Below are 72089 nucleotides of genomic sequence, written 5' to 3' on the forward strand. Positions count from 1 at the left end.
CCCCATTATACCTTGTCATCACTGATTTACTGTATACTCCTATTAGACTAACCCACTTTCAGTACACATGTAGATTCTACAGTGTTTTTTTTCTACCTGGCTTATTTAACCTGACGTAACATTCTCTAAACCTACCCATGTTGTCACAAATGACAGAATGTCTTGTGGGGTTTTTTGATAGCTGAATAGAATTCCTCTGTGTATATGTACCACACTGTACATTTACCTCAATTCCATATCCTGACTTTGGGGAATAGTGCTCCAGTAAACAGGGAAAGGCAACTGCCGGGGGGGGAGAAGTTGGCATACTTATTTCATTACCTTTGGGAATAGCCCAGTAGTGGATTACCCAGCTTGCACAATTTTAAGGTAATGGCTGAAACAATTCATATCCTGAGCAACAGTATTAAAAAGTGTCTTTCCTATAAATTATTGCCAGAATTTATTGTTTTTGAACATTTTTAGGCTAAAATATTAATAATTGCATTGATTTGCAGACTTCATCATGACTTATATACATGCATGTGTTGTGCTTTGTATTACCCTCTTTTGTCCTCACCTTTCTTCCTCTTGAACTTAGTACTCCTTTCCTATTAGTCTAATTTCTAGTTTTAAGTCATGTTTATTTTTTTAATTTTAGTGGCCACTTATGAGAGAAAATATATAGTTCTTCTCTTTCTGATTTGACTTAACTTCCTTAACATGATGACTTTTCATTCCATTCATCTTCCTACAAGTGACAAAAATTTGTTCTTTTTACTTAATGGCCAAATGAGACTTCTTTGTGTATGTACATAGTAATGTCTTCATTTATTTACCTGTTGACACACACCTATGCTGATTCCATAATTTGGATATTGTGAGTAGTGCTGCAACAAACATGGCTAAGCAAATATCTCTTTTGTATGCTGACTTAAATTCCTGTCTGGCATTTATCTAGCAAAGAACTGCTACAATTTTGTAGTCTGTCTTTTTTGCCTGTCAACTATGTTCTTTGTCAGGCAGAAACTTCTTAGTTTGTTACAATCTCATTTGTCAGTTCTCACTTGGATTTGCTGAGCTACTAGAACTTTACTCAGAAAGTTCCTGCCTGTGCCAAGAAGTTTTCATGTTTCGCTTACTTTTTACCATAGTAGTTTCAGCGTCTTACATTGAAGTTTTTATCTATTGTGAATTGATGTTAACGCAGGGTGACAGATAGGGATCCAGTTTGTTTTCTGCATCTGGATATCCCATTTGTTTGAAAAGGTTGTCTCCCTTCTTCTACACCCTGTTTTTGGCTCCCTTGTCAAATATTAAATGGCTCTTGGTCCGTGGGTTTATTTCTGGGTCTTCTATTCTATTCCATTGATCCTTGAGCCAAATGATCATTTAAGTGTGGTTTTAGTTTGCTTATTCTTCTCTTTTAAAAGATTAAGTTTTGGTACTCTTGACAAATTCTGGCTGGTTATAATTTTCCTGGCATCCTCTTTTGAGCTAAATTTTCCTGCGAAAGCTTGAGCTCTGATATTTTCCTGTCACCCATCTACCCAGCATCCTCTCAAATATTGCATTGAGGATTTTTACATCAATGTTTATCAAGGAAATTGGTCTGTATTATTTTTTTCTACTTATCTTGTCCTTATTTAGTTTTTGTATCAGGGTGATCTTGGTACTCGTGGCTTCATGTGATGATTTTGATAGTGTTCCTTCCCTTTGTATGAGGGATATCACTACTGGTATTATCTGTCTGAAACCTGGTAAGATTCAACAATGCATCATCCATCCAGTCCTGGGATTTTCTTTGCTGTAAGGTGACTGCTTTCACCTTGTTGTTTTATTGTTGATCCCTCCACATTTTTCATGTTCCCTGTTTTCGGTTTTAGTGTGTCATGTGTCTAAAAACAAAACATTTTTTGCTTGATGGCATGACTTGGGACAGAACTTTATAGATCCAGAAAACATACTTACACAATTCTAACCATGGAATTTAACCCATCTGGTGAACTCACCATATCCTTTAAGACAGTACTTAAGTGTAGTCTGAAGACCACTTGTTGCCTAGGAACTGTGCTAAGAGTAAAATCATGGAATCTACTCAGACTTCTAGAATTAGAAGGGGTTAGGACTCTAGAATCAGATTTCTTTATTCCTTTGATTATTAAGTGTATAAAAGTATGAGAAACTCAGTCTGCTACCAGTGCCTGATGCCTGTAATCCTAGCTACTGAAGAGGCTAAGATCTAAGAATGTCTTTTTAATGCCAGCCCAGGCAAGAAAGTATATGAGACTCATCTCCAATCAAATATCCCCTAGAAAGCTAGAAGTAGCATTGTGACACAAGTGGTAGTACACTGGCCTTGAAAGAAAAAAATGCTCAGGCCAGAATCCAGGCCCTGAGTTAAGCCCTAAGCCTTGGGAAAAAAAAAAATATATATATATATGTGTGTGTGTGTGTGTGTGTGTGTGTGTGTGTGTGTGTGTGTGTGTGTGTCTAAGATTCTCATCAAAAGGAGAATTTAGGACAGATAAAGATGAGAGCCAAGTGTGTGGAGAGATTCCTTTGGTAGACAATATACTCCATCTGAACATTGACAAAACAATGTGGATATCATCTACTTTACAAAAAAAATGGCAAAAGAGTTGAAGCTTCCCTATGTAGAACACATAGGTTTAAAACAAGAGCTTATTTATGCATTTGGAAAAGAAGAAAACCAATAATCTAATTCACAGTGTGGTTGTGAGCAGTATACTAACACATATCAAGCAGCCATTTGGGAAAACATTACAGAACTAATCTGACCCTTAGTTATGAATGCTATATAGCAAAGTGAGAAAGCACCATTAGTCATGTCCTGTTTAAAGACAAAATTTGAAGGTGAATTTAACTGATGACCTCCTCCCTTTCCTTTTAGAAATCTTCCTCACTTGGTAGGAGGTTGGCCCTTCTTATTTATATAAATTTTGTTCTTCCCTGACCACAAACCTTGGAGCTCCAAATTTACTCACCAGCACTTATGTGCTCTCTAACACAGCATCTCAAGACCAAAAACAAACTTAAAACAATGGAGACATTGCTAGTATGGACACACATCTCACTGACAGGGGGTAGAGGAAGGAGCTGCTATCATTTTCTTAATGTTCTAGAAAGCATCCTATTAAAAAAAAAGTACTAGATGGTAAAAAAAGACTTTTCAGAGCAGACAAATCTCTTAGCAACCATGCATGGACTCACTGTTCCATTGCTTCAAAACCTTGAAAATAGCAATACTGGCACCAGAGCCAAATTTTCTTCAGCTACTTTATCTTTCATTAGCTCCTACTTCTGTTCAACTGGAAATTAGCCGTATTTTTCCTTTCTACTGAATATCACTTCTTTGCTCCGAGTACATGAGACTGAGCCAATAGTAAAATGTCTGTCACCTTTCTGGTGTGCCATCTGATGCTGGCTGTGCAACTCCTAGGAGCATTTTCCTATGAGTCTTCCTCCCTCCTTGTAAAAGTCAATGCCTCTACTTGCACTCTGGGTGGGTTCCTGTTTGTTGTTGTTGTTGTTGTTGTTTTTTCTGTAGGTCATGGGGCTTGAACTCTGGGCCTGGGCACTGACCCTGAGCTCTTCAGCTCAAGGCTAGTGCTCTACCATTTTGAACCACAGCACCACTTCCTAGATTCCTTACTATTTCACCTACGGTGAAAATTTTATTTCTCCTTTCCTTCTACATTGACTAACAATGCCTACTGTCACTATGCCTTGGTATTGATGATAGTTTAGATTGTTAGTTTATGCAACATTTGAATCCATGTTGCACTCTTTACAATAACTCTGTTGTCCAAGACAAAGCACTTGTCCTCTCAGTGTCTTCAGCTATAATGCAGCAATGATTATAATATTTTTATTATACTATATCATAATGTTATCAAGAGACATAAAACTATAATATATGTAAAGCAATGTGATGATATATCTTGGCTAAGCCACAGGACCCAACTAGTTGGTCAAATATTATTCTAAATGTTATCTGAAGCTAAGACTAACATTTTTATCAGTAGACTTTTAGTAAAAAGCAGACTACCCCTGATGATGTGGAGAAAAGTGATTTTTAAAAATGCCTCTGCCAAGGAAAACTGCCATAAACTTGAGCTGAAACATCAGCCCTTTCCTGGATCTCTAGACTGTCACTTGACCCATGGATTTTAGAATTGTCAGCCTCCATGGTCCTATCTGAGACAGATACTCAATTTACACACACACACACACACACACACACACACACACACACACACACACACACACACACACGGTTCTTTTTTTCTATTTCTCTGGGGAAAAAAAAACAAATGCAAACAGCACACTATCTGGCAGAACTCTCTGAAGAATATGAGGTCTTAAGCACTGCAGAACTCTGGCACATCTGGCTAGGCTTCTGACTTCACTACTGTTACCTCTGCTCAAGAAACTCATCAGTCAAGAAACTTTCAACTATGGCTTTTAATGATACAGAAGGGCATTCATGGAATCAGAGTGAGTGGCCAAAATAGGATTATCTTAGTAACAGCAATGTGAAATCCCTGTAGATGTGTGCTGACTTGATCAGAGGCAAAAAGAAAGAGAATCTGCATCTATTATGGTCCCACCCTTGCCTTTCCTTTTATAATCCAGCTCAACACAAGTCCCTTCCTCTCTTGTTCTTTTTTCTTCCCCTTTCTCTCCCCACCGCCATCTTTCATGGTCAGCAGTTTTCTCTCCCCCCAATAAATTCTTTTCTGCCTGAAAAAAAAGAAAGAGAATCTGAAAGCGAAAGGGATGTTTTTGATGCCTAAAATCAGAACCATTGCAGGAGAAACACCTGTTGGGGAAGGTTCTAAGACATGGGATCATTTCCAGGTAAAAATCTACTAACAACTCTCACTGGCAATGTCCAAACATCATTAATCAGATTATTTCAATCTGTAGTGAGGTGAAGTAGGTGTGAAGCTGAGGTTGCCATTGTAAATGCCTGTCAACTATTCTAATATGTCGATTGCCAGTTGTTTACAAAATAATCTGGCACATGGAAAACAACTGTGATTTTTTTTAGTAGTACTTACGAGGGTACATAAATTATTCACTTAAGATATTTAGCACACAATCATCAATTGATTTCATATACCATGAGTTGTCTCTTTATTTCCAGAGCCAAGTATAATATCTGACATGATGAATGTTTATCTGAATCAATGGGTGCATGGATGGAGGTAAAACTATAATAAGCAATACAAAGAGTCACATTTTTAAAGCATATGGTATTTTCATGTTAAGCAGATAGAATTTGGAGTTAAAAACCAAGAGTATTGGTTGGAATAAGACAATGTGAGTATGGGAGAAGGGATGAGATTGGGAAGAGGACACATCAATTGTGTTTAGGGGAAAAAAAGAAATACAGAATATTTTAAGAGCAATCAGTTCAGATGTGGAAGGAAGGAAGTGGATAAAAACATCACTAACAGATCAACAGCCATAAGTTAATACTTAAGAGTCCCAACGTCAAGTCACAGGAGAGTCAAGACAGCAGTTAGAAGGCAGAGCTTTGTTGCTATAGCTCTGTACCCAGAAAATACAAACTTCTGACATAAAGTCCATCTCTAATCCCACCCTTTTTATTTCCTTCATTCCTATGCTTCTTGAAAGAAAAGTCTACCCTATGTCCCTCCTGTCAAAGAAAATTTATATGGGCAAAGATGACTATTCAAGACTATTGCCATAGAGGTGAAGAATATTGCGAAAGGGGAAAGGACTGAGCTCAACAAAAATATGTAGTGGGAGATGTCTTAAGCAGTGAAGTGAAGAGGTTTGGAAAGGTACTGGAAAACTCTGGAGAGGAGGAAGTTAATTCCTGTGATTACTGCCCCACCCCCAGTGTCCACTAAATTGGCGCTGGTGAAGGGTAGGCTAACACCCTCCCACACATACTGAAAGACAGCGGCCTGTCTTCCTTGATTACATTTCAAAGGAATGATTCTTGGATCTCTGCAAAAGACATTTCTAAGATATAAAACTGGCAAGAGACTGAGATAAGATTTCCACCTCAAAGGGGCAAAAAAGGGTTTTCAACTGCATTTGTACATGTTCTCAGAAAGGAGAGGTCAAAGGGACAAATCTATGTAAAACTTAACCAGGCTGGGGGAACTGTTCAGATTATCTTGGTCATTTCTTCATTACTTACATTTTTTTATCTCCAAACCATTTCACATATTTCCCTGTGTTGTCGAATTTGCCTTCCTAAAATCTCACAGGCTAAATTTTATGGGGCTATTATTACCTTTATTATTATTTTGTTTGTCTATATTACTAGATTTATATTTCCTAGATATGTTCTACCCCATCCTCTTAGATTCCATTACAATATCCATATCGTCTGATTTTGTTTGGAGCAGTTGAAAGTCTCAAGTACCTGGCTGGCTGGCTTGTTGTTTGTTTGCTTGATAGTATTTAACTCATAAATTGTTTATCCTAGCTGCTTCTCTCTCTCTCTCTCTCTCTCTCTCTCTCTCTCTCTCTCTCTCTCTCTCTCTCTCTCTCTCTCCCTCTGTCTCTCTCTGTCTCTCTCTGTCTCTCTCTCTCTCTCTCTCTCTCTGTCTCTCTCTCTCTCTCTCTCTCTCTCTCTCTCTCTCTCTGTCTCTCTCTCTCTCTCTCTCTCTCTCAGAATCAGTAGTTCCATTCATCCTGTGACACCAATGTGTATTGCTACTTGTTGCAGTAAAATCTAATAGAGAGGAAAAATAATACCCTTCTGATAAAACTCTCACAGCTTAGGTTTCTGCCAACACAACCACAGTCACCATTCTGGTTTGGCTGCGCTTCTGCTGCCCTAATGATGGGAGCAGCAGCTAGGACCCAGAAACATCTGAACATCTTAAACATTTCAAACACAACAGGCTTCTAACTCAGTTTATAATCTCACCCCACATGTGTTGATCCTACTATGATCTCTCATCTTAGAAATGATCCTTCCATCCACACAGTCCTCACAGACTCTTGTGCCTGTCCTGTCACTTTTCTTTCCCTAACAGCCAGGCATTCTTTCACATCTTTATCCTTGCTGTCAAAGCTTTACTTCCATCCTTATTTCTTTTCTGAATTATTTCAGTAGCCCAACCAGTATTCCTACAACCCATAATCTGGACAAAAATATATCCTTCGTGCTTCTACCGAATTTATTCTAAGCCGTCCATTTCATCCCTGTTGGCTTCAAATCCTTTGGTGTCTGTTGAGTGCCTTCGTGATAAAAATCCAATTCTTTGTGATGGTGATGAAGGCCCTTTCACAGCCCCTGACTGTCTCACTAAGAAGCAGCATCTCTCACCACTCTTACACATAACTACCATGTCCCAGCCAACCTCACATAACCATCTGTGCAGAAATAGAACATTGCTCCTTAGTATGCACTTTCCTTTCATGGCACTTTCCTGACTGGAAAATTGGAAATCCATTACTACCATTTTATTTGCCTAAATAACCCTTTGTCCTAGATTCATTACATCATGAAATTCTTTCCTGGGCAGTCCTAGATTGACCAGACAACCTCCCTCTATGAGCTCACAGTGTGCCTATGCTTCCCTTTCTCATGGACCCCAGCTCACTGAGTGGCAAGTATTTCTTTTCTCTATACATGAGGAAGAGTTCTCTGTAGGCAAACACAGACGTCATCTCTCTCCCCATTACAAGGTGAGTTTCTATGACTAAATCTATGTTCCATAAAGAATCCAGGTGAAATTTTAAAGCTATGAGAATTAAATTTGATTATATATATGTATATGTCTAAGTTGTGTTGCATGATGACATGGAGAAATCGTTATATATTTTAGTGTGAGTCCCCAATGGATAACCGGATGAAATACAACCTTTTGGGAAGTGTAGATTTTGTCTCACGTGAAGGGAGTTCTCAGGTGGTCTGATTCATTATAGCAATGGTTCTAAAACTAAAACCGTATAATTTTCCTGAGCCCTATCTTTGGCAATCATATATTTTCAATAAATGCTCAGCATCATTACAGAGAACTGATGCCTGAATAGATTCACAGGAATCTTTTCAGACTCACTGGCTTCATTAGAAGATGCCCTTGGGAACTTGAGAAATGTCCAGTCTTTGTTTAAAATACACACAATTAAACCTACCCTACAGCTAAGGAATCAGAATTTGTAGAGGTAAGGCCTGAGAATTTGTGTTTTTACCAAGTCATTTTGTGATTCTTTTTGTTAAGCCATATTTGAGAAGCATTGATTCAAAAGGTACCCAAAAAACTGGTGCTGCTTTTTAGCTATAACACAATGCTTTTGTGAGGATGGTGTGATGAAGAGAGGAAAAAATATCATAAGCCCAATTTAACCATCAGTCCTCACAGGAGATGAGACCATTCATGATTTAGGTTACAAAAAAAAAAAGAAAAAAAACTGGATCCAACAGGGTACCTTCTATAGAACGAAGTATATGACCTCTGTTCTCTGAAAACTAATCCTCTCTTTTTGTCATGAATGTATTTTATGAGGAAATGTCATCCAAAACTTTCCCTTTCTATTAATACAGGAGAGAGAATTTTCTCAGCCAATGCTTTGGAGCCTATGCCCAGATTCGTGAACATTTACATAATAGGTAATAAAGGCTGTGAAACAAAAAAGGCAAAGAACCCATGACATACTCAACCCTTTACCAGTTTCCCAGGTAACCTTATTATACATGAGTGGAAGAATTCAGCCCTGAAGCACACTCATGGTAATATTTCTGACTCAAGTATTTCAGACTCAACTCAGTGCTGATGAGTATCTAGACAGCTCTCCTGTGTCAGGCTTCCTGCCATCTGATTAAAGTAGCATAAGTGCATCATATTTCATAAGCAATGGGAAGGCCAAGTGTTGTGTAGCCATGGAAAATAAACTAATCATTCAGAGGCCAGCTGTTTCATAAATCCAAAAGGAATGATGGGGGGACAGTATTTATTGAAAGCAACCACTTTCGTTCTTTTGTATGCTGTTGTCAATGGTAGATGCCCACAATTTTAGCTTGTATCTATTATCTAATTTTTATCGCTGGACATGTAAATATTCACCATATTAACCAGCACTGAGACTTCAAATCTAGCCACTTGACATTATCCTAGGACTGATTGTGTTTTATTTTGTTGTAAAAATAAACACTGTTGGGCCTCAGCTCAGCTCTGAGACACTAAAATCTCTAGGAGTGATTAAACAAAAAAAAGACTGAATTAAAGCTGGACTTCCCATCTTTAGGAAGGTTTTTAAACAGTCTCATTGTATTGTCATAAAATGGTCTACATAACTTCCAATCACAGTTTCTAGTTCAAAGATCTGTTTTATTTGCCCTCAACTAGACAGCACCGTTCCAATGCTGAGCAGTTCACTTGCCTTGACTCTCCACAAATGCTTTATGGTGAAGATTAGCACAACCCAGAAGAAATGGAACATTATAGTACAGAATGGAGCTGGGAAAAAGCTCTCTCTCATAAGCCATATCATCTGTTACTGTTAGAATTACTCAATATTCTGATCTTGCCTGAGCTAGATAGAATGCCTCTTAGTGATCATTTTGCATTTCCATGGTCAGATTTATCTCCTATTCTCCACATACTTTGTCCACAGTCTTTAATATTCTATTTAAGTCCAGCCCCTACCCCTTTGTTCTTAGATGAGAATGTCATCATCATAATCCTTAGAAAAGAGTTGGGTTTCTTGTGTCCCAACCCACCAAATTCATTTCTGAGCACAAAACTTAATACCAAACTAACAAATCAGAACCACAAGTATCAGAGGCCTTACCCCCATTTTCACTAGGAATGCAAGGCACAGAAGCAATCAAAAGTTTACAAACAAGGAAGAAGTTTGAAAGGCCCTGAGTGATTGATTCCAGAGAATTTAAAATAGTTGACACCTACAAGAAAGAAGTTACCTAATAGTTAATATATTATCTATAATATTATATGCCTTAGAACATATTACCCAGAGTTTACCACATCAGAATATTTTAATAAGAATTTCATTCACTTCATTTCAAACTAGTAATTTTGCGACCTGTAGGTCTGGAGGAAAAAAATGACACCAGTGATTTTAAGCTGTTGCATTTTATTGGTAGTTTTCGAATCCAGTTTTGATGTCCCTTTTTCATTTTCACAAAACTTCTTCAAGAAGCGCATTCTTGACAAAGGATGTTCTCCAGAAGTGCCCAGCCTCTGCTGTAGTTTGGAAAGCACCTCAGCACAGCTCAAGAGAAGATACTCTGAGTTGTGTTGCAGTGAAGCCCTCGGCTTCAGCAGTGAATTCTGCTGGTCTTCAGCCTCAGAAACACCTTCCCAAACTGGAACCAACTTTGACCTTCCTGCTGCCTCTGCGGATGGATCTTTAGGAGTCAGCATGTCCCGGATCCCACTCTGCAGGGGTTTCTTCAGGCTGAGGCTCCTCCTCCAATGTTGGAGGGTTTTCTTCCAGGTCTCCAGCCTCCTCGGGTGGTGGAGACTGGACTGCAAATGGAGCCTCCTCTCCCACAGCCTCCTCAGGTGGTGGAGACTGAGCTTCAAATGGAGCCTCCTCCCCCACGGCCTCCTCTGGTGGTGGAGACTGGGCTTCAAATGGAGCCTCCTCTCCCACGGCCTCCTCAGGTGGTGGAGACTGGGCTTCAAATGGAGCCTCCTCTCCCACAGCCTCCTCTGGTGGTGGAGACTGGGCTTCAAATGGAGCCTCCTCTCCCACGGCCTCCTCTGGTGGTGGAGACTGGGCTTCAAATGGAGCCTCCTCTCCCACGGCCTCCTCTGGTGGTGGAGACTGGACTTCAAATGGAGCCTCCTCTCCCACGGCCTCCTCGGGTGGTGGAGACTGAGCTTCAAATGGAGCCTCCTCTCCCACAGCCTCCTCTGGTGGTGGAGACTGGACTTCAAATGGAGCCTCCTCTCCCACGGCCTCCTCTGGTGGTGGAGACTGGACTTCAAATGGAGCCTCCTCTCCCACGGCCTCCTCGGGTGGTGGAGACTGGGCTTCAAATGGAGCCTCCTCTCCCACGGCCTCCTCGGGTGGTGGAGACTGGGCTTCAAATGGAGCCTCCTCTCCCACGGCCTCCTCGGGTGGTGGAGACTGAGCTTCAAATGGAGCCTCCTCTCCCACAGCCTCCTCTGGTGGTGGAGACTGGACTTCAAATGGAGCCTCCTCTCCCACGGCCTCCTCTGGTGGTGGAGACTGGACTTCAAATGGAGCCTCCTCTCCCACGGCCTCCTCTGGTGGTGGAGACTGGACTTCAAATGGAGCCTCCTCTCCCACGGCCTCCTCGGGTGGTGGAGACTGGGCTTCAAATGGAGCCTCCTCTCCCACGGCCTCCTCGGGTGGTGGAGACTGGACTTCAAATGGAGCCTCCTCTCCCACGGCCTCCTCGGGTGGTGGAGACTGGGCTTCAAATGGAGCCTCCTCTCCCACAGCCTCCTCGGGTGATGGAGACTGGGCTTCAAATGGAGCCTCCTCTCCCACGGCCTCCTCGGGTGGTGGAGACTGGGCTTCAAATGGAGCCTCCTCTCCCACGGCCTCCTCTGGTGGTGGAGACTGGACTTCAAATGGAGCCTCCTCTCCCACGGCCTCCTCGGGTGGTGGAGACTGGGCTTCAAATGGAGCCTCCTCTCCCACAGCCTCCTCGGGTGGTGGAGACTGGACTTCAAATGGAGCCTCCTCTCCCACGGCCTCCTCGGGTGGTGGAGACTGGGCTTCAAATGGAGCCTCCTCTCCCACGGCCTCCTCGGGTGGTGGAGACTGGGCTTCAAATGGAGCCTCCTCTCCCACGGCCTCCTCGGGTGGTGGAGACTGGGCTTCAAATGGAGCCTCCTCTCCCACAGCCTCCTCTGGTGATGGAGACTGGGCTTCAAATGGAGCCTCCTCTCCCACGGCCTCCTCGGGTGGTGGAGACTGGGCTTCAAATGGAGCCTCCTCTCCCACAGCCTCCTCGGGTGGTGGAGACTGGACTTCAAATGGAGCCTCCTCTCCCACAGCCTCCTCTGGTTTTGGAGACTGGGCTTCAAATGGAGCCTCCTCTCCCACGGCCTCCTCTGGTGGTGGAGACTGGACTTCAAATGGAGCCTCCTCTCCCACGGCCTCCTCGGGTGGTGGAGACTGGGCTTCAAATGGAGCCTCCTCTCCCACAGCCTCCTCGGGTGGTGGAGACTGGACTTCAAATGGAGCCTCCTCTCCCACGGCCTCCTCGGGTGGTGGAGACTGGGCTTCAAATGGAGCCTCCTCTCCCACAGCCTCCTCTGGTGGTGGAGACTGGGCTTCAAATGGAGCCTCCTCTCCCACGGCCTCCTCGGGTGGTGGAGACTGGGCTTCAAATGGAGCCTCCTCTCCCACGGCCTCCTCGGGTGGTGGAGACTGAGCTTCAAATGGAGCCTCCTCTCCCACAGCCTCCTCTGGTGGTGGAGACTGGACTTCAAATGGAGCCTCCTCTCCCACGGCCTCCTCTGGTGGTGGAGACTGGACTTCAAATGGAGCCTCCTCTCCCACGGCCTCCTCTGGTGGTGGAGACTGGACTTCAAATGGAGCCTCCTCTCCCACGGCCTCCTCGGGTGGTGGAGACTGGGCTTCAAATGGAGCCTCCTCTCCCACGGCCTCCTCTGGTGGTGGAGACTGGACTTCAAATGGAGCCTCCTCTCCCACGGCCTCCTCGGGTGGTGGAGACTGGGCTTCAAATGGAGCCTCCTCTCCCACGGCCTCCTCGGGTGGTGGAGACTGGGCTTCAAATGGAGCCTCCTCTCCCACGGCCTCCTCGGGTGGTGGAGACTGGGCTTCAAATGGAGCCTCCTCTCCCACAGCCTCCTCTGGTGATGGAGACTGGGCTTCAAATGGAGCCTCCTCTCCCACGGCCTCCTCGGGTGGTGGAGACTGGGCTTCAAATGGAGCCTCCTCTCCCACGGCCTCCTCTGGTGGTGGAGACTGGACTTCAAATGGAGCCTCCTCTCCCACGGCCTCCTCGGGTGGTGGAGACTGGGCTTCAAATGGAGCCTCCTCTCCCACAGCCTCCTCGGGTGGTGGAGACTGGACTTCAAATGGAGCCTCCTCTCCCACGGCCTCCTCGGGTGGTGGAGACTGGGCTTCAAATGGAGCCTCCTCTCCCACGGCCTCCTCGGGTGGTGGAGACTGGGCTTCAAATGGAGCCTCCTCTCCCACGGCCTCCTCGGGTGGTGGAGACTGGGCTTCAAATGGAGCCTCCTCTCCCACAGCCTCCTCTGGTGATGGAGACTGGGCTTCAAATGGAGCCTCCTCTCCCACGGCCTCCTCGGGTGGTGGAGACTGGGCTTCAAATGGAGCCTCCTCTCCCACGGCCTCCTCTGGTGGTGGAGACTGGACTTCAAATGGAGCCTCCTCTCCCACGGCCTCCTCGGGTGGTGGAGACTGGGCTTCAAATGGAGCCTCCTCTCCCACAGCCTCCTCGGGTGGTGGAGACTGGACTTCAAATGGAGCCTCCTCTCCCACGGCCTCCTCGGGTGGTGGAGACTGGGCTTCAAATGGAGCCTCCTCTCCCACGGCCTCCTCGGGTGGTGGAGACTGAGCTTCAGCTGCAGCCTCCTTTGGTGGTGGCGACTGGACTCCTTCAGGAGCCTCCGTTAAATGAGCCTCTTCAGATGGTGGAGGTTGCGCCTCCTCGGGTGGTGGAGACTGGACTTCGGCAGGGGCCTCCTTTACTTCAGCCTCCTCAGATGGCTGAGCCTCCTCTGGTGGTGGAGTCTGGACGTTGCCAAGAGACTCTTCTAGGGCAGCTTCCTCTAGTGGTGGAGACGGCCCTTGAGCAGGGGCCTCCTTTGTCTCAGCCTCCTCAGATGCCTGAGCCTCCTCAGGTGGTGGAGACTGCCCTTGAGCAGGGGCTTCTTTAATGAGAGGCTCTTCTGATGGTGGAGCCTGGGCCACCTTTATTGCTGCCTCTTCAGATGGTGGAGGTTTGTGTTTCTGAACGCCTTCCTTTGACTTTGTGAGAGAACTACTTCGTCTGGGGAAATACGTGAATTCTAACTCACTGAAGCAGGTCTGCTGTTCCTTGTCCACTGTTTCTTTGGTGGAAATATTCATCCTGCCCCAGTCTCCAGTGCAAATGGTTTGCTGAGATCTGTCTATCAAGGTTTTTTTGGCCGATATTTCTACCTCCTCCACTCTATCTTGCAAGTCAAGGGATACTTCTCCACCATCTGCCGGCTTTTCTTTAGGTTCCAGTGTGGCACCCACCACCTTGATTTCTTTTTTCTTGCATACAACAATGTCTGTCTGCAAAGATTTATCAGTCATTTCCATACCATATTTTCTCTTCACCCAGGTTTGCTGAATCTGACTAGATACTCGTTTTACACAGAAGTTCTCTTTGCTTCCAGGAATATTCCCAAACCTGTGGGTAGTTTTGGGGCCAGGTAACTGTGAGCCAGCCACATGTTTCTTTTTCTCTGTCGCTTCTGTCTGCAGGCATTTATCAACCATTGGTTGGCTGGGTCGTCTTCTCTTCCGAATTTCTTTCCTCCCTGATGAGATAGGGTGATCAGATCCACTGCTTTCTTCCATTTTTCAGACTGATGAATTTCTAATGGATTACTCTTCAAGTAATTAATCATAAAGAATCATAACTGCATCAGGTACTTTGCTTTCTTTCCTTCGGTTTGAGTTGTTCTTGTGAGCTTCTTCAGTGAACTGATTCTCCAGTTATTTCATTCTGTGTTACATTCTTGTTGGATCCCACCTCACTCACCAACATCTTCATGGTTCGGTCTTTGCTTTAAACTACCTCTCAGTTTTAGAAGTTTCAGGGATCTATGACATCACAGCCATCTTTTCCGCAAAGTTCTGTAAGCTATGCTCTCAGTACTGTTTAATCTTTGTATATAACAGTGGGCAATGCTGACAAACAAGACATATTTTCTCAAAGAAATAAAGTTATTTTAAAAAGTGTTTCTTTGCCAAAAGAAACACCAACAATGCCATTTTCCTCTGCCTTTATTTGTTTCTTTCTTTCTTCCTCTATTTTGTTTTCTTTTTTAGGATCATGGGGCTTGAACTCAGGACCTGAACACTGTTACTGAGCATTTGCTCAAGTATATTGCTCAACCACTTACATCCACAGCTCCACTTGTAGTTTCTAGGTAGTTAACTGGGAGACAAGAATCTCACAGAATACTTTCTGGGATGACTTCAAATCCCGATCCTCAGATCTCAGGCTCCTGACTAGCTAGTGTTACAGGTATGAGTCACCAGCACCTAACAATGCCACTATCTGATTGAAAAATTCATTAGTTTGAACTTGTGGTTCAACTCTTTTCATCCTCTCTAAATGAGGGTGGTAATGTAGAACCCACTACACTACATTTTTTTAATTGTTAGAGAATAAAGCTAGTACTGTGTAGGAAGATTCTATGAACATGCATTTATGTAACTTGAAACCAAATTCATGCATGATGTAAAATTAGGACTCTGAAGTCCATTTCCATGTGAGCTCTTTTCTTGCGTCTTCAGCTTTCACTGCTTACAACAGCCTATTGTCGAAATATATCATATTCTCCTGTTCATTTTTTTCCCTTTGACAAGGTAATTCCACTCAACATTTACAAAACAAGAAGAAGAAGAAGAAGAAGAAGAAGAAGAAGAAGAAGAAGAAGAAGAAGAAGGAGAAGAAGAGGCAGCAGCAGCAGCAAGGAGAAGAAACAAGGAGAAGGAGGAAGAGGAGGAGGAGGAGGAGGAGGAGGAGGAGGAGGAGGAGGAGGAGGAGGAGGAGGAGGAGGAGGTGGAGGAGGAAGAAAGAAGAAGAAGCCGCCGGGTGCGTTGGCTCATGCCTGTAATCCTAGCTATAGGCTGAGATCTGAGGATCAAGGTTCAAAGCCAGCCCGGGCACAAATGGACCTGAGACTTTCATCTCCAACTAACCTCTAAAAAAACAGGAAGTGAGGCTAGGCTCAAGGGTAGGGTAGTAGTCTTTAGCTGAAGGGCTCAGGGATATCGCCCAGGCCCACGGGTAGAGTGATTAGCCATGAGGGGAAGAGCTCAGGGACATTGCCCAGGCTGAGTGCAAGCTCCATGACCCACCAAAAATAAAACCCCAAAACTTTAAAACAGAACTGGCACAGCAAACAATAACAACAAAAATAAGCCAAGGCCCAACACCATGAAAGGAAAAAGCAGGAGAGCAAGAAAGTTACAGGAAAAGAGTTATAAAAGAAATAAATATGATCAAAATGCATTGTATGTAAATATGAAAATGTCATGATGGAGCCCATTACTGTATGCAGTGAAAACAGGTCAATAAAAACGAAAACAGAATATAGCTTTTAATCAGAACTGCAGTCATTGAAAACTGGCTTATCAACATCTTCGAGCCTGCTGGGCTTCTCCATTAGGCCTGTCAAATACTGAATATGTGTTTGGTATCAGATTGCTGACATTTGATGTAATATCTTCAAAGCATATTCGGTAATGAGAAATAAATCTCAACATTGCATGAATTGAATTACATGTATCAGGTTAATTTTGCTTCCTCTTAACCAAATAAAATTTTACTCAATTTCCTGCAACACATACTGTCTGTTTCAGTTAAATTAAATTCTCATTTTGTGATTCTCAAATAATTCTATTTTTTTTCTTCTAGGCTATTATGAAGAACTTTAGTGGTTGTCAGAGCCTGGAAAAAGCATAAGAGAGGGAGGATCTAACATGAGAAAGTAATGTACCTTCTATCTAGTAAATATAATGTATGAAATATAAAATATAAAAATATATGAAAAAATAAATAAAACCACAGAACCATGTGAAAAAAAAGAGAGGGAGGATCTAGAGATTATAGTTAATGAGAACAATGCCATTGGATAGGGGCAAAGTTTCTAATGTTCAACATTTGGTAGCAGCATTAGTAGGATAACTATAGTTGACAACAATTCATTGACTACTTCAAAACTACCAGTGGAGAGGATCTTTAAATATTCTCAGCAAGAAAGAAATGATACGCATCTGTGGTGACAGATCAATTACCAGGACCTAATCACGATAAACGGCACCCACGTGTTGAAATACAATTTTTAACCCATTGTATGCATAATTCATAAATTAAATTTGTGTTTTGTTACTCATGACTAAACTAACATGGCACATTACTTTGGGATATTAGTATTAGAGCAGTTTCTCATCCTACTCCTTCAGACCTATAGATGTCATCTTTTCCAGGATGGTCTGCTTGACCTCATGATCACTGTCCAATCTTCTTTTCAAGTTAGGGCTTTAGATTTGCACTTTTTTTCTGATAATGCAGCTAGTTTTCCTTTGACTGACACCTGTTAGGAGACAAATGGTATCCCTGTGCATGATATGTTCAGACCTAGGACTTTATTTACAATTATGGTCTTTGTAAAGACAAGTAGAGATGGTGATCTTGAGAACTGGCAGAAAGATAATGGAGGAAAACTTTCTCCAGTCAGAGGAATAAATAAAAGTACTGAGAACCATGAAAGAAATACAGGAGAAATAAAAAGAACTTGAAGCCAGGTGCTGGTGGCTCACACCTATAATCCTAGTTACTCAGGGGCTGAGATCTGAGGACTGTGGTCAAAGCAACGCGGGCAGGAAAGTATGTGAGGCTCTTATCTCCAGATAACCACCAGAAAAATCAAAAGTGGTACTGCAGTGGTGGAACACTAACCTCGAATGAAAAAGCTAGAGAGAGTGCCCAGGACCAGAGTTCAAGCTCTAGAAAAATAACTAAAAAGCACTTGAAATGTGAAGATAGAATAAACCAAGAAATTATTTTCCAGCACTTGCTCCACCCCAGGGGAAAAAGTAGTGTAAGTATGCAGATATACTAGCCGCCCAATCTGTCATGGAAGCATGCAAGTCTTATACACCAGCATGGTGGCTGATAGGATAGTGATTCCCTATCATGACAGGATAGCCTCCACCGAACAAGATTACATTTTCCTTCACCTTTCTTTGCTTAGGCCGTCCATCATCATTTGAGAGAGCTTCAGGACCCCATCCTGGAAGAGACATTTTTTTTTCAAGACTGAGATATAGTCTGAAGACAAGAAACAATAGTAGCTCAACAGCTCAGCATGTACTGACACACCAGGCACAGAAGCTAAGAAGAAGACAGCCACAAATGATTTGTGGAGAGAAAGAGACTGTCACAGTGAACTTAAAAGTTAGTTGGGAACATAGGAATTAGCCTGCTCTGCTCAGTAAAGACACATTTGAAACCTGCAGGCCATTTCACAACGAAGCTTCCTAGCATCAAGCCTGGGTTGGTAGGGCCAGGTAAGAAGAGCTGATGCAGTGGAGAGCCTAGAAGGCAACGATCCTCCCCTTCCTAGCTAGGGCAAGTCTCTATGCTCAGAGTTCAGTGTCCAAACCAATATGAAGCTGGTAATGTTCTGCATCCAGGAATTAACTGCTGAATGTATGGGCTGATAACTCTGAGCACAGAATGTGGGCTGATTATGTATATGATATATACATATATATATATACATTCATGGATATAAAGAATAATGGAAGGACTGAAACATTCATAGGTTGTGACTATTACCATGGCAAGATACTTGTGGTTTGGGGAACAAGGATTCTCCATGAAGAAGGGAGGGGAAGAAAACAGCATCTTTAGTTAAAAGACCTAAGTGTAGCAGACCAATATATTGACAAAATTGAAAGGTTATTGAGGATAGGTAAAGATGCACAAAAAGTACAAGGCCTGAATTGGATGGTATGAATTAAAAGTTAGACATTAGATGTATATGTGAGTAGATCAAAACAGTCAAAACAGTCTTAATGATTCTCTGTTTATCGAACGTTTGATAGGCTTCTTCAAGAAGAAGCCCTTGACTTGTATTCCCTCATAACATTTATTTTAGATGACCTTCATTGTAACATTTATTCTCTGACTTTCTGAGACATAAATCTCTCTAAAAATCTTTTGCCAGTTTCATAACCCAGGGTTGCAAGATCTAGAAATCATCCTTTTGAAACAAAATCATCCAGAAAGAAAGCACACGCACACACACACACACACACACACACACACACACACACACACACACACACACACTTCCCAGACTGTGTGAGACAGTAGGAGCCTGGATTCCATGAGTGCTTTGTGCCAAGTTGTAAAACAATCTCCTGACACAAAGATACTAGAATTTTCACTGTTCCTTTAGGTAAAGCCAATTAGAAGACTTAGATGGTATAAGATTCTGTCTATATCCCTTCTCCAAACCTAATCTACCCCTGTTTCAGTAAGTTCCAAAGGTATGTTGGTCTCTCCCTCTTTTGCAGTAGCATTAAACAAAGCCATCCAGATACATTTAACTTGTTTGGTGCAATTTTTTCTTCAGCAGAGTAAGATAATAGAATTTCAGGGAAAGTTCATTGTGTACAGTGGCCAAAAGTAGTAACAAGGCTGTGAAGCATTTAGAGGTCTCAATGTTTCCAAAATATCTCAGATAACAATATGTTCCACTATAGGTTCTGATAGCAAAGCTTTATTCTGAAAAATCATTTTAATCAGGATTTAGGGAACTATTGTTTTGACAGCCCTAGGGCTTGAACTCAGGGCATGAGCACTGTCTTTGGGCATTCTCAGGCTAGAGCTCCACCACTTGAGCCACAGCAGCACTTCTGTTTTTTTTCTATATATGTAGTATGAGAAATCGAACCCAGGTCTTCATGCATGCTAAGCAAACATTCTACCATTAGGCCAAACTCCTGGACCTTAAGGAACTATTTTTTATCTCACTCTTCTGGCTACTGAAAATTTGTGGTATGTATACTATACAAAGAGCATAACTAAGGTTTTCTTAGACATCATTATTATTTTTCTAGAGAAAACACCTGCAAAACGGGAAGAAGAATAGAAGGATTTATTCTTGTCAGATGGTTTTGTGTTACTTTCATAAGAAGGTTTTTTAAAAAAATATATAGGGTATTTTTTCATGAAAAAAAATCTTTCCAAATGCATCATTGAGTTAACAGTTATTAAAAAGTAACTTATTTGAGGCTGCAAGTTTGGCCTAGTGGTAGAGTGTACGAAGCATGCACGAAGACCCAGGACCTATTCCTCAGTACCACATACATAGAAAAAAGCGAGAAGTGGTGCTGTGGCTCAAGTGGTAGAGTGCTAGTCTTGAGGAGAAAGTCCAAGGACAGTGCTCAGGCCCTGAGTTCAAGCCCCAGGACTGGGAAAAAAAACAACAACCTTACTTTGATGAATATTATGCAACACTCCTGTTACAAAGATTTCGGAATTTTTTAGGATGTTCATTAAACATTAAGCTACATATTACTCTGACGGATTCTATTTTACCTTTGTAGATCTCTTCACTCTTTCCACTTCTATTTTACCTCTAGGACGTGTGGCCCAAAAGGTCTGTAATGATAAGTAATCATATACATATATATATATATATATATATATTTTACTTTGGTTGGATTCAGTGAATAAAGGGCCCTGGCAAGGATGTAAGGGAGACTGAAATATTTAGTTTTCCCTCCCTCCTGACTTCAGAGTGTCTTTCACTTGGCCAGGACTCTCAGCCAAATATCCCAGCCACTACTGGATTCCCTTGTACATAACTCTGCACAGAGTCTCTTCCCTCCCCCCTCCCTCTCTCTCTCTCTGTCATGTTTCTCTTTATCTCTTTTCTTATGTTTCTTCTCTTTCTGTCTCTCTGTTTCTACCTCTATCTATGTCTCTCTTCGTCTCCTTCCCTCTTTCTTTCTGCCTGCTTCTGTCTCTTTCTTTCTCTTTTTATCTAGTTTTCTCCCTCTCCCTATATTTCTCTCCTAAATGTAAGGATTTTGTTTTTCATCTGGATATAGTAATATTAGTAACCTCAGGGTACTACCATGTTATCCCTTTGGATTTCTTACCACTCTGCCCGGACTTTTATCATCTCTCCCCTTATTTCCCAAGTTGAGTATTTCCCTTCAAAGCCAGTAAATGACAAGCAGTGTGTATCAATTTAGAGACTTGAGAGATTTTGAAATTGTCACATGGCATATGTTTTAGCATAACATGTAACTGATAAGGATGTGTGGTTATTAAAACACTTGCTTCTCTAACATAAATAAATGGTACCATTTTTCAAAAGTATACATGAAATTGGTCAAGACAAAGGAGTTATAAAAGGAGTTAAGTGTGAATTTTTAAGTATCTACCTAGGAAAATTAAATTAAATATTCATAATCTTATGTCAGACTCTTAATAGGCCAGGCTGTGGAAGTCTGCCCCACAGAGTTTGGTGGACCTTTGTGCTGTCCTCATTCTTTCACAGACATAAGAATCCTCCTTCAAGATGGATGGAGCTTAGCAAGGGAAACAAAGTAATGTTACTTGTTAAGCCATAGTACGGTGGCTCCTGGACTCCCACTTATTTTCTTTTACAAAGAATATGAGCTATGTGAAAAAACCTGGAGGCACAGACTGATAGCCCTGAGTCAGTTCCAGAACTTGTCTTCTTACAGAACAACTTCTTTAAAAAAAATTGGGTTCTGCTTTCATTTCCAGAACCCCAAAATCTATCTCTTCAGAATATTAGCTACTCAAATGCACTATCTTATTTAGGAGAAAAATAGCTAATTTAAAGAACAGCCTGGCACTAGTAGCTCAAGCTTGTAATCCTAACTACTCAGGAGGCTGAGATCTGAAGATCACAGTTCAGAGCCAGTCCAGGCAGGAAATTCTATGAGACTCCTATCTCCAATAATCACCAGAAAGCTGGAAATGGTGCTATATCTTGAAGTGGTAGAGTGCTAGCCTTGAACAGAAGAGCTCAGGGACAGTGCCAAGGCCCAGAGTTTAAGCCCCATGAACAATAACAACAAAAAAAAGGTAACACATTGCACTGACTATTAACCAGTCTAAAAATCTAAATTCCTTTTTCTACCTAAGGACTTACAATCTCTTGATACACTTAACATATTTCTTTTCCACTTCCCTCGGGAAAATTAGCTCCAAAAAATTTAACAAAATCAGAAGTAGACTTAAAACTGAATGCCAAATAGAAATACAATAAAAGTTAAATGACTCAGATTATCATCTGTAATATAAAAATAACCTTTCTCCCACTCTGGAGCCTATAGGAGTTAAATGCTGTTAATTAAAATGGTTACAACTGGCTGGTAACGTGCTAGGCTCCTGTTAACTAATTTCAGTTTTTCTTGACACAAGTGATATATGAGCCTTTTAAATCAATCAGGTCATTTCTAGCAAGTGAAATAAAGTCTCTCAATGAAAATTTTATTCCATCACTATTTTTAAAATCTTGGTACTTGGCATGGTATAGTTAAAATAGAGCATGACAAAAATATGAAAAACATGTAAGCTCTCCTTTATTTTTCTAATTATGTGGAGGCAGAAATGCTCATGCAGAAAAGAAACTATCGAAAATGCAAATTCAGCTATTTGAAAGGCTATTAAAAATTCTCTATTATAAAAGAGGAGACCAAAGTTTTTAAGCTTCAAAAAAAAAAAACCCTCCAAGGACAAATCATGTATTTGCTGAGAAAGCACTTTAAAAGAAGGTAAGCATCCCTCCTGTTCATTCCGACTGGAGATCATAGATGACTTGCAGATCATTTCCATTACATACACACATCAAGAACTTTCTGTGAGGAAGATAGACTTCAATTCTACTTGCAAAAGTCTGTTTCCCTTGTCCTGGATAAACCTACTGTTCCCAAGAGAGGCTAGCCTAACAGATTCTGATAAAAAGCATCATCTCAGCTACTCAGAAAAACAATATATGTATAAAAAAGATGAAGACATTTGAAATACTCCTTTAATGGATTTAATGTATAAAGAAATTAAATTTCTAACTCAGCTAAACAGCATAAGTCCTTTCACTAGACATGCTCTGCTCTTGCTTGGAAGGTCAAAGCTTTCTGTGGACAATAGAGACTGCTGCCTGCACAAATAGAGCATAGCACATGACTCTAGAGACTGGCTTTAAAAAGTATGACTTGTCAACTCTAGTATTAACAATGCACTAAAGCCAAACACTGTTCTCTGAAGATAACATTGTGCCCAATTTCTTGGCACTGGGAGTCCACTGAAAACCATCAACAGCAATAAAGAACAGATGGAGAAAATAGAGTCCTCCTTCTCTTGAATTTTGACATGAATTATATTATATGTTTCCAGTGCATGACTAGATCTTTGCAACTAAGTGTGAAACTATGGAGCTTGAAAGAAAAATTTGATGATACACTCCCCAAATGAAGTTTTCTGTTTCAATCATGCAAAGAAGCAGCCATGTCACCACCTTCTGTTATTTTTGTTTTAAAAGAGCTATGCCGAGTAATTCTCTGCATTGACATCTTCAGAGTAAATACTAAATCAATTAACCAAGAGCAAATCAAAACAGGCTCAACCTGTCATTAACAGAAATTGAGCACATTCATACAAACTGAACACCGATGTTGCATCAAATGAAATAAGCAGGAATTTCCAAATTTCTACTAATGCAATTGGATCCAGACTGTCAGAATACATAGATCTCCATGAGACTAGATCCATTAATAAATATAAAACTATCCCCTGATTCTGATGCCAAAACCATTCCATAAGAGATTCAGTCTAACCAACAAATATCATCAGAGAAGATAGACACTGATTTAATTTTCTAGTAAGTCAATAAATAGCTTTTTTGTGATTTTTTTCCTTTTTTTCAGAAGAGATTTGATGAGGACAAGAACAAAGAAAATATGTAGGCCCTTACTAGTTGATTATTTGTAAAAGTGGTGATCATGTTAAAAGAAAAAGCTCTTCATTGTTGCTGAACTGCTTTTTTTTTTTTATTTTGTTCTTTCTTTCTTCTCCAGCCTTTGTGGCTCAGTTTCCTTAAAGTATACTTACTGGCTGCTGGTCTTTGAGACAGGAGTCCACCATGCAGACACGGACATTTTAATAATAAAGACTCCAAAATTCGACCTTTTAAAATATGGCTTCTCTGTTTTCTCACCATATAGCCTAAGAGTAAAAACAAATATAGATAATAGAAAGGGAAATATCTCAGACCAGATTATGCATTTCTTGAGAGGGAGCAATTTCATGATTCAGCAGATAAACTAGCCCCAAGGATATAGTGACCTGTAGAATTAACTCAGTTGTTCATTTTCATGTGTGATCATGAATGGTCATGAAATGAGTGCTTGACATTCATATCCTACCAGATAAACATCAATGATGTTAGACACCTTCTAGAACTTTGAAGAATACCAACATACTTAATGATTGACAAAAGGAAGGCATATAAAAGAGGAGCCTTCCACAAGCTACAGTTTGCTTGGCGAAGCAAAGAAAGCAAGCTGCGTCACAGTGAGAATCTGCTTTTCTCATCTAGATCTTACTTGCCATTTGCCTAAGTTCCCTGGATTAGATTCTATCAGCTCTGTAAAGACACATTTTAATTACTTTTAACAATGCTAAAATAACATCCTTATTAATGGCATATTATGTATCAGACACAGTGGCAAGTGCTTCATATGAATTATTGGCTCAATGAATATTTACTGGTTGTACCCGGCAGAATAAGATGTTTATGTCCTTAAACTCAGAACTTATTAACATGTTTGAAAACTTGGCAAAGGAGAATTAAATTTACCTAAATATTTCTGATTGCTAACAAGCTGGTCTTGAAATGAAAAGGTTAAACTACACTATCCAGGTGAACCAACTGTAATCACAATGGGTTTGAATGTGAGAAGGGAAGCATAAGATTGAGAGATTTGAAGATGCTATGCCTGCCAGCTATGCCTGCCGCTACCACGGAAGGTGGAGAAAGACACTCTGAGCCTCTAGGAACTAGAAAAGACAAACAAGGAAATGGATTCTCTCCAACAAAACCTGGAAAGGCCACACAGCCAAGCTAACCTTGAGCAGTAAGACTCATTTTAGTTCTGAGCTCTGAAACTATCAGGAAGTACACTGTATTGCTTTAACACACTAAATTTGTGATATATTATTAGGGCTGCAATAGAAAGCCAGTATAATGAGTGTTCCATTATTTCACTTAATCCATACAAAACCCTAGTAATTGTTATCATTGCTGTTTTGTTGATTTAAAAAAAAAACTAAGCAGTAGCAGATTAGCCAGTGACTTTGACTCACACTTGTAGTTCTTCTAGTTACGCAAGAACTCGAGCTCTTGAGGACTATAGCTCAAAGCCAGCTCAAGCGGAAAAGTCCCTGTAAGACTCTTACCTTCAATTAACCACTCAAAAACAGGAAGTGGTGTTGTGATTCAAAGTGGAATAGCACAAGCCTTGAGCACAAAGAGGCTTGAGGACAGTGCCCAGATATTGAGTTTAAGCCTCACAACTGACAAAAAAGAAAAAAATGAATGAATAAAACAAATCTAAGTACTAGAGACTCTGGGTAAATGTGCCCAAACTTACCTGGTGTGTGTGCATGTATGTGTGTGCATATATACAGATATACACATGTGAAAGAATGGAATTATGGAATTTTATATCATTTGCATGGAAATAGATGGATCTGGAAAAATTCATGCTGAATAAAGTGTGCCAGCCACCAAAAAGATGAAGAGCACACGTTCTTCTCTCACACATGGATTCAACCCCAGATAGAATCTTTCTTACAGACACACACAGGCTGATATGAAAACATGCATGATTGGGGCCGGGAGTGTGGCCTAGTGGTAGAGTGCTTGCCTAGCATGCACGAAGACCTGGGTTCGATTCCTCGGTACCATATACATAGCAAAAAGAAAAAGAAAATATGCATGATCAAGCAGGGTATATGCAGGAGAGAAACTCTATTTCCCCTTGAGCAATGAGCAATGTGGCAAATATGGCTCTGAATGGAGTGACAGTAAAGGAAGGGTAAGCAAAATGGAAAGGGGAACCGTGGACAAATACCGTCACATGCTCAGTATAGGTATGTGGGAAATGATGTCACATCAGGATGGGAGAGAGAGGAGAATGGTGCAGTGTGACTCTGATCAAGATGTCCTGGAAGTAGAAAGTAGCATGATGAATTTTAACCCCTTTGTACAACCACTTGAAGATTTTCATAGATATTCACACATTCAATTAAAACCCTTTTGTACAGTCACAAAAAGTAATCAAAAATTAAAAACATTCTAAGATTAAAGATAAGTTAAAAATAAATTTATAAAAGGTTACCTCATAGGATGAGCTGGTATAAAGGATAGCCCTGTACACAAGGAATAAATGAGTACAAGGTATGAAACAGTCGGACAAGGATGGAAAGCAGAAACAAGACCAGGAGTTTATCCATGCAGTGAGCAATGAAGCAAGAATGCATTCTGACAACTACTGATGGCAAACAGCTTGGCTGCTGCAGTGCATCAGACTCCATCAGAGACAACACTCTTTCAATAATGGCTTCTACCAGGACTGCTGACACCATCTGTCAGTGTTGACAGACTTAAAACAAACACTCTCATCTTAGTGACTTTCTGACATGTAGACTGACACCTCCCAGGCAGACATTCCTCCACGACAGAACATTAATGCATATTGCACCTTACTACTAATCATTTAAAGTGTGATTTCTTTCCTTCTGACTTTCAAGGGGTTTACCTGAAAACCAGCACTGAAAGATACCTCACGATGCATTGAGTCCTCCAGATGGTTCTTACTGTAAGTCCTGAGGCTTTTCTCCTCCCAAGCAATCTTCTTCCACCTAAGAGACTCAGTGACATTGCCAGTTGTGTTATATTTCTGTAACCTGCACAATTAAATGTTGTGCCTGATTGTCGGCGAGGTATAAGGAAGAAGGGTTCTTTGAAGAAGCTCTGTGGCTTGCTGGGGATAACTTTGGCTGTGAGCCTTCAGACCTGAGTTTGCATCTCTTTGTGCGTGCTCCTATTTGGTTAAAAGGAGCCACACTATATCGTAGTGCTTGTGATCATGGTCAAGGTTCTACCATGGTGTTTGATTATTAGGCCCAGCAAGGCAACAAATCCTCATGCATATTATAGATTGTTAACATGACTTACTCATTTGCACAGAATTTAGGGCTGCATTCAAGCTCCAAGTTCACAATTAGGCCAATCTTTGAGGGATCCATATACTATCACTTTTTATTTATTTATTTATCTTTGCTCATAATAATTTGAACACTGGACTGGTGTCAGACCAAGATTTCTCTCCCCAGTGAAAGCTGAAATTATACGTTTACCACCATACCAGTTAAAGCTATCATCTTTAAAGGCTGAGGCTATGCCTGATCTCTATATTTCCTATTAGTTGGGAAACAGAAGATAAAAGCTAGAGCAAAGTTTTGAATTACAAGAGTCTAAGATAAAAACTGTTAGCCATGTATTACAGCACCAAGAAGCAGATAAAATGAATTACAGAGATGTCCTCACAAACAGTCACAGCTACCACTCATAGCAGCGGAGGTGACAAAAGTAGGAAAGGGTATTGGTTAAAATGTAGATGGGGTTGTAAGGAAATGGACTTAGAAAAATCATATTCAGTGAAGTAAGCCAGACTCAAAGGAGCATAGGCTCAATGTTTTCCCTCATTTGTCCTAATCAGTAGAAACCTTGGGCTCTCCTAGCAGAGATTTACAATAGAACAAAATGTAGATTCATAAGGCCATATAAAATAATGCTAAAAGAAAGGAGCTCCAGGATATAGAAACAAAGGCCATATAATGAATGATGGTTGTCCTTAATGTACTATGTTATCTCTCATCTCTTTTGCTGTCCCATGGTTATCTCATATTGTTACAGTATTCCACCTGGTTATCTGATATATTGTATATACACATATTTGGTTATTTGACGTTGGATATGGAAGGGAGGAAAACAAGATGAGGGGCTGGGGTGGGGGGAGACATGAGAAAGGGTATCAGTGTTTGTGAAGTTATGCGCTTTCTATCTGGTGAATATAATATAACCCTTCTATTAATTACAATAGAAATATATGAAAAAAATGTAGATGGGGAGGGGCCCAGGGATATGGAAAGGTCCATGGGCCACAGGGCCTCTGCTCAGCGGCACTGCTGTCTCTGAGTGGTCGTGATATGACTGGTTCTGCAGTTGTTAAGAAAACTCCAGTGTCGATCAAAATACAGGAAAGAACTTCCAGGAAGAAATTACTGCTGCTAGGAAGAATTATTTGCTAGGGAAATACCCAATAAAGCAGGCAAAAGAAGTCTGGCCTCTGCTCCGACGCTTCTAGCCTTACAGACATGCAGTGCTTGCTGTTGTCTGACACCCACAGGAAGCCAGCCTGCCTGGCTTGCCAGGTCCCAGGGTTCTCTAAGAGGCAAATGCTGAAAACCCAGCACATGGTATAATGATTTTTCATTCATTTATCCATTTACTTGTTTGCCAGGTATATTTTAAGTGTGTATTTGTATTCTGGGAACTTGTAGGCACTCAACAAAAGAACAATGTCTCCACTTTCATACAGCTGACATTCTGGTAGGGTGAGAGATAATTTTAAAAAAAAAACATTGTTAATTTAAAGGTGCTTTGAAGAACAATAAGTCAGGATATAGGAATGGAGAGAAGTAGACTCAGAAGCAATACAAATTGACCAGGACCTGGACAGAGAGGCTGCAGCCCCAGGCCATAAATGTCCTAGTCCTGATTCTTCCTCCTCCTCCTCCTCCTCCTCCTCTTCCTCCTCCTCCTCCTCCTCCTCTTCTTCTCCTTCTTCTTCTTCTCCTTCCTCTTCTTCTTCTTCTTCTTCTTCTTCTTCTTCTTCTTCTTCTTCTTCTTCTTCTTCTTCTTCTTCTTCTTCTTCCTTTTTCTTTTAAATACCGGTTGTTATTCTAGAGGTGAGGTATACAGTTACATGAGTCAGATAATGAGTACATGCTTTTCTGAACACTGTCACCCCTTCCCTCTCTCTCTCTCAGTTTTTCCCTCTCTACCCTTACCCTCAAGTTGTATAGTTCATATTCCACCTAGTGTCTAGTGAATATCACTGCTGATTTTTTTTACCCTCTTGTCTCACCTTTTCTGTGCCCTTTTTGTTGCTCTCCCAAAGACAAATAAACAAATAAGACAAAGGGGGGGAAAAACAGCAGCAACGAGAAAAATCTCTTGTTTCCATTTCTTGGAGTTCATTTTGTAGAATATTATTGTCTATGTTCATATGCACATAGCTAGTGAGCCTTTGTGATACGCTCCTATGAATTCCCTCCTTTGGTCTCACGGTGTGACTGTCTTGAGTCCTGTATAATTTATCATATCCCACAAAAAAAACAGGCCTGCTTTTTACTAACTCAGTGATCTTAAACAAGTTCCTTAGCTCACTCTACCTTAGTTGTTTTATGTCAGTGATAATGATGACAATAAAAACAACAATCCCTGGAATTTTTTTTCTTGGCATAGCCATACTCACTGGGTTAGATAGAATCTCAGTGCAGTTTTGATTTCCACTTCCTTGATCACTAAGGACTTTAAACATGTTTTCTTATATTGGACATTTGCACTTATTCATTTGAACAGTGTCTCTTTAGTTCATTTACTCATGCATTAATTGTATTACTTGTTCTTACGATGTTTAATGTTTACCTCTTTATATATTCTGCATATTTATCCACTCTGGTTGAAAAAAATTCTTCCTCTCTGTACTCTCATTTCTTTACTCTGCTGTCTATTTCATTTATAAGTTCTTCTCATTGTTTCCTGAACTTCTGGAGTACAATTCAGGAGTCATTTCCTGTTGCCTGTGCCTCATTTGCTGAATTATGATATGATATCTTCAGAGTTTTATCATGGAGAAATGTTGAATTTTGCCAGAGCCTTTTTCTGTATCTATAGAAATGACCATGTGATTTTTGCCATTGATTCTGTTTGTTGATTGAACCATTTGCAAATCCTATAAAGTAAACAACTTGATCATGGTACATGATCTTTTTCATGTATCTTTGACTTTGGTTTGTAAAAGTTTTAATAAAAAATTTTAATGTCTATTTTCATGAAAAAAACAACAACCCTATGAAATTGCTATGATAATTAAGTTGGTATCTATAAAGTGCTTAGAACAATACATGGCAAATGGTAAGTAGCATATTTTTAAAATATGATATAGTCTAATTGCAAGGCTATAAAGAAACCAGGCAAAGTGGTTATGTAAAAGAAGATGTAAATATATAAAAATAGTAATAAGAAACAAAAAAAGAAACTTACTCTTTCTACAGAACAATGGTAAAAAGTTTTAGAAGAAAACTAAAATGCTACACTTGCGTGGTCGTCCAGGAAAGCCTAACCATCAAGGGAAAGCAGACTTCACGGGGTCTAAAATAGGAGAAAGGCCGGGGATGCCAGGCTATAGCTGTGATGGCAATCAACTTAGAGACACAGTCAAAGGTGTGGAAAAATCCTTTTCTCCTTACAGCTTCCCTCTTAAGTGAACACCAGGTTAGAATGCCAATGATGTCCTGATGGTGTTCCATTTTCAAAGCCATGAGTCACGATGTGCAATAATTAATATTTCTTTACAAAACGTCTTCACACCCACTATTAGTTGCTCACAATAACACCTTGAGGCTGGCAGACAATAAGCATGCACAATGAAGAGCAAGGACTCAGAAACACCAAGCATTAGTCTAGATACTTTCAAATATCTCCCAGTCACAAGGAGAGTGGCTACTCAAAAGAAAACTGAAAGAGCCCAATGCCTGTGGCTCGTGCTTGTCATTCCAGCTACTTTAGAGGCTGGTAATGGGAGGCTGGTGGTTTGAAAATACCCATGTGAGAAGAGCCCTTCTCATTATCTCTATTTGTGCCTATCTCAAGCCACATTGTAGGCTGAGATTGGGAAGATGGTGGTACCAGGTTAGGCTAGGCTAACAAAAGGGTACTGAGAGACGGTTTTGGTAAGATACACTTGTGATCCAAGAAGCAGCAGGAAATCTAACATCAGTAGATCATAATTCAGGAATGCACGCAGGTATATATATCACTACAAAAATAAATAAATCAATTGAAAACCTAACTGGAGGCATGGCTTCAGTGTCTGAGTAAGAGGTCTTCAGTATAAATAAGATATATAGGAAAATATTGTGTCCACTAATATTTTTCAGCATCATATATAAAATTGAAAGTGGGTTCAGAAAGCATGAGGTATCTAAGTTATAAGGCTCTTTGGTGGAGAAATAACCTAATTAAACCACAACCTACCCAGAAAAGTTTTGTAGATCACTGATTCTTAATCTCAAAGACACTTCTCAGAGGGTATGTCCTAGCAGAAAGCAACTTGTAAAAATGGAACCCTTCCATGTACCCTCAACACAGCAAAACCACAGCTGAGTCAGGCCTGCCACAAGGGCCTGCCTACTGCCTTTCAATACCTTGAGGCTCATAGCATAATGCCAAATAATTCCCGGGGAATGCCAACAGCTACTTCATATAGATGATTTGGAACCTCCAACTGTCACACCGTATTTGAAAATAGCTTTATAGAAAAGCAGAATCCAGATTAGAGTCCTGCAGTACAAAGGATCTTACCACTCATCCACCCAGTCCCTCCCTATACTGATTTAGACCCAGAAATCATGTGACGTGACTCACTCAAGGGCACCAAGATCCAAAAACCCAGTAGATGAATCAGGACCAAATTCTGATTTCCTGAATACTCTTTCTAATATTTTCTTCTAAGTATGTATTTTGCCTGGGAAGAATTAAGAGAATCAATCACACAGGAAAGAGAAAGGATTTTAATACATGTATGAGATACATCATCCCTTCAATGAACTGTATCACTTGTAAAATACAAATAGATTTGTATATATCTCAAATGATGTGACTTAAAAGAATTTGATCTCCACAGATTTTCTTATTGCTAAGTGTCTACCTTTGGCTAATTTACAAAATTGCTTGAAGAGAGCGATTTTATGGCCCAAGTCTTGGTACTTCCTCAAATCCATAATTAAGCACACCAACAGTTTCTCAATACCTGCTTCCTGTGTAACTTGTAATACTTGCCAATATTCATTGTCGAAGTTGCAGATTATTTTTAATTTTTTCCTTAGTGTAGCAAGCAACACGCCGTTTCTCTAAAGCAACCTGCTAAGGTTTACATTTTCATACTCTATTACAACTCTAAAGATTAGGCTAATTATTTAGAAAACATTTGTTTTATTCCACCAGTCTTTTAGCAAAAATATAAAATAAAATTAGGGTTTTGATAAATATAAATCACATTTGAAACTATAATGCTTTTAGTGAAAGACTTAAATCAAACAAAGCTTATTCCACATAAAATGCCACCTAGAAATTTAGCAGACTTGAAAGGCAAGAAAAGGGAGGGATTTTGTGCAAAGAACTACTTCCAGTTTCTATGGTAACCACCATAAATGAATACTTTTTGTGAAAATGAACTAGCAAAGTCAGTGAGATGTAAATCTATGGACACAAAGACCCAAAGAGCCAATTTAATTCTAAGGTATATTGCCCTAAGTGGAATTGAATACTTTTTAAAATCCATATGACTAACAGAACTAATTAAAATATATTTTAAATCCATTATTCTGTCTTCTAGATATTTTTCTACTATACAAACTCTAAGTAGACATACTTTGTTATAGCTTCCTAAATTGTCATTCTAATGAAGAAACCAATGAGACCAAAACCATGATTGTCTCACAATCCCTTCTTCTCAACAGGATGAGGTAAACATACTCCAGAGGATAGGAACCCTTTAAAATAATTAAAATATATCGTCTTAATTAAAATTAATAAAATGAATAAAATTGATTTAAGAAATTCCACAAAATTAATAATTTTAGTTATTTTAAGCAAGATGACTTTGCAAAATAATGAATTCAACAAACAGCAAAGATGTATATATCTTTTGCCTATCATTTCTCTTATCCAGAGAGGAAAGATTATATTAAAATATGTTTATTGTTTTGTAGGTGTTAAAAAATAGTAGACACTATAGTAAGTTATTTTCAGGGACAGACAGAGTAAACCCATGTATTTATATGCCCTCTTGCTTTTATAAGTAGGATATGCTTAACTTACTCAATATATTTTTAAAGGGTTACCAATTAGACAATGTATGCATATATGATTTTATTGTAATGGCTAAAACAAGACATTAGTCTAAAGAAGTAGATTCTATCCACATGAAATACAACGATGATTAGGAATAATGATTCAACATTTCACATAAAGTTGTGCAGACTAAGAAAAACTATTACAGTGTACATTGGGAGATGCTTTCATTTGATACTTGTATCATGAATATAAAGTTGCCTAGAAGACAGTATCTTCCTGACGCATACTTAATTTGAATTTCAATATGTCATTTCTCTTACTCTATGGACCTATTCCATTGTTTAACAGGAAGGAATTGTATCTAAATGTGGTGAAAACAATGCTTTACTTCCACGATCATTGACAATTAGATTTTGGAAAGTATAGTTGGAAGGCACCCAAAACCTTCTCCATACTGAGCCCCTAAAATTAAGCATTCTCCCTCTCCACAACACTGACCCTAAGATCTGTCCTCCAAGCAAACTAATACACCCAATTGTATCCCAGCCACCTATAGCAAAACCATCTTGTCTAAGACTGAATGACATAAAACATTTAAAGTGCTTTTCTAATATTCATTATACTTAAGCAGCATAATCAAAATATGCAACAAGCAAATTTTTACCAAGTCATTCTTTTTGTAATAATACAAAACACAGAGCTGAAATTTCAACTTTTCTACAACCTTGCTCAATTCTAAGGCCCTATTATCATTCCTGTCCTCAGGTGAACACTTGTCTTATTACAACACTTTGTGACATTGAAACTGGTTTGAAAATCATAGCCACATTGTCACTATACCATGTTTGTTTTCCTTCTTTGCGATCAGAATATTCCCATGGACTGCATTTAGTAACAACTCGGCTGTACTCCTCTGTTTGTATTATCATATATGCTTATTATTCTCCTTAGATCTTCATTTCCCTTTATAGCACTGTATTTCTGCCTGAGTGCTTCCTTCAGCATTCCTTCTAGTATTCATGTGATTTGATGCATTTTTTTTAGCTTTTGAGAAAACCTAGAAATGCTCTCAATACTGCATATAACAGTTGTTTATGGAGTTCATGCTTATTCCCCTTTTCTCAGATATCTTTGCTTTGTGTTGCCTGTTGCTCATGCCTAAAATGATTGTTAGGTACTTTATGCTTGTGTTGTGGTTGGTTTAAAAAAAAAACGGTGGGGGGGTTCAGATGGGCACATTGGCTCCCGCTTGTAATCCCAGCTACTCAGGAGGCTGAGATCTGAGGATCAAGGTTCAAATCCAGCCCTGGCACAAAAGAACCTGAGACTCTTCTCTCCAATTAACCTCTAGAAAATGGGAAGTGGGGCTTGGCTCAAGGGTAGGGCAGTAGTCTTGAGCTGAAGAGCTCAGGAACAGCGCCCAAGCCAAGTTCAAGCCCCATGAACCACAAAAAATGGGGCGGGAGGGGGGGGGGAGTACATAGTTACTACTGCTACGTCTTATCCAGAAACAGAAGCCTTATTCCTTTGTAGAACTTAAGTTCCACTCTCCTAGAAAACTGAAAGTAAAAAAAATGCAGTGCTGTATTTTAATGATAATATTATTAGTTTTCTTATTGGGCTTTAGCTTGTATTTCTAAAACTTATGTATCGTAGAACAATATATAGCAAAGGATAAGGTGCCATAGTGTTTAAGCATAGCATAGTCTAATGACAAGGCTACAAAGAGCCGAGGCTGAGTGACTACGGAAAGCAAGATATAAAAGGAACAGAAACATTAATGAGGAGAATAGAAGACAAACCTTCTATCTGCCAGTGTTACAAGGATTTGAAGCCACACTTGAGAGGTGGTCAAGGAGAGCCTACTAATCAAGGGAAAGCAAGGTTCATTGGGTTTAGAATATGAAAGCTCCTTTACAAAAGGTGTCTGAAGATGATGGGTTATGTAGTGATTGAGGTCAAAGTAGGGAACACTGGCATAGAAGTGAGAAAGACATGGGCCACTTACTACTTCATTTTCACCCAAATAACCTGGTAATAATGGCATTAGTTTCCTGCTGGCAAGAATACCAACCCCTATATGATTATAACTAGTATTTCTTTAATGTGCTACAGGTTACAAAATGTGTTTAATTTGATGTAGCTAACGTTTCATAAAACTGGTGTCATAAAATGTTAATTATATATTATCTTGATGCCGAGTGCCTTAATGCTTTATAAGGATGTTAGGGAAATAACATCCTCAACTTATGGTTGAGGCAGGAAGAGACTATTTAAAATATATGCCAGACACACACATCATTTACAAAGAATTTCATTTCCTGTACCCCTCACTCTTTTTTTGGTGACAGTACTGAAGCTTGAACTCAGAGCCTGGTGCTCTGTCTTGGCTCACTTGCTCACTAGCTAGAGCTGTTCCACTTCAGTCACATGTCCACTTCCCGTTTTTTGCAGGCTCATCAGGAATACTTCTCTAGTGGATTTGCCTAGTCCAGTCCTCACACCATGATTCCCAATCTCAGACTTGAATAGTTAGGATTATAGGCTTGAGCTAACTGCCCCTGGATTTTACTGCTCACTTATATATACTAAGGAATCTGAAGACTGAAGTTGAAATATTTTTGTGGAAAGCACTTTTCTTTTTCTGTTTTTAAATTTTATTTTGTTGTCAAAGTGATGTCTAGAGGGGTTACAGTTACATTCATAAGGTGGTATGTACATTTCTTCTTGAATATTGTTATCACTTCCCATGTTATTATCCCACTTTCCTTCCTTCACTCCTCCCAAGTTGTAAAGTTCATTTCCAACATATTGTCTTCTGAATATCACTATTACACTGGTTCACCCTTTGTCCTTTGTTTCATTATCTTGTTTTTCTCATTCACTTTCCTGAATCAAATAAACAAATAAATGTATACACAATAAACCAGGTACCAAAGTCAGATATAGCAACAACAGGGGATAAACAGGGAAATAACTTCATATAGGACATTAAAAACAACAACCATAAGGATAAATATCTTGTTTCCCTATCCGTGAGTTCATTTTGCTTAGCTTCATCCTATATGGCCATATGCACATAGCTTTTGAGCTATTGTAATCCTCTGCTAGAAAAATTCTAGATGCATTATTACAAATGAGGAAAATCATGGAGCCTAAATTCCTTTGGATATGGTTTACTTCACTTAAGATGATTTTTTGCAAGTCTTGGAAAGAACTTTTCTAAAAAGAATTGAAACTGTATTGTAAATTCTATCTACTGTAAGGGAAAAGGATTCCCTTACTATATTTTTTGCAATTGGAGGGCCCAGTGGCCTGGTGTTCACTCTTAATTGTATGATTCAGGATGTTCTTTGTGTCTAGTTAGCTATTTCAGTGGCAGAGTAGAGAAGGAATTCCTGAACTGCACATATAATGATTTACTATTGAAGAACAAGAAGAAGAGCTGGTCTTCCATAACTGTAGGCCTTTTCCAAAACACCACCAAAGAGGCAAAATAGATCTCAGAAAACCTGGGAAAGAAGTAGATGGGCATAAAAAAAGTAGACGGGTATTTATAAACCAAATATGTCCATCCTTAGGTGAGAGAAGAACTAACTCCATAGTTCAGACTTACATGGCAGTGAAGATGAGGGTAACATTCCATTACAATAAGAAATATACCATAAGAGGTAGAGAAAAAATAAAATGTACTTACAAACTTGTAGTAGCATATAGAATAACTATTGTTTTCCTCAAGAGAGTAATTGCAATGAAGGCAAGAGAAAGCCTATTAAGAGCTCTTCACAATGACCTTTTAAGTTGTTATTGAATTTTTGCCACTCAGTGAAAACATTTAAATTCTAGCAATTAAACTTGATTTTCAAAATATTTATGTTCATTACACATAAGAAAAATGTACTACAAAGATCTAAGGAATTGCCAAATTACGTATTACAACAATTTATTTGTGGAAATGGCGCATGAAATAAACTATCTAGTTCATTAGCCCAAGTAGGAGAGTATTGTTCAAGCATGTTGTCCATTTATCATTGGTAACCAATATTTAGAACACATACATGCATGACTGCCAGTGTGACTTAGTAATGTAGAAATCTCTCTGTAAAAATCACAGTACATGCAGCTTTTCTATGGGGTTTATCAATATACCTTCAGCAGAGCTTACACAAAGAGCTTGAAAGAAAAGTTAAAAAGTAAAATTTTGCATAGTGCCAGGAAACAGATTTTGAAAATGCCAAAAATCTCAAATACCTCAAATAGCTCTTTTTCTCTTCAAATTTCATTTGAAATTTGCAATGCCTCTGTTAAATCTCTGGCACCTCTTTAAAACCATGGTCCACTCCTCCTAATATGATACTATTGATTTTCTATGGAGAATCATGTACTTTGGGCTAATGAACAAAAGTCTTCTCAGAGCAAGAAGAAAAATGGCCAACAGACACATGACAAAATACTCAACACCTCTAACCATCAGGGAAAGACAAAGAAAACCAATACTGAGATTCTGCCTCATTCCAGTTAGAGTGGTCATTATCAAGGAAATGAACAATAACAGATGAGGATATAGCCAAAAGAACCCTGATACATTGGTGGAAGGAATGTAATCTTGTTCAGTCACTCTGGAAAGAAATGTGGAGGTTGCTCAAAAGACCAAAACATAGAACTACCCCATTGTCCAGCAATTTACCTCCAGAGCATTCATCTAAAAGATTACGAGGATATAGTGAAGCCACCAGCACAACTATATTCATTACAGCACAAGCCATAGCCATGATATGGAATAGGCCTGATTTCCCTTATATGTGGACATATAAGTTTATAAGCTAAACTTAGCTTATATATATATATGTAACTAAAGTGGGTGGTATACAAGTGCATACAAACATATTAATTGAAATACAATAGAGTCAGTAGAGATCTCAAGTGGTGTAATTCCTTAGAAGTAAAATCAAAGTTCAGCAAGATAAAATACCAGTAGATACTCAAACAGGGTGATATAGGGTCAGGGGAAATGAGTAGCTAGATGAAGAGAAGCAGGGAAAAATGCACGTGAAATCCAATGTATATCCTATGAAAACAAGAAGATTGAAGAAAGGGGGGGTAGGGGAGACACGGATGAGAATGTTGAAAGGGGTACATTGATCAAAATGTATTCACAAACTGCTGTGTTAGATGGAAACTCCTTTGTATATCTACTTAACAATAATTATTTTTAAGTAAAAAGAATCGTGTCCTACTAAAGACAGTGAAATATTTCCTCAGTAATGTAGAACATGAAAAAAATCTCATCTGGGATTTACTCAAACCATCATTTCCCTTGGGATTAACCTACTAAAGGTAGAGCACACATACTTTGAATGTATAACAATGGATCTTCAACTAAGAAAACTTGCAAAAAAATCATATTAAGTGAAGGAAGCCAGACCCAAAGGAACATAGGCTCCATGGTTTCCCTCATTTGTCATAATTAGTATAAACCTTGGACTCTCCTAGCAGAGGATTACAATAGCTCAAAATCTAGATACATAAAGTCATATAGGATGAGACTAAATGAAAGGATCTCTAGGATATGGAAACAAAAGCTTTATCTTGTGTGATTATTGTTAATAATGTACTGTGTTATTTCTCTTCTCTTTTTCTGCCCTTTGGTTAATCTCATATTGTTACTGTATCTGACTTTGTTACCTGGTATACTGTATATATGTTTGTTTGTTTATTTGAAATATGAAAGGGAGAGAGAAAACAAGATGATTGGGCAGGGGTGGAGGGAGGGAAATGGGGACAAAAACATGAGAACGGGAATCAAGGTGTGAGAAGTAATGCACCTACTACCTGGCAAATAAAACTGTAATCCCTCTATACATTATCCTGACAAGAAAAAAAAAGAAAACGTGCACTATTAATTCTGCCACTTCCTAAAGATACTAAGTAGTTCCTAAATACACTATTTTCAATATCTAAGCTTTAAAATATGCTATAAAATATATTCCAAATATGGCAATATTTGAAATAATGATAACATGAAAATATCAAAGTTCTATGACAACTGAATAATAAATGGATATAAACAAGTTAAGGATTCACAAAAAAATGAAGATGAACTTTGTGCAACTCAATAATCCATACAAATCTTATCAACACATTAGACATAAGAAGCAAAACCCTAAAGATTTTATTTCATGTTCTACACTTATATGAATCTCTGTTTTATGGAAACCAAACCAAACTAAACCAAACTGTGTGATTACAAGTAAGGAAAACAAGATGAGGGGCAAGAATGGGGGAAAGGAAAAGGGACCAAGACATGAGAAAGGGCATCAATGTATGTGAAGTAATGCACCTTCTATCTGATGAATATAATGTAACCCTTCTATAATTACAATAAAAATATATGAAGAAAAGAAGTAAGGAAGGAACATCAATAGAGGTTGAATAGTGACTTCAAAAGAACTTGGGAGAGCTTCAAAAGTGCTATAACTTGTGTCATGAACTAGATGCTGGTTGCACTGATAGGTGGACTTTGTAGGAATCCAATAGGTCTTTATGATATGTTCTCTTTTCTATATGTATATTGTAACCTCAATAAAACATTTTAATAAATCAATTCTGTGGATGCAGAATGAAATACATAGATCCCTCTGTAAAAAAGTCAAAGAATCTGATTGATGAAGGGACAAGGTGTCCTACAAAACAGCACAATGATGAAAACAGACACATGAGCTAAGGGCAGCAAGCAACACAAAATGAAGGCAGAACTGGTATCAGAGAAATATCAAGTCACCTGAAAGTGAAGCAATGGGTTATTGTTGTTAAATAAGATACTGCTTTCTATTACTTATTCATTTATTCTGTCTGAGAATTAAGATTAAAACTGAAGAGAGTGTCAGCTTTTTTGAAAGCCTATTTCAGGACTTTTACTCATATATTTTTATTGTAATTAATAGAAGGGTTACATTATATTCACCAGATAGAAGGTGCATTACTTCACATACATTGATACCCTTTCTCATGTCTTGGTCCCCATTTCAGTCCCCCCACGCCCACCCCTCATCTTGTTTCCCCCCCTTCCCTATCCAATTTCAAATAACAAAATATGCATATATGCAATATATCAGTTAACAAAGTGCAATACTGTAACAATATGAGATAACCAAGGGATGGCAAAAGAGAGGAGAGATAACATAGTACATTAAGGACAACAATCACTCATTACATGGCTTTTGTTTTTATATCCTAGAGGTCCTTTAATTTAACATCATACTGTATGGCCTTATGTATCTAGGTTTTGCTCTATTGCAAATCTCTGCTAGGAGAGCCCAAGGTTTCTACTGATTATGACAAATGAGGGAGACTATTGGGCCTATGTTCCTTTGAGTCTGGCTTACTTCACTTACTATAGTTTTTTCTAAGTCTTTCCATTCCCTTACAAATGGGGCGATGTCATTCTTTCTGACAGCAGCATAGAATTCCATTGTGTATAAATATCACATCTTGTTGATCCACTCATCAACTGAGGGACATCTGGGTTGGTTCCATATCTTTGCTGTGGTAAATGGTGCTGCAATGAACATCGTTGTGCTAGTAGATTTAGTATGCTCTTGTTTCTGGACGGTTGGGTAAATGCCAAGTAGTGGAATTGCTGGCTCATAGGAGAGCTCTATGTTTAGTCTTTTGAGGAACTGCCATACTGCTTTACATAGTGGTTGAATGAGTTTGCACTCCCACCAAGAGTGTAGTAGTGATCCCTCCTAGCCACATCCCCTCCAGCATATGTTGTTTTTAGTTTTCTTGATTCTGGCCATTCTAATTGGAGTGAGGTGGAATCTTAGAGTTCTTTTGATTTGCATTTCTTTTATGACCAGAGATGTTGAGTATGTCTTCATGTGTCTATAGGCCATTTTTGTTTCTTCTTCAGAGAAGACTCTCTTTAAGTCTTTGGACCATCTTTTAATGGGATGATTGTCTCAATAGATGAAGAAAAGGCATTTGACAAGATCCAACACCCCTTTATGCTAAAAGCTCTGGAGAAAGTAGGAATCCATGGAACATTCCTCAGTATAATAAAGGCTGTGTATGACAAACCCACAGCTAGCCTTATACTTAACGGCAAAAAGCTAAAGTCATTCCCTCTAAAATCAGGAACAAGACAAGGGTGCCCACTCTCTCCACTCCTAGCCAGCTCAATAAGGCAAGAACAAGCATAAAGGGGATCCAAACAGGAAAAGAGGAAGTAAAACTTTCTCTCTTTGCAGATGCCATGATTCTGTACTTAAAGAATCCTATAGACTCCACTCCCAAGCTCCTTGAGTTGATTCAAAACTTTGGCAAGGTAGTAGGGTTTAAAATTAACCCTTAAAAATCAACTGCCTTCCTCTATGCCAACAGTGAGAGGAATGAGGCAACAATCAGGAAAGTAACTCCTTTTGCAATACCCTCAAAGAAAATGAAGTACCTAGGAATTAACTTAATTAAGAATGCAAAGGAGCTTTTTGAGGAAAACTTTAAAACCCTGAAAAAGGAAATTAAAGCAGAACTGAAGAAATGGAAAAACCTCCCATGCTCCTGGATTAGAAGAATCAACATCATGAAAATGGCAATCTTGCCAAAGGCTATCTACAAATTCATTGTAAAAGCCATCAATATCTCAATGTCATTCTTTTTTTTCCATATATTTTTATTGTAATTAATAAAAGGGTTATATTACATTAGCCAGATGGAAGGTGAATTACTTCACATACATTGATACCCTTTCTAATGTCTTGGTCCCCATTTCCCTCCCCCCCACCCCCACCCTCATTTTGTTTCCCCCTCTCCATTCCTATCCAATTTCAAATAACCAAATACAAATATATCCAATATATCAGATAACAAGTAAAATACTGTAACAATATGAGATAACCAAGGGACAGCAAAACACATGAGAGATAACATAGTACATTTCTATATCCTAGAGGTCCTTTCATTTAGCGTCATATCGTATGGCCTTATGTATCTAGGTTTTGCTCTATTGCAAATCTCTGGCCTGAAGACCAATGGAATGGAACTGAGGACCCAGATATTAAACCACAGACCTATGGCCACCTAATCTTTGACAAGGGAGCCAAAAAAATAGAATGGAAGAAAGACAGCCTCTTCAACAAGTGGGGCTGGCAGAACTGGTTAAGCAACTGCAGAAAGCTAAAGTTGGATCCTTCTTTGTCACCCTGCACTAGAATTAACTCCAAATGGATCAAAGACCTGGAGGTAAAAGCCGACACACTGAAAACTTTACAAGAAGGAAGAGGAGACACACTAGGCCTCGTTGGCTCAGGTCAAAACTTTCTCAATAAGGACCAATAAACACAACACATCAGAGAAAGGCTGGATAAGTGGGACTGCATTAAACTGCAGAGGTTCTGTATGGCAAAGGACATAGCTAGTAAATTAATTATGAAACCTACAGAATGGGAGAAGATCTTCACTAACCATACAATGGACCAAGGCCTCATATCTAAAATATATCAACAGCTCAAAAAATTGAATCACTCCAAAACTAATCTCCAAAGAAACAACCATCCCATCCAAAGATGGGCCAAAGACTTAAAGAGAGTCTTCTCTGATAAAAGAAACCAACCCAGATGTCCCTCAGTTGATGAGTGGATCAACAAGATGTGGTATTTGTACACAATGGAATTCTATGCTGCTGTCAGAAAAAAACGACATCGCCCCATTTGTTAGGAAATGGAAAATCTTAGAAAAAATCATATTAAGTGAAGTAAGCCAGACTCAAAGGAACTTAGGCTCAATGGTTTCCCTCATTTGTCATAATCAGTAGAAACCTTGGGCTCTACTAGCAGAGATCTGCAATAGAGCAAAACCTTGATACATAAGGCCATATAGTATGAAGCTAATTGAAAAAACCTCCAGGATATTGAAATAAAAGCCATATAATGAGTGATTGTTGTCCTTAATGTACTAGGTTATCTCTCATCTCTTTTGCTGTCCCTTGGTTATCTCATATTGTTACAGTATGTCACTTTGTTATCTGATATATTGGATTTATTTGTATTTGGTTATTTGAAATTGGATAGGGAAGGGGGGAAAACCAAGACCGGGGGTGGAGGGGAGGGTAATGGGGACCAAGACATGTGAAAGGGTATCAATATATGTGAATTAATGCACTCTCTATCTGGCAAATATCATGTAACCCTTTTATTAATTACAATAAAAAATATAAAAAAAGAAAAAATAATATTAAGTGAAGTAAGCCAGACTCAAAGGAACATAAGCTCAATGGTTTCCCTCATTTGCCATAATCAGTAGAAACCCAATGTCATTATTTAAAGAAATAGAAGAAGCAATCTAAAACTTCATATGGAACAATAAAAGACCCCGTAAAGCAAAAACACTTTTTAGCAGAAAGAACAACACAGGAGGAATTTCAATACCAAACTTTAGACTATATTACAGAGCTATAGTAACCAAAATAGCTTGGTACCAGCACAAAAACAGGCCTGAAGACCAATGGAATAGAACTGAGGACTCAGATATTAAACCACAGAACTATGGCCACCTAATCTTTGACAAGGGAGCCAAAAAAATAGAATGGAAGAAAGACAGTCTCTTCAATAAGCTGTGCTGGCAGAACTGGTTACGCACCTGAAGAAAACTAAAGTTGGATCCTTCTTTGTCACCCTGCACTAGAATTAACTCCAAATGGATCAAAGACCTCGAGGTAAAAGCTGACACACTGAAAACTTTACAAGAAGGAATAGGAGACACACTAGCCCTCCTTGGCACAGGTCAAAACTTTTTCAATAAGGACCAATAAACACAACAAATCTGAGAAAGGCTGGATAAGTGGGACTGCATTAAACTGCAGAGGTTCCGTATGGCAAAGGACATAGCTTGTGAATTAATTATGAAGCCTACAGAATGGGAGAAGATCTTCACTAACCATACAATGGACCAAGGCCTCATATCTAAAATATATCAACAGCTCAAAAAGTTAAATCACTCCAAAGTAGAAACCATCCCATTAAATGATGGGCCCAAGACTTATTCAGGATTTTTTTTAAAAGCTATAGCCATAAGAAGTGAAGTGAGCCAGACTCAAAGGAAATTAGGCTCAATGGTTCCCCTCATTTGTCATAATCAGTAGAAACCTTGGGCTCTATTAGCAGAGATCTGCAATAGAGCAAAACCTTGATACATAAGGCCATATAGTATGAAGCTAATTGAAAAGACCTCCAGGATATTGAAACAAAAGCCATACAATGAATGATTGTTGTCCTTAATGTACTATGTTATCTCTCATCTCTTTTGCTGTCCCTTGGTTATCTCCTATTGTTACAGTATCTCACTTTGTTATCTGATATATTGGATTTATTTGTATTTGGTTATTTGAAATTGGATAGGGAAGGGGGAAAACCAAGAAGGGGGGTGGAGGGGAGGTTAATGGGGACCAAGAAATGTGAAAGGGTATCAATATATGTGAATTAATGCACCTTCTATCTGGCAAATATCATATAACCCTTTTATTAATTACAATAAAAAAGAGAATACCAAAAAAAAAAAGAAATGTAACATCCAAAGAAGGTAAACCATCACATCCTTCAGTGACCAGGAAGGCTTCAGGTGTGAGATTTATGAAAGCAGAGAGAAAGCAGATGTCTCTTTTCTGAAGCATCACTGGATACTGAGTTATTTGGGGGGAGGGGGTCACCATAAAAGTGTTTGAGGATTCATAGAAGCAGTAAAGCCAAGTGAAGAAAAGAAACAGTCCTCAGCCTAGACATGAGTAAGGATACATCTGGCAATAGATGCAATGAGTGCTTTAAATTTGTTGAGTATTTATGTTGGGGCTTGGCTCAAATTCACCTTAGGAAAAGTGCTATTCTGTTTTGACACCAGATACATTCCACTACCCTTGCTGTTACACTGTTTCCTCAACTGAGCTAAGAGATCTTGAGACTGACCTGCTAAAGTCAGGTCACAAAAATAGTTGGAATTTTCTTCCAATTTGAATCATTGACACATGAACTTCCCACCAGAGAATGGATAGATTCTGACACACATGGCTTTCAAGACACATCTTCATCTTTGAGGTAAGTATTTTTCTTAGAAAACAATTTTTGTGCCCAAAGCAGTGATCTTCACATAATACAAATACCTCCCTCCCTCCCTCCCTCCCTCCCTCCCTCCCTCCCTCCCTCCCCCCTCTCTCTCTCTCTCCTCTCTCTCTCTCTCTCTCTCTCTCTCCTCTCTCTCTCTCTCTCTCTCTCTCTCTCTCTCTCTCTCTCTCTCTCTCTCTCTCTCCCTCCCTCCACATAATAATAAGCTAGACACACAGTCAAAGTCACAAAGAGTAAGCTGTTCTTTTTTGCTCTTTCTTTTATGACATATTGCACCCATGAAAGAATATAAGGCTTAAGACAATAGTATTCCTAGTCTTTAAATCAAGTATTCATTAATGTAGTGTATATCATCTACTATGGAGACATGCCTCATCTTCCCTATCTATCTGGCTTCCTTTGGGTTTCAGGTAACCTGGACTATTATTTCTGCTGTGGTCAACTTCCAGGTAGCTTTGTCACATCGGTCATTTCATAACCCATTTAAAAATACACCCAGCCTGCACTCACTGTGCCATGTGAATGTGTAAAAAATCACACCCCCAGGCTCTAGTACTGATGCAGTTTAGATGTTTGCCTCAAATTTGCCACCTCACTTTCTCTTACCTCGTAATCCTGTAACCATAAGTCCATCCTATATACAAGCTCCCATTAAAATATCAATGAAAAAAATTAAAAAATAAAATATCAATGAGAAGTTGACAGGATTCATTCTAAGAATAACAACACTAATTAGCATTTAATTTGCTTTTATTAGAGGTTCAAGGCTATTATACAAATTATCTAACTCAAATACTTTTTACCCTGACAAAACCCTAGTGAGGCTTCCCTGTGTTCTCTGCATTTGATGCAGACATGACAATACCTGATCAAATATATACCTGATCAATAACTAATCAAATTGGTCATTCTCCACCCTTGATATCTAAATTATTTCCCTGTCCTTACCAAGAGTTCTGTTAGACTAGTTTAAATAAGAATCCTCGGAATTCAAATAAAAAATTCAAGCACTCACAGTGAGAGCCAGTATGAGAAGCTGGGACATGGTGACTTCAGAAGCTGAGTTCTTAGCCATTGCTCTCTCCAGGAAAATGCTCTTCAGCTTCATAGAAAGAGTTCAATCCAGGTGATGTTAGACAAGGCTTGTATGGCTTATCAAGATGTATGTGAGAAGCAGGAAAGCAGAGTAAGTTAATCTTTCTCAGCCAACCTCTTTTAAAGGGAACAACACTACATGAACGTCAATGGAAATAGATTTTAGTGCCACAAAAACTTAGCAAGCCAGAATTAAATAGAGGAAATACATATTTTAACAATGCCCAGGGATAGTAAAAAAAAAAAAGAACCTTTGAGTTCACTGGTTTGATTTTTGTTGACAAACTGTAAACTGTTGCTGAAAATTTTAATGGAAGAAAATATATTAGCTGTAATGCACAGGTCAGAGAAAAACACATTAGGGACCACTTTGTTAAATGTCCAGATACACTTTTATGGAACAGAAGGTAGTTTTTTGCTCTCCATGCTAGGCAATTTGGCAGGTTAAAAACAATTTCATGCTTTTGAAGGACATGCTGATGGTTGGAGCAATAGGTTTAAGAGTTCAGCTACTCACAAGAACAATGGGGAAAAAAATCTCATTCCTACTTAAGCAGCCAGTTTTCATCACACAACAGGAGAATGCAGGTGCAGTAGTTATGTCAGTTCTGAAGAAAATGGACAGTTTGATAGGAATGAAGCTGAAAGAGGAAAAGCGGGGAGTGGTAAAAATCAGTATTTGTGGCTCATCACTCCTTTTCCTGCACATAAGCCAATTCTTGTATGTGAGGATTCCCTATCTTTTCCCCTTCCCCACCCCAGCACTTTTGTAGGTTCCGAGCATATGTCAAGTTCTGAGAAATGTTTTAAAGTTGAAAGGGGGTCAACTTGGAGGGTCACCTCCACATTCTAGGAGTCTAGAAAACGTGCAAATGCATACCTTCATGTATGGACAAAACACGGACCGTTCTTTGTCCCATCCCATCCCTATCTGTTAGGCAGATAGGGATGAAGCACAATGGACATAACACACAGAAAATATCATGTGGCTCATCTGGTGCTTCCTGTACCTGTAAGCACCTCAGACGCCTCAGAGTGACACCTGTTCCCACAATGCCCTCGATCTCCATTCAAGATTCTGTGTCCATAGTGAGACAGGGCTGCTACATGAGCGGCATGACCAATCAGACCAACTTCCCACTCATACCCATCAGGTGTGACCAATCAGATTTATGTCTGCACTCTTTCACTGACATGGGGAAACCCAAAAAAGTGGGGGGAGGGGGTTGTAAGGTCTAGGCAACCCATACCCAAGCCATCAGGAAATCAGAGCAAAGCTCAAGAAATTAGTTGATACCTGAGGCTCCCTTCTACTATAATAACTGCCTTCCCAAGAGATCCAATAGACTCCTGACTCCAGGCCTCCTCTCTACTGAGAGTCCATCCTCTACTGCTGCTTTCAATAAAGTTGGTGCTTTCACTCTCTTCTGTTTCATGCATGTGGAAGGGGAGGGACTCAGGACCTGAACACTGTCCCTGAGCTTTTGTGATCAAGGTCAGTGTTCTACTACTTAACTCTTACCTCTACTTTTGGCTTTGGGGTGCTTAATCGAAGATAAGAGTCTCAGAGAGTTTCCTGCCCAGGCTGTCTTCAAACCAAGATATCACCCTCCTAGGATTACAGGCATGAACCAATGGCAACCAGCTGCCTCTTAATTCTTGATCTATCAGTGAAATTGATGTGTACTCTTGGATGGCATCAGTTATATTTAGTACTTGCGTTTTCACTGGGAACATATTCTCCTAGCTACAAGCCATACTTTCCAGGCTCCCTTGAACTTTAATGTTCTTTTAGAGAGATGAAAGTAGAAGAGACAGTTACAACCTATGGACTTACTCTTAAAAGAGGTGGCTATATTCATTTGGCCTTTTCTCCCTTCCTTCTAAGGTTGGAACATGAGCAGAGGACAAGCAAGCCAGCTTCATCCTAGAGGATAAGATCCCACTACAGATCAGTGACTTTCCAAGTATGTTTTCTAGATCAGAAACACCAGTATTGACAGGAAAGTTCTCAGGACCCATGCTGCACTAGACTAGACCAAACCAGACTATACTGTCTTCTAGGTAGTTCTAATTTGCCACCTAGTGAGGAGGTGAAGAAAAAGGAAAGGTCTATGAATGACCACATTTTGGATTTTGGATTTTTTCTTCCAGCAAATAAGTGCAGACAGAAATTAACACTGATTCTAAATCAATGGTTTTGACCCAGCACCAAAGCGGTTCCCCAACTCAAGTCAACAAACCAAAGAAACTGGATGTTTTGACACCTCACCTTCTTTCAAATCTCAATCAGGGCTTTGTGTCAACTCTAGACATATAATAATTCTTCAAACATAGGCTCAATGGTTTCATTCATTTGCCATAATTAGTATAAACCTTGGACTCTCCTAGTAGAGGTTTACAATAGAGCAAAACCTAGATACATAAGGCCATATAGGATGAGGCTAAATGAAAGGACCTCCAAGATATAGAAACCAGAGCCATATAAGGTGTGACTGTTCTTCTTAATGTACTATATTATTTCTCATCTTACCTTGTTATCTGATATATTGTATATATGTTTATTTGTTTATTTGAACTAGGATAGGGAAGGGGGAAAACAAGATGAGGGGAGGTGGAAGGGGAGCGAAATGGGGACCAAAACATGAGAAGGAGTAGCAATGATTGTTAAGAAATGTACCTTCTATCTGGCAAATATAATGCAACCCTTCTATTAATTACAATAAAATGCATACATATACTATATAAATACAAAAAGTAAATAAATAATTCTTTATTATCTTTAAACAATTCTGAACATTTCTTCCAACACAACAATGACTGTGATGGAAATCTCCTGGTTAACTTCAAGAGAGTCACAGTCCCTATAACCACAACAAATCTTCTCAGAAAAAGAAAACCACGTTTCCTCACTCTTTTCTTAATGCTAACTAAACATTTAGCCTCTACCAAAATAGACGCAGCTTTAGCCCTGCTATACCACCCTTGTCTCCGAGACCACACTTGAAGGGCACCTTTGATTTAGCAGTGGTTTGACCATTCCAGATCTCTTTGGTAAAGTGAACACTGCTTAAAGACCAGTCTCATTAATAACTGTGAACCATGGGGACAGTTTACCAGGATCAGTATTCATTATTCCTTCATCCATTAGGTATCTATAGGTATATACTGTATCCTTGTGCTTGATCAGTGAAATCCATTTATTAAAGGGGATCAAGAAACCACATCATGTCAGCCCTAGGTGAAGTTCTGCCTACCTCTCAATGCTGTGAATAACATTCCTTAGGGGAAAGATGAGAAAGAGGAAAGGTCTCCTGCCATGACAGGAGATAGAGAGTACTAGAGATCATGATGCCCTGGTTCATGCCTATAATCCTAGCTTCTCCAGCGGCTAAGATCTGAGAATAGTGTTTTGGCACCAGCTGAGACAGATGAACTCCTGAGAGGCTTAGTTCCAACTAGTCAATTACAGTTGCAGATGTAGATCACCAGTGGATGGAGAAGGCTGAGTGAGAATGGTTGGTCCCGAGTTTAAGACCCAGCAACAGGGGCAGAAAGTGAGGGAGGGCTCAGACTTACTCTAGGTCATTATAAAAAATGCCAACTCGTGCACTCCTGTAAGACCTAACCTACTATGTCAGATCAGCATTAGTCCTATAGGAGTGAGCCAGACCTAATCCCCTCTTACTAAGCTTCCCCTTTTAAAGGTCTCATCACCCTTCTTTAAAAATTATAAAGGGGATGTACAGAGGATTACAGTTATATAACTCAGGTCAAGTTCACATTTATTGTTGGACAATGTTATCCCTTCCGTCATCATACATTTTATTTTATTTTATTTTTGCCAGTCCTGGCCCTTGAACTCAGAGCCTGAGCACTGTCCTTGGAATTTCTCAAGGCTAGAGCTCAACGACTTGAGCCACAGCACCACTTCCAGCTAATTTCTATATATATATGGTACTGAGGATCGCTTCTCCGCCATTTGGCTAAGATCAAGTGTAGTATCTGTTCTTACCAGTTTAATATATTGTACCAAGGAATTGAACCCAGGTCTTCGTGTATGCTAGGCAAGCATTCTACCACTAGGCCAAACTCCTGGCCCCATACATTGTATTTTTAATGCAAGTGAAGAGACTGGCTTTGCTGAACATAAGCAGTTAACTAATTGAGTAATTACAGAGGAAGTTTTCAAAAAATCCAATTAAAATTTTTTCTAAGCTATCTACTTTTCCCACCAACTTTTTTTTTTTTTCCAGTCCTGGGCTTGAGCTCAGGGCCTGAGCACTGTCCTTGGACTTTCTCAAGGCTAGAGCTCTACCACTTGAGCCTCAGCACCACTTCTGGCTTTTTTCTATATATGTGGTACCAAGGAATCCAACCCAGGTCTTTGTGCATGCTAGGCAAGCACTTTAACCACTAGGCCAAACTCCCGGCCCCCCACCAACTTTTAATAATTTAAACTTCTACCTTTGAGCATCTAGCTTGGGGGACAAGCTAAATTCAAATTATAGCAGTCAGCTATTATGCCAAGTGGGAGAGCCATATTTTTCTATATTTAGGGGATTTGGATTTGAATTCACAGCCTGATACTAAGTGCTAAGTAGATAATCTATCACTTGAGCCACTCCAGCAAATGAAAGGTAGACCATCATCCTCTCAAAAAGTTTGCAAGTAAGGCAATCAAATTAACAAATAAAAAATACTTTCAGTATAGTAAAATAATACCTGGCATGTTTCTTTAGGAACAAAGTGGGGGGTTGGAAGGGAAGAGAATCAGATCCAAAAACTCTGGTTTTCCCAAAACCTTAAAAGAAAGAATACCTTTTGAAGAAAAATCCTGAGTTAGGAGGAGGGAATTAAGTCATTTTAAAATCAGAAAGCAGGGTAATCAGTTCATAAAACTGTAAATGGTAGTCATTTAGATGGTTGTTCAAAAGGCGACAGCATAAGACAGGGGAAGAGATGAGACAGTCATTGTGGACTATGCCATAACTTTTCTTTTCCTTTTTCTTTCTTTTTTTTTTTTTTTTTTTTGTCTGTTGTGGTGCTTGAATTCTGGGCCTGGACTCTGTCCTTGAGCTTTTCAACTCATGGCTAGTGCTCTACCACTTGAGCCACAGCATCACTGCCGGCTTTCTGGTGGTTAATTGGGGATAAGAACCTCATGGACTTTGGTGCCCAGACTGGCTTTGAACCTGGATCCTCAGATCACAACCTCCTGAGTAGCTAGGATTCTAGGCATGAGCCCCAGGTGCCTGGCTACGACGTAGCATTTTAACTTCATCATGGATAGCATGAGGAACACCCAGGGTTTTACACAGGAAATTGGCATGACCATCTTAAGGTAAAATTAAAGACAAACGGGGGCCGGGAGTTTGGCCTAGTGGTTAAAGTGCTTGCCTGGCATGCGCAAAGACCCGGGTTCGATTCCTTGGAACCACATACATAGAAAAAAGCCAGAAGTGGTGCTGAGGCACAAGTGGTAGAGCTCTAGCCTTGAGAAAGTCCAAGGACAGTGCTCAGGCCCTGAGCTCAAGCCCAGGACTGGAAAAAAAAAAAATTAAAGACAAAATGGCAGCAAAAGCAGATGCAAAGAGCTGCTGCACTGACTTAAAGGAGTAACAAAGCTTACCTGAAACACACTAGACAACGGAAACGGCAGCGAGAGATCAGATTTAAGGAACAGTAATGTGGCAGACTAAAATTTACTAAGATAGAGAGGCAGGCTTAAGGGACTGAGTGCAAATCTTGGCTACTTGCCACACCAAAGCTGATGCAGCTGGCAAAATGAAGCTATATTTTTCTTCTTTACAAAAAGTGTCACTGCCCCCAAATTCAGACAGGGCATATTGTGTGTCCCTTCCATAAGACAGAAGACCTCAGGGTCTCCACATATGTGTGTGCATATATGTGTGTCAGAAACACCAGTGTCATTGTAATAATATAAAATTTTAGTGCCAATTCTTAGTGTCAATATAATAATATAAAACTCTGCTTCTGCATCTGGGAATACTTCCTTAAATAAAGATCCAACACCCAGGGGCCGGGAGTTTGGCCTAGTGGTTAAAGTGCTTGCCTAGCATGCATGAAGACCCGGGTTCGATTCCTCGGTACCACATACATAGAAAAAAGCCAGAAGTGGTGCTGAGGCTCAAGTGGTAGAGCTCTAGCCTTGAGAAAGTCCAAGGACAGTGCTCAGGCCCTAAGCTCAAGCCCAGAACTGGCAAAAAAAACAAAAAAACAAAAACAGATCCAACACCCAGATTTCAGAGATATCAAGAAAACATGGAAATAGTCATGTTATGAGCCATCCAGTGAAAAAAGAATAGTAGAACACTGTGGTAAGAGGAGAAAACAGCCACTTGCCATTTTCTCCCATACTAGAAAAGGATGTTGCCGTCCCTATTTACTCTTGTCAATAAACATCTGTGTCTTTCTTGCTTTCTACAAGAAAATGTGTCATGAGTGCAGTCACTGCCAATTAAACACTGCAAGGTCTCCTTGCAGTGAACTGCATTCTGGTTAATAACTGACTTGATGGAAACACTTCCTGAACCATGATATTTTCCACCAATCAGAAACAAAACAATTTATTTTTCTGTTAACATCACCTATTATTCTTAGTCTCACTTAGAAGTAGAAAATACCCTTCCCATGTTTAAAGGAATTCAAAGGGGGCACTATTAAGTACAGTGCAGCAGTATCAGATAAGACAGACACCTTTGGGAATGTTGTCTGCAGCTTTTATAAACACATACATAAGCATACAGAAATGCAAGAATACAAAATACAAGCACAGTTCCCGGATCTATAGGCATAGAAATTTAAACCACATTTTTCCTGGATGTCTGTTTTTTCCAGAGTCCTAAAATTATCCCCAAAAGTACTGATGTATATTAATTAAGAATGCTAAGCCTGGAACTAGATAACCTAAACTCAAATTCCAATTTGAGTGCCTGTGCAAATTCCTTAAATTCTTATGCCTTAAATCTCCTAATCTTTAAAAATGTGCTAGGCTAGATAGACTTAAGGGCGAAGAGGTTAAATGAGTTGGACTTTGTAAAACACAACTAAACCAGGTACAATGAAAGCTATTTAAATATTAATGGTAGTACATGTCTGAAGAAGGAGTTGCCCAAGGAAAGCCTGGTTTTAAATAAATAAATAAATAAATAAATAAATAAATAAGCAGCAACACTGCCCTCTGCAGACTATCCTAAATATTTGCCTTGTCAAACATGGTATAGCTTTAAGGTGAGGGGCTCTTTTTCTCAAGAGGCTAGCCAGTCACTTTTGCAACTTCTGATAAACTGGGTCGTTGAACTTCCTCTTCTGTCAGGAAGCCATGTGTCTTTGGGCCTGTTTAAAAAAAATTCTGAATCCTAAAACCCCAAACTTTCCGTACCTCAAACATAAACTTCCACATAAAATGTGTCTGGCATGTTAGTAAAACAAGTCAGAAATGAAAATCTGGAAGGCTGCTCCAATACCTGCTGAATTTGGAGCTGTAACTTAGCCTCTCTCCAAGTAAGTATGTCTAAGATTGGGGACACCATTCCTTCTTCATGATCCCTGGCATGACCACAGAACTGACCTCCCATCCTGGACCTCTTGGATAACTTTCCTGTCCGTGTGTTCACTCTGAATATCTACTGTTTCCACAAGCTACATGCTCACTCTCTTTGGAGAGTTTCTTCTTATCTTTTCTCTCCATAAAAATAAATGCATTTGTTATTATATTTTTCTACTTCTCAAATACGCTCAGTGCTCCATGAAACACTGGGTTTTCTCCCACATGCAAGCCCTCTCCAGAGACCACCACTTTCCACCCAAACTTAAGTTTTCTAATCAGTGTGTTTTGGGGATCCCATCTTCTTTCTCTTTCTCTTTGGGGAAACTTTAAGAAGCACTTCAGCTGGATGAAAGACCAAGGATTCTGATCCAAAACCAAAAATCTTTGAGGAGCTCTCACTGCAAAGAAGAGGCTATCTGATAATTCCACAAGTGTCTCCTTCCATTGCATTATAGTCCTACAAAAGAATGTATAAATCAGTAAAATGCCCATATAATTTAGAGACCTAAAAGTTATGCCCAAAATCTTTTCTTTCTTCCAATGATTTTTTTCCTTGCAAAACTTGACAATCACATTATACTATGCTTGCTTTCCAGACAAGTGACTGATAGAATGTGAGAATCCTTAAACCCTACAAACCTTTCGTCATAAGAGACAACTCCAGTACATGATTTGCAGGATAGTAACTGAGCCCTAAACCACATTTTTGAGTTAGTGAAGGCATTTTCTCCAACCCCATTCTGACACTACAACCTGAAGATTGTCCATGATATGGAGCATCGAATTGGTCAGAGTCCCCAGATGCCAGATGTCATCAAACCAAGCACACGGACTGCCAGTCTTCAAAATCACATTGGTTCCCATCTACAACTTTGGCTACATACACACACACACACACACACACACACACACACACACACACACGGAAAGAGGGAAGAAGGATGGGAAGGAAAGAGGAAGAAAGAAAGGGAAAATTTAATACTTCTCAGATTAATAGTTCTCAGCCCTATTCATTCGAGAAGGGATAGTTTGCCTTTTTTCCTTGTTGAGCCATCACTAAAAGATGTGGCCCTACTATATAATTCTCTCACCATAAATGTTGTCTTCATTACCAACCCTAGATTTTCTTCTCCTCCCACTTCATGAACTTTAAACCTTCTTTACTGTCTAAGCAAATCAGAAGGAACTAATTAGAATACACGCAAAATATTCCAGTAATACAATGATCATAGAAAGGCAAATTTTTCACTGATACAAAGGGACAGTATAAGTCAAGAACTGGACTACATTCACGGATCCATTTCTAGCCTGGCACTTCTGAGCAATGTGACCTCTGGGGAAATTATGGGCTTCCCCAAGGTGACTTCTGCATCCCTCACATTGGGAATATCAATAGAATTTACATCGTAGGTTTACTATGAAGTAGTATGATGGGTGGGTGCATACCTGAAGTACTCTCATAAATGTCTTCCATAAAGAGAGCATGTTAGCAGCCTTGGCTGTCTCTGCTGCTGATAGTTACAGTGTCCTGCTGCCTCCTACGATAAGACAACAGGCTCTAGAAAACAGATCGGGTCATTTCAACCTTGACCCTGCCTGTCACTAGCTATGTAACCTATGTCAAGTTACATGATGATAATCATGACTCTCTCCCTAAGATATTTTTACAAAAATTAACTGAAGAAACAATAACTGCACAGTCCTTAAAAACTGCTAGATCATATACTTGTCGGAAACTCTCCCAAGGTAAAAAGGGAAAGTGGGCTAAAACAAAGCAAGTATGTATAAATGTAAACCTGGATGCAATTTCTAACATTCAATCACTTGAACTAAGCAGTTACATTCCAAAAAAGGAAGCGAGGGTTAAAGGAAAATAGATAGCAATCAACAAGGTATATTCCTATTGCTTACAAAAGCTCAGCTTCTTTTCCCACTTACTTGTAAGTATATCAAATTTTTCCTTTATTTTTCAAAATTACCTGCTTACTGCTGTGCTTAAAGAAAAGTTGTGAATCACTACAAGGCCTTAATTCTCAAAAATGATTTTTATGTAATCCTTTAACATTTTTATTTGGTACCAAAGTATGGAAATAATATTAAGTTATCTAAATCACCTCTTGAAGTTTATAATATGATTGAGAACAAGAGAGGTTAGTAATTGGCCCAATATCATGTGACTAATAAATATTAAAATGAAAGCTAAACTCCCCAGAGTTCTGCTTTCTAATCCTCTGTTCTGTCAACTAGATATGTCCCCTGCTTCTTTTTTCTGTGTCTCTTGTTTAATCTTGTACCAGAGAGATGTTTCTCTTCTCTTATTGATTCATTTCTTTGGAATGCACGCATCTCTTTATCTCTGAGAAGGTGAAAGCAGCACACACCAAAAGTGGATTAAATGCAGGAGCGCAAGAAGTGGCCATGCTTCATTAGGAGCAAATGGAGCAAGCCTATGTGCAGCAGAGCAACGATTTTACCAGGGCTATCTGATTTTCCATCTTACACAATCTGTATGTTCCTTGCTCATGTCTCATTAAAAAGTTGCTGTTGGTTCACTGGGGTGATTTTAAAAGTTTGGAAGACCTAGGCTAAAGTTATTGCCCTACACATGAGAACTTAATTGCACTTGAGGTTCATTGGCCTATTTAGTTCCTTCAATACGTTTTGTGCCTGTGTTAATGAGAACTTAGAACAGATCATCGTCAGTGGGAAGGACACATCATCTAGTTGTCAATTAAATTATCCAGCTCAACAACTTCTTATTTATACCCATGATTCCTACCAGATGGAGAGGAAGACCTATCATATGTATTGTTGACATTTTATTTTCCACATTCTCGGCCCTTACAATATTTTTCCTCATTCCAATCTGCTAGAGGAGAATGTTCATTTTCCTACTGGAGAAACCTAACTTCCTGGTGAGGCTAAAATTTTAAAACTTACTAAATGATATGTCTTTCCAAAAAGTTATTTTTTTGAAACAACAACAACCAAAAAAGCCCTAAACCTTTCATTATGGTTGTTTTACAGAACAGCCAGAATGCCTAATTATACAAACAAAAATGTATCCATGTTATCATCAAGAGGGAGAAAAGGAAATATAATGCTTTAATTTCAGTAGATACACATCAGAGTCACGTAGTACTTCTCCCAAAAGAGACAATGCTTAAGTTCCTTTGAGTCTGGCTTACTTCACTTAATATGATTTTTGTCATAATCAGTAGAAACCTTGGGCTCTACTAGCAGAGATCTGCAATAGAGCAAAGCCTTGATACATAAGGCCATATAGTATGAAGCTAATTGAAAGGACTTCCAGGATATTGAAACAAAAGCCATATAATGAATGATTGTTGTTCTTAAGGTACTATGTTATCTCTCATCTCTTTTGCTGTCCCTTGGTTATCTCATATTGTTACAGTATCTCACTTTGTTATCTGATATATTGGATATATTTGTATTTGGTTATTTGAAATTGGATAGGGAAGGGGGGAAAACCAAGATGGGGGGCTGGGGGGAAGGTAATGGGGACCAAGACATGTGAAAGGGTATCAACGTATGTGAATTAATGCACCTTCTATCTGGCAAATATCATGTAACCCTTTTATTAGTTACAATAAAAAATATTTAAAAAAAGAAGAGACAATGCTTTTGTTTTGTCATTAAATAAATATGGGAAAACAATAAAAGCTAAATTCTCCTGTAGTCTTATCTTTACCATGCTAAAAGTGTGGCACCTGAGTTGTCATGGAGTTGCCTAGGTCCTGAACTAACCTTCACATCATGACTTAGAAAAGAAGATATACATTAGTCAAAGGACCCATTTTAACTACATATTCATTTTGATTATGGCTTTACATGTGTATCAAAAAATTTGGAGGGGGTCAGGTTTTGGCCTAATGGTAGAGTGCTTTCCTAGAATGCACAAAAACCGGGGTTCGATTCCTGTGTACCACATACATTAAAAAGCTGGAAGTGGTGCTGTGGCTCAAGTGGTAGAGTTCTAGCCTTGAGAAAAGCCCAAGGACAGTGGTCAGGCCCTGAGTTCAAGCTCTAGGACTGGCAAAAAAAATTAGAGCTGTAGTATATATTTATCACTTTTTCCTGATCTCCATCAAATCCTCCTCTGCTTTTCTTTTTTTTTCTTTTTGTGCAATTGATTTCATTTCTCCTTTGGTGTAATGTGTCCTGTGTTTCATGAAGTAAAAATAAAGGGGTTTTGCAGCTAATACTCTGTCCTTTAAGAAAAAAATCAAAGAAAAGCTGGATAAGTTGTTCATGCTGAACCCCAGCTACTTAGAAGGTAGAAATGTGAAGAATCACAGTTTGATGTCAGTCTGGAAAAACAGTGACTGAAGTTTCATTCTAATAAAAAAAAAATGGAGAGATGGGAAAAGGAGCAATAGTGCTTATTTGCATAAGAGCAGTTGAGATTTTTCTCCATTCTCAAGCTATTTGTCAGCTTCATGCTCACATAGGTTTAATTTAGTCCCTGACTGTCAGGGCACCACAACCAGTTTCATTTAGGACACATAGCAACAAGTCGTGAGCACAAAACACCATCGGCAAAAAATCAATCCCATGAACATGTAGCTTTAATTTTTGGAAAGTAAAAATTTTGCCTTAAGAAGGCAACGGGGTAGAGGAGCAAGGAAGATGTGTCTGCTTGGCCTGCCTAAAAGGAGATAGTCACTCTTAAGGACATTATTTGGTTTTTAAGTAAATTTCAGCTCTATCCTGATCAAGTATCTTACTTACTTATTTTTTCCTTGGAATCAGATTATATTACATATAACCAAAAAAACAAACAAACAAACATACACACTTCAATGTTTCTAGTCAAGCACTGGCAGCCCATGCCTGTAATTCTAACTACTTGGAAGGATAAGATTATTTGGAATCATGGTTCCAGGCCAGCTCAATCATTCTTTCAAAAGAATTCCTTGAAACCTTGATACAAAAGGCCATATAGTATGATGCTAAATGAAAGGGTTTCTAGGATATTGAAAGATAAGCCATATAATGAATGATGGTTGTCCTTAATGTACTATGTTATCTCTCATCTCTTTTGCTGTCCCTTGGTTATCTCATATTGTTACAGTATCTCACTTTGTTATCTGATATATTGGATTTATTTGTATTTGGTTATTTGAAATCAGATAGGGAAGGGGGGAAAACCAAGATGGGGAGGTGGAGGGGAGGGTAATGGGGACCAAGACATGTGAAAGGGTATCAATATATGGGAATTAATGCACCATCTATCTGGCAAATATCATGTAATCCTTCTATTAGTTACAATAAAAAAATATATGAAAAAAAAGAATTCCTTGAACAAAGATCTGGCTGGAATGATATGTATCTGTTTTCCTAGGTACCAGCAAGGCTTACATAGGTGGGCTGTACCCATGATAGCAGGGTAAGAAACAAGATGCTATTTGAGAAATAAGAGCAAAAGTCAGTGCTCAAAAAAAAAAAATAGCCCGGTGGCAAGAAAGCCCATTTAGCGTACAATGGGGTTCTAAGTTTAAATTCCAGTTCTGTCACACACACACACACACACACACACACACACACACACACACACACACACAACTTCTAGCTACCTTCAAATCAGACATTACAGGGCAATCAAAAAACAATGTCTTTGAAGAAAATTAACTTTTATCAGTGACTCAACTACAAAATGAATACACAGGATATATAAAAGCATACAGATCCTTTATTTATATTCTCAAGCAAAATAAAAAGATAAGTCATATGAATATCAGGCAATTGTGTTTTTTTTTCATGTCTTTAATTCAACCAAAAAGGTCAACTTCAAAATGTATCTGAATATGTTCAAAAAACATTAAAATGTTAGGATGTAAAACCAAAGAATAACATCTTACAATAATGAGACTAGTCTGAATTTCCACCAGAAGCAATGCATGAGAAGACTTTACATTAAACAATAGCAGTTTCATTCAAAACACGTAAAGCCTGCACAGCTACTGTTTTGTTCCATAGTATAGCAACTCCTACCTTGTTGTCACTCTACAGGGAATGAAAATCCTTTCTATTCAGAAAAGGAAAATATTTGCATCTACTCTAATAATTTTCTGTCAAGCTAAGTAAAAGGATCATTGTCATTCCTTGTGTTCTCTTTAAAGCTGGCACCGAATGAGGAACAAATGAAAAAGAAGTGTTTAGAAGAGCTTGTTTTCATGCACTACAGATTCTAACCTTGTCTCCATGAGCCAAGGTTGATACATCCCATGCCAAATTAAATCTAAGATGTATGCAGTAATGAAAAGGGTAGCATTCCATGAAAAATTCCACTTCTCAGTTAAAGTAGCTAGGGTTTATTAAATATACAAAATTACAATGTCAATGTAACTTTGCAAATTAGGGTTTTCTTTGTAAATGTTGAAGCACTGTTCTGTAAAAAATGAAGCAGCTGAAGACTTTCACAGTTTGTTACCTGTATCTTTTTCTCAAAAAAACCCTTGCATTAATAAATACGCCATATACTTCCCAAAGATAAGGAGCTTCTGTTCATATTCCAGTAAGCAGTTGACTGACTATATTTGAACAAATTATCTCTGTTCAATGACCCTAACTAATTCTAGGACTCGTAAGCATCGCATTTCTGAGCTGCCATGTTCTCCCCACACAGCTGATCAGTGACACAGTGATGCTTTATAGTAAAGTAAGATGCTGTTTGTTTTTAAAAACTGGGATTTGCAAAGCCTTCAGAAATGTGAAATCGATGAGATAAAAGACCTGAAATAAGCATGTGACTGAACACAGTAACAATGACTTTTCTTTATGAGTAACTTTTCCTTTACTTAATAAGAGTTAATGAAATTTCACAGGGGAAAAATGCAGAAAATACAGACCAGTATAAGGAATAAAAAGCATTTAAAATCCCTACATCTAAATATGTTTGAATGCTAAAAATCCTAAAATTCTTCCCCAAAATGGTAAAAATCTAGGGCAAAGGTTTTCAATATCGAGATCAATACATGGCAGTTTTCAAAATTGATATCCTAAATTTCAAAAAACTGTACTGACTCCTTCATTTTAAAGTATTTATACAACCTAATGTTGACAAGTTCTAGGCTAAACTGCTAGTAGTCAGTCCTGAAGGGACTCTTGTAGAGAGACAGCATTTTTAATTATATGCCTAAACACTCTGATGACTAGAGGTAAAACAAATATAAAGGATCTATGGGAGCGAGTAGTATAAGTAAGTCTATTTTTAATCTGAAAATTTTCCTCTGAAAGCCCACTAGGGACCATCTTCAATGGAAGAATAGGAGTCAAGGCAGGTAGAAAGAAAAGGGGAAGGAAATGCAGTAGGGTATGTGAAGTCTCCATCCTTGGGAGGGTTACAATGAGGAAGAACAAATCTGTGGTAATGGGAGAGTATGACATTGGAAGTCGGCGGGAGTTCAGCAAGGTATGGAAAGTATGGAAGGCTGGAAGGGACTCAGAGCAAAGTGAAACCAGAATATTCAAGATATATTTTGAAGTAAAATCAATAGAACTTGATAGTGAATTCCATGCGGGGATTATGTAAGAGGCTAATATCAGGATAATTCATAGATTTCTAGCATGAGAAACTGAGCAATGCAAGCACTGTTTTCTAAATTGGGAAGACTGATAGAAACCAAAAAAAAAATGGAAAGGAGATAATCAAGAGTTCGTCTGGTGATACAACATATTTGGTGCCCCATAAGGCACCAAAGTAAAAATTTCAAATCCATATCTGAACGTGCACAAAAATAATGGTTCTACAGAAAAGCAGTCTGGTAGAGGTTTATAGTTTTGAAGACTTGAACATCTATCTAAAATCTTCAGAATAACGAGATCTTTAAAAAATATAGAGAGTAGGCAAAGACATTCCCTAGGAACTTAATTGATAATACATTTTAACAAACAAGTTCTAGACAAAAATCTTATAAAAAGGAATGACAAGTAAGAGAGAGAAAAAAGTAGAGTGTGACATCAAAAGAAAAATAATTTTCCCAAGACCGGAAATTATCTAACTTATCAATAAAAGTTTGACATAGACTGAAAATGGACCACAATAACAGAATAACAGCATGTGCGGTGACTTCCATGAGAATATTTAGTAAGAAGTAGAAATAAGTCAAATGAGGCTAGTAGTATGAGAATGACCTGATTAAACAATATATGTAGATTTTTTTGGAGCTTAAGCTCAGGATCTGAGTACTGAACTTTATTTTTGTGTGTGTGGGTCATGGGGCTTGATCTTGGCTGGGCACTGCCCCTGAGCAATTCAGCTCAAAGCTGCTGCCCTATCCCTGGGCATGGGCTTTGTCCTTGATTTCTTCAGCTCAAGGCTACCACCCTACCCTTGAGCCAAGCCTTACTTCACATTTTCTAGAGGTTAATTGGAGATAAGAGTATCTGGCTCTTGGAGCCGGGAGTTTGGCCTAGTGGTTAAAGTGCTTGCCTAGCATGCACGAAGACCTGGGTTCGATTCCTTGGTACCACATACATAGCAAAAAAAAAAGCTGGAAGTGGTGCTGAGGCTCAAGTGGTAGAGCTCTAGCCTTGAGAAAGTCCAAGGACAGTGCTCAGGCCCTGAGCTCAAGCCCAGGACTGGCAAAAAAAAAAAAAAGTATCTGGCTCTTTTGTGCCCAGCCTAGCTTTGAACCTTAATCCTCAGATCTCAGCCTCCTGAGTAGTGAACTTTATTGTTTAAGCCTTAGAGCTCTATTCCTAAAGCTCCACTTTGGGCATTTTTGGTAGTCAAGTGGAGATAAGAGTCTTACAGGTTTTCCTTCTCATGTTGGCTTTGAAGCATGATCTCAGAACTCAACCTCCTGGGTAGACAGAATTATAGGCGTGAGCCACCAGCATCCACAATTTTTAAAAGATCCTTGGCTGTGAGAAAGTGTATCAATGTTTGTGAAGCAATGCACCTTCTATCTGGTGAATATAATGTAACCCTTCTATTAACTACAATACAAATATATGGGGGAAAAAAGATTCTTGGCTGTAAATGGCATTACAGAAAATGAGTTCAAGGAAAAGTACATTTGATTATTTGTGTTTTATTCTAAGGCATCAAAGAGTCAAAAGCATATTTAAGTGCTAAAAAAATTTATCTAGTATCTACCTGAAGTTGATAGAAGAATGAATGTAAAATAACTACTTGAGCAAGGTCATAGAGAAGTTACCAGGATGGGATGTAAAGTGTGTGTACAGGATTTTACTTTTCATAGTAGGTGCAATATTTCACCTACTATCTTAGAAATAAAACAGAAAGCTAGCTAATGCCAATATACACAGGGGGTTTGGAGTCATTGTTTGTTCTAATTTTCATATGACATGTTGGAGGTTTGGTCCATGGCTGTTGGTGCGACTGTGGGAGGCAGTGAAAACTAGGATGTATCTTATGAAGCATATCTTACTTGTGTTCCTTCCCTTCTTTCTCCCTTCCTTTCCTGGCTGCCATAAGATAAGTGCTTTTCTGCCGCCACTCCCTTCCAACATGGTGTTCCTTGTAACCACAAACCTGCATTTATCACCCAAGACTGACCAGGGATTGAAACCTCTGAACTGTGAGTCAAAATAAATCCTTCTTATTTTCAAGTTGTTCTCACAAGTATAATTTCTACTGTTTCTACATAGTATGGAACAATGTCATCTGAAATGCCATTCAGGTGGAAAAGAGGCCAATGAATGATAAAAAGGATAAAAATATGGCAGCCCGTGGCTCACACCTAACTACTCAAGAGATCTGAGGATCAAAGCCCATCAGACAAACATCTCCAATTAACTACCAAAAGAAGCCAGAAGTGGAGCCTGTTGCTCTAGTGGGAGAGTATTAACCTTGATGGAAAAAAAAAGCCCCAGAACAAACACACACACACACACACACACACACACACACACACACACACACACACAACCAAAAGGGATAGAAATAAGAAAAATTACACATTTGAGAACATAAAATCCTTTCTTTTGAGCACAACAGAATGAGATTTCTTGAGTTGAGGGGCAGATGAAATGAAATGAAGCTAGAAATATTTATAGTTGTTTTTTTCCCCCAGTAAATCTCAGTTGCAATGATGCAGGCATGGAGAACATTGGTAGCTGAAGGCTTTCAGAGCTGGAATTTTATCTGAAAAGGAAGCAAGAAGATAAAGACAAAACTAATGTAGAGTCTGCAGCTCCGTTATTATAATAAAGAACAAACTGGAAAATAGACACTTGAGGACCCATAAAGAGGGTCTTCCACATAAATCTATATGGTTAAATATTTAAGTTGCTTTAAATGTTTAATAATGACTAACATTAGACATCCTTGAAAAATAACTCCTTAATTAAACCTTCATTATTTCATTTAGGGAAATTCCCTCAGTGGAGTTCCTCTGTCACAGTTACCAAGCATCTTAGGAACCTTGATATATAGCACCAAATTTCTTCATATTAAGAATATTTAAACCAAAATGTGTAAATATTTCCATTACAGTCACTGGCACTGAATATTACTGGTTTTAATTGCTGCTTGTTTGATAGCAAAACGGAAGAATTAATTCTTAGGAAAGAATTATAGAGCTATAAAATCAAGATACAATTTTCAGAGAGTGATTAATCCTTAATTTTTATCTCTACCAAGTAAATTAGAAAAATGAACCTTTCATGAATATCAGTGTTTTTAAATACTAATAAGTAATATTAAAATATAGCATATTCTTAAATCACATTTTACCCCCAAATGAACTTTCTAAAACCATCCTCATGTTTTTATCTTCAGAATTTCTATTTTTTTAATGGGAGTACAAATGGATGGCTGGTGAATCATGTCTCCCATTAAAGGCTCACATAGGTCATGGGGAAACTTTCCTTAATTAAGCTATACAATTGATTTCTACACCAGGATTTCACTAAAGGCCTAAGAAACATACTAAGGAGGCAAAAAAAATCAAAGGATTCTTCTCTCAAATCATTTATAATACACTTGGAAAGACACAATTTTTAAAATTTTATTGATAGCAGCTTACAAATTGACATCTATGTAAATATCAATTAAAATTCAGTCAGAACAACCTTCAACTCAATGCAAAGTTTAAAAGTATAAGTACCCTGACTGTGTCATCTTCCTCAATGCTCAGTTCCTGTTCCCTGAGCAGAAACTGCCTCAGCAAAGTGGTCTCTCTCTAATTTATCCATGCAGCTACCTCAACAAACACCTGAATAGACCCTGATGCATCCACATTACTTTCATTCGGGCTAGCAAGAGCCTTTATGATGATTCACACCTACCTTCATCTTATTGTTTTGTTTTGTTTTGTCTTTAGTTTCACTAGATTCTCTATTCCATCTGTAAAGAACCAGACAAATGATTCCACTTCATACAGACTTTATTCCTTCTCTTTTTTTTTTTTGCCAGTCCTGGGGCTTGAACTCAGGGCCTGGCACTGTCCTTAGACTTTTTCCTCAAAGCTACTACTCTACCACTTGAGCCACAGCACCACTTCTGGCTTTTTCTATACATGTGGTGCCAACGAATCGAACTGGGTCTTTCACGCAAGCTAGGCAAGCACTTTACCACTAAGTCAAACTCTTGGCCCCAGACTTTATTCCTTCTTTTGGTATAAGATAACAATCTGCTAAAAAACTTGTAAAAGAGGAAATTGTTTAGGAAATGTCTTCTAGAAGAAAAAATTTATTTAGGAAAAGTAAACCAGAATATCTTAACCTTAATTCTCTCTTCTCTTCAGATATTTTATGCACATATATATACAAGTATTCAGTGCATAATTTGATTACATATTCTATATTACATGACTAATGGTTCCACTTCAAATGATTATACTTCCTTTGTAGAATGAGATCTTTTAAATCCTTCTCACAGAATGAATAATACATTCAGAAATTTTTCTGGTTAACTTCATGCTAATGACTGCAATTATAAGGGAAAAATGAAAAAAAAGGAGTAGCAATCAGAGTATGAAGAGAAAGATAAAAAATAGACATGAAAGAAAGACTGTGATTATTATATATGTTGGAAGCATGCTAGTATCTGTTTATGTAGAAACTAGAAAGTCTGGCTGTTGAAAGGAATAGGTAGCCATTTTGGTCCGTTTAATGAGTGGCTGCTTTTCTGACTGCTTCACCAAAACTGTAGCTTCATGGCTAGAATTGATGACTGTCTTCACCTGCCTCTTGTCTTGCTCCTTCAAATACCTAAGGAGATTATTGGTCTATTTGTCTATGCTGGTAACTTTTACAGTAAACAGAACAGCTGGAAAAAACTTGAAAGACATAGAGGAGAAAAAAATTGCCTTCAGTTAAATAGCTCACATAAACACATAGCAAATTTCAAACATCCTCTGGGTGTGGTTTACTCAACCAATGTCCATTCCACTCTATGTCAAGTTTCCTAAAGCTCATCTCTCCCTGCAGTGTTAATCCTGGCCCCTGGTCTTCAATGGCCTTTTCTCCAAGGTTTCATTCACTTGGCAGTAGTACTCTAAGATACCAACTGCAAAGAGAAGCTCCTGGAAATTTCCTCTTTGAAAGGAGAAGTATTATGGCCTACTTGGAAAAAGAAATCAATGGGCCAGGAGTTTGGCCTAGTGGTAGAGTTCTTGCCTAGCATGCACAAAGACCCAGGTTCAATTCCTTGGTACCACATATGTAGAAAAAAGCTGGCTCAAGTGGTAGAGTTCTAGCCTTGAGAAAAGTCCAAGGGCAGTGCTCAGGCCCTGAGCTCAAGCCCCGCAAGAAAGAAAAGAAAGTAATTGAGTTTAGACCAAGAAATTAATTTTTGAATCTTAGACTTGTATATGGCTAAGAAAAAGAATTGTGCCCTCCTCATAAAATGCATTGATTCAATGTGACAATATATGTAAACTATACAGCAGAGCACAGTGGACATTGGATAAACAGGTCAGTTTTTAAATGTAAACGTTCTCTTTCATTTTATTCCCAATTCTTATCTCACAGCCACTGCCAAAGTCAGATGTTTCGAATGTGCTCCTTCTCATGTGTCATAGATCTCTCTATATGTCTAAACTGCCCTCAAACTCCCAAAATCCATTGGTTATTTTAAATGGAAGAAAAGTCAATGTATCTCAAGCTCAATTTCTGGCTCTTTCCTCTTGTCCCAAAAACCTATATTTATATTTTTTGTATCTCATCATTATTTCTAAATTTACCTCTTTTGCTAATCCAAATCACTAGAAAGAAATATCCAAAATAATGAGAATATTTGCATCTGCCACTGAGTTTTAACTCACTAAGCAGCTCACCTACAGGTTAATATTATATAGACATCACATAACAGATTCATCTGAAACAAAAATATTTTTAGAGATGCAACCTCATATGAAGCAGTACACGTTTCTGATTTTACTCAACCACCTACATTTATCCCTGCTTTCCTACTGTGAGTCTCTCAAAAATTTTCCAATATTCTACAAGGGACCAATTCTTAACTGTATGTATGTAGAAACATTAATTTGAGTTAAAAAAATGTTTTTATAAAACTAGGGGAAAAAGTACCTAGCTCTTCAGATGTAACATTTCAGCGAATTGAAATATATACACGACACAATGAATCATATTCTGTCAAGGTGCATACACAATGCACATTAAAATAAGTGCCTATGGGAAAGAAGGAATTGCAAACATAAATCAGAAATCAACACATACAAATAGAAGAGTGGACTTGCACAGATGACTTATACTGATGTTGTTAAGTACAGCTATTTTGCCTGTCAGTATGTAAAGAAGATAATTCAAGTCTATGTCTTACACATATTGACTTAAGCTCTGCTGCAGCAACCAAGAAGCTCTGAAATAGAAATGTTACATTTTTTTTGCCAGTCCTGAGACTTGAACTCAGGGCCAAGGAACTGCCCATTTTTTCAAGTCTAGTGGTCTACTACTTGAGCCACACCACGTCTGGCTTTTTCTGGGTATGTGGTACCAAGGAATCATACCCAGGGCTTTGTGCAAGCTAGGTGAGCACTCTACGACTAGGCCACACTCCCAGCCTTGAATTGTTACTTTTTTATTACCACATACATGATAGTATAGCACACATTTTAAATCTAAAGGCCTCTGGGCCAAACCACAGAATTAGACAGACTTACCCTGACACTGACTACACTGGCACTCTCAGACTATCTGACATGGAAGACCATAGTAATACAAACATAGAGAAGAACCCAACCACAATGTATCGTCTACTTCTCCAGGAAGTAAGTGTCCAAAGAGAAGGGGAAGAATTTAGGAGTTTAATCTTCGTACATTCCACTAGCTCTTCCAAGTCCACCAATCAAGTTAAAACATTTCTTTATTAAAGAGAAGAGAACAGAAAGAAGCCGACAATTCTAACTCACTGCACCTCTCTACTCATGGATTTCTCTCCAAACAGTTAGAGGAAGCATCAATGGAGAATTTCCTATCATACTCCAATTCTACCTAAGCTGCTCTAGCCTTTCAGCCAGTTTGAAGTAAATACAGTATCCCTCTTTAGTAATAACTTATAAAAAAAATCTAACTCTATTTGAATAAATAACTTTTCCCTCACTTCTAAATCATGCTATTTAGTGTCTTATAAATCTTTTTTATTTGGTACCATAGTGTGAAATTAAATGTGATTAGCAGATTATATAGGAAATGTAGAAAAGTAAACTGACTTCATATGCACTTTTTAACTATCTTGTTTTTGTTCAGCTATCTTTTTAAAGAGAGAATGTAATCTACTGATAATGCTACATAAAGGAAGACACAAAAGGAATACCTACTTTAGATGTGCTTTGGGCCAGTAACAGAAGACCAGAATTAAAATAATATATTTTGTTCACATACACTAGATCTTTCCCAACTACTATAGAGTTTCAATTGTCTAAACTTATGGCCATTTTTAATAATTTATATTTTCACCATTAGTCCTTGTTCACTTTAAGAAAAAAAACTGCAATAAATCTGGCATTACTGTCAGGTATGCTGATGGTGAAGAAGCCCATGAATTTATTGCATAGTTGATAAGCTCTAAATGCACACTTTATATTTAAAGAGAAAACGCTATTCCTTTACATTCATACAGTGTGCATCACCATGGTAACTGAATATTTTATGACACAGACCCAAAAAATTGTACAAAGAAGCAAAGGATCTTATTTTTGATAGTTTACAGATTGAACAAAAAAAAACTTTTGAGTGGTCTCATATTTGGGAATAAAAGCAAAGATCTAAACAGAAGGGACAAAATCCATCTCTTGCTCTGTGTAAGAATCTGCCTCTGGAGGCTGTATTAGAAAAATCATCACACAGGCGGAAAAGAAAGGGGAGGAATGCCTTCTCACAAAGAATGATTCAGTCTCACCACAGATTGGCTCACAGAAATAATCTCAACTAATCCTCTGGAATCTAGCCTGGTAGCCTAAACTTTCTGAGATTGAGCCCAGTCTTAAAGCTGGCCAACTGTCTCTAGTGCTAATTCTTTCATACAATCACATTTCTATGATTCCATTTCTACCTTTGTCATCACCAAATACTATTTGGATTGAGAAATCTTTGACTCTGCTCAGAAAACATTTCATTTATTTAAAAGCTGATGTTTACAAACATGAGATGTGATCAATTCTCACAACCAAATATATGTATGGTTTAGATATACCTTTTTTTTTAATCTGTGGGAAATGTCATGAATCACAAAAGGTCTAACTCAATTGCCAGCTAATGGGTTAGCCTATTTGTTTATGGAAGCCAGAAGATACAAACTTCTATACAAGAAACAAACATCGTTTTGTTTCCCAAGGCACTTGAGTTCACAAGGGTATCAGCATTCCTTCATTTCCCAAGGTAATGTGACAGTCACTGGCCTGTGTACATTCTATGGCTGTCCCAGAAGAACAACGTGCTTTAGAGAATCCAAATCTTTTATAATACAGTGAGCCTACCTAATCTTTCCCGGGAAGAAGACTTCCATTTTGATTGTACTGGACAATATGAAAACCTTTCCTGATAGAATCTTTATCTTCCAAGGCTGTTTGGTATTTTTTTTGAAGTTGAATAAGTAGTCCAGAGCATAGTCAGCAAGTGCCTCTGCTTGCAAAAGATTAACATATCTTTAGAGAATTGTTTATAAACAATAACCATTTCTTTGCTATATTCTCCTTTTTCCATGAAGACATGAAATTATCCATGAAGACAATATTTCATCAGAACTGATCATTAATCTTAATAGAGAATAAATCCTGTGTATGACTAATCTTTGCAATAAAATTTCAGTTAAGCAGAAGCATGTGTTTGTATATTATCTATGACTTATTGTTACATTTCAGTAGCAGTGTTCACTCTACCTTAACTATCAGCCCTGTTGCTGAGGGGCTTTTGTGATGAAAGGTACTTCACTATCAGATTATAAGTTACATAAAAAGTTAAATATGTGGGGACTGGGAGCTGGCCCCCACATATTTAAAGTGCTTGCCTAGCATGCATGAAGACCCGAATTTGAGTCCTCAGTACCACATACGTAGAAAAAGCTGGAAGTGGTGCTATGGCTCAAGTGGTGGAGCTCTAGCCTTGAGAAAGCCCAAGGACAGTGCTCAGGCCCTGAGTTCAGTCCCCAGGAAAGGCAAAAAAAAGTTAAATGTATGATAAAAATTAGTTTCATGGATGTAATTTAGCCCTTGAAAGATGAAAATATTTATTTACGGTTGAAACTTTTACAGAAAATGTTCTCCAGCAAGTAACAAACTAAAAAAATAATTGTTATCTATCTTGGGGAAAATGTTGTTTCCTCAAGTTTATGTGTGTATATGTCTGTTTGAGAGTAGACAGGTACAGTAACAGCATGATGCATTGCAAATGAATGTCTTGGTCAGCAAGGAAGAAAGGAAATTTTATGTTTAATCAATTCTGACTAGGTAGGCTGCCTTAATTGTCTCCCTGAATCAAGATGGTATCATTGAGCTAAAACATGTCTTTGTCTCTCTGAGGAGAAGAAAACCAAGGCAAAGGGCCAGACAAATGGAGATAGGAATGATGAGCACATAATTATAGTGCTCAATGTACAAAAGTGAGAATGGATCTAGGAAACAAGAGGATGGTGCAATGTGGTAGATAGGAGAGGAAATTCATGACATTGATCAAAACTCATTATACTCACTAATAGACACATTGAAATCAAATCCCTCTCTACAACTGTTTAAATATAATGTGAAAAAGATGGACTCACTCATTACTTGAATGTCTCCAGTGATCAACCCTGAGGTTAGGTTACCATAGTTTTAAGATCTTAATGCCTAGCACTCCCACAAGATACACAGTGCAAAAAGCAACTAGTACTCTAGAGAGAAACATATGATTCGAGGAGTATCCTAGCAATACTCAGATGAGCCAGAAAATGAAGGATGACAGTCGTCTGCATTATGGCCTCCCAGCTGTAAGTCCATCTACCATGTTTACCTACACGAGCGGGTTGGTAGCATTTCTCTATTTCACACAATTAATGAATGACAGTTCAAGGAAACACATGACGGGAGACATGTAAAGGTATTGTCAGGAGTGTTAGGCTATTCTCTACTATTTCTGATAGACTTCTCAGTAGGGAAGAAGAATGCTACTCAAATTGTGGACAACTCTCTGATAAGGGGAGGCAAGAGTTTGAAAGAACTACCTCAAAGAATCTTTTCAGAGTCCTGGAATGGTCATTAAAACCAAAGCTCACAAACATGTCCTCCTTAGTGTCTCTTAGAACCTAATGCACTCATTCCCAGAAGTAAGCCCTTTCTCTTCTTTTTGCCACAAGTGTTTACCACCTTTTCTCTAATTATCCATTACACATACCCAGATTGCCTGTGGAGAAGTAAAATGTAACAGATAAGGAAGTATTTATAAAAGCTCAAGGAAAACTATGATACCCCCTCTTTGATCCACATAAATCACAGTGAGAGATTAGAAATCGGTATATTCAGTGTTAAATGTCCATACAGTCTAGGGCCAGGTTAGTCAAAGAAGAGAATGAAAGCTGAGTTACAAACCAATTTGAATCCCTTAATGTATCCTTTGGTTGGATACATGAAGGAAATGCATCAACCAAGTTATTTAAGGTTATCATTTACAGGTAGATAGAATAATCAGGTGCGGAAATAGTCATGGTACAACCTGAAACCTTGTTTTAAAAGTCTTAACAATAACTATTCATTTTTATTCTGATTATTACCCAAAAATCAGCAGAGAGAAGACAATCCCTTCTGTAGGGATTACTAATCACTAAAGTCTATGTACCAGAGAGAAATGAGAGAACTAGATATGTTGTGTGTGTGTGTGTGTGTGTGTGTGTGTGTGTGTGTGTGTCCTGAGTTTGAACTC

The 72089-nt window shown here is 38.8% G+C and overlaps 1 protein-coding gene, 1 long non-coding RNA gene and 1 pseudogene across 2 annotated transcripts in view; 1 reads left to right on the forward strand and 2 right to left on the reverse strand.

Moving 5' to 3' along the window:
- Nucleotides 1–10368: 10368 nt before the first annotated feature.
- Nucleotides 10369–14769, reverse strand: Fscb (fibrous sheath CABYR binding protein). The gene is made up of 5 exons (XM_090345362.1): nt 13321–14769; nt 12922–13050; nt 12061–12687; nt 11746–11892; nt 10369–11127 (listed from the first exon to the last, which is right to left on the reverse strand). The coding sequence occupies exons 1-5, from the start codon at nt 14539–14541 to the stop codon at nt 10369–10371; spliced, it is 2883 nt and encodes a 960-aa protein (XP_090201488.1). The 5' UTR covers nt 14542–14769.
- A 35365-nt stretch (nt 14770–50134) lies between these two features.
- On the forward strand, nt 50135–50253 carry LOC150055077 (U2 spliceosomal RNA; annotated as a pseudogene).
- A 13439-nt stretch (nt 50254–63692) lies between these two features.
- Nucleotides 63693–72089, reverse strand: part of LOC150055078 (uncharacterized) — a 9256-nt gene continuing 859 nt past the window's right edge. Inside the window, exon 2 of the long non-coding RNA XR_016537680.1 lies at nt 63693–63876. This is a non-coding gene — a long non-coding RNA (uncharacterized LOC150055078). The remainder of the gene's footprint in view (nt 63877–72089) is intronic.

Source organism: Megascapheus bottae, chromosome 14 (assembly GCF_031878675.1).
Source record: "Megascapheus bottae isolate mThoBot1 chromosome 14, mThoBot2.hap1, whole genome shotgun sequence".
Lineage (NCBI taxonomy): Eukaryota > Metazoa > Chordata > Mammalia > Rodentia > Geomyidae > Megascapheus > Megascapheus bottae.

Excerpts from the sequence above, each read along its gene's own strand:
- Fscb (XM_090345362.1), bottom strand. The coding sequence starts at position 14,541 with ATGGAAGAAAGCAGTGGATCTGATCACCCTATCTCATCAGGGAGGAAA. Across the intron at positions 13,051-13,320 it reads AGTCTCCACCACCAGAGGAG|GCTCCATTTGAAGTCCAGTC; the intron begins GCCGTGGGAGAG and ends GTGGGAGAGGAG. Across the intron at positions 11,893-12,060 it reads CTCCATTTGAAGTCCAGTCT|GCCGTGGGAGAGGAGGCTCC; the intron begins CCACCACCAGAG and ends CCACCCGAGGAG.